Source organism: Xenopus laevis, chromosome 2L, assembly GCF_017654675.1.
Source record: "Xenopus laevis strain J_2021 chromosome 2L, Xenopus_laevis_v10.1, whole genome shotgun sequence".
Classification (NCBI taxonomy): Eukaryota; Metazoa; Chordata; class Amphibia; order Anura; family Pipidae; genus Xenopus; species Xenopus laevis.
Window position 1 is genome coordinate 156,135,831 of NC_054373.1, and position 72,089 is coordinate 156,207,919.

Sequence of the window (72,089 nt, forward strand, 5' to 3'; positions counted from 1 at the left end):
GGACCTTACAGTTAGCCACTTGTACTTGCCATTTTGGTAATCAGTCCTTAAAAACAAATACAATAGATCAATCCCTTTCCACCATCCTGTTTAAAGGGGCCAATACTATTGGCTCTTCACTGCTATTAGTCAAAGTGGAACAAGAAGGCCTAGATAATAAATTGTTGCCTTCAACCCTTCAACCATCTGTCTATTACCAGATCTATTGTTTCAAATAAACTCATATCAAATCAGTACTGCACCAAAATCAACAATGGGAATTTATGAGGTTCAACACTGACATGTTGACTCTTAAAGAAAAACAATATCCCCCAAACAATGTAGGTCTCTATAAAAAGATATTGCATAAAACAGCTCATATGTAAAACTCTGCTTCATGTAAATAAACCATTTCATAATAATATACATTTCTAGTAGTATGTGCCATTGGGTAATCATAAATTTCCATTTAAAAAAATAAACTCTGCCCCCTGGGATTTTAGGTCACCGCGCACAGCAACATACCAAACAACCCATACATGTTAGGTCACATGAGCCAATTAACAGAAGGAGTTGTGTCTTTTGCTTCCCACACTTCTTTCTGTTACTTAGTTGTAGTCAGGTGATCTCTGAGGCAACACAAAGACCATCATGAAATGATGGTTCAAGGCAAGAGATGTAAAAGAACAATATTTACTTAAATATATATACCAGTTTGAAAAAATTCTTTAATATGCCACTTAATGTAATATAAACTATCTGTTGCTTTAATATTCATTTTGGGGGTAAAGTTTTCCTTTTAGATACCCACAGAGACAATATTATTAGATGGTTGCAAGAATCTAGAAGCAAATCAGATCACTCTAAAGCTGGCCATAGATGTTGAGATTTTTAAAAGATTCGATCGTCATCGTGAGACAACGATTATCTCGAAACGATCATACGAATTGTCCATCAACTAAAAAGACCATTTCAGACGATATTGCCAGGAAAACAAAGGGGAGCTGCCTGCTTGGCCCTGCAAACATAGATAGATTGCACTGGGACTGATAAAGATTTTTTAACCTGGCCAATCCATTTTCTGACAGATGGACAAAAAATCGTAAGATGTACGATTGTTCGAATCCCACTAACCGCACGATAATTTTGAAGGATTGGTCGGACTTCGCTAAAATCGGTCGTTCGGCAAGAGACCTTAAGATGACTGGTGGCAAGTACTGACTATTGCCAGGAGCTAGCTCCAGTCTTCCTCATTGTTTCAATGCAGTGCAGAGATTTTCAATTTCTCCTGAACTTTCTACAGAAGGATTGAGACTTGGAAATCATTTATTGAAGCTCAATAAGGGAGCCAAAAATAAAACTTGACAGTTCCCTGCCATCACAGAAGAGATTCTGCATCTAGTAGTCCCAAGCAATACATCATTCAGTTTGGGGGAGTTTCACAACACCAGAGCAGTAAATGGTCCTGGTCTCCAATACAGAACAATACAACATATGGCTGCCAAATTGGCCCCATTTATTAACACTGTTTTGAATGTCAGAAAAATGAAGAGCTACAATCTTGACAGGCAAAGCGGTAACACACATTAAAATCATCTGCCAAATGTACCTTATACCACAGAAGCTGTGCACTATGGAGTAGATCAACAAACTACAGAAAATATTAAAAATATAAACTTCTTGCATCTGTAGGATTATCTTAAATCCTAAATTGCTTTGAACATAGACCTTACAGCAGTGAAGCACATTAATTCCAAAGCTAGATCATTTATTTAAAAGTTATCACTTATCTGTCTGTTCAGACCTTTTCATTTTTAACTTTCTGTCATTCTAAATACTGTCTGGTTGCTAAGGAAAATGGAACGCCAGCAACCAGATGACAGTTTAGACTGCTGGACAAAAAGTTCAATATTTACAAAAAGCACACACCCACACAAAGATTAAAAACAAACATAGTTATCATAATTATCTCCTTTCGTTTGTGAAGTAAAAATCCAACCTGCTGTTGGAAGTCTGAATTTTGCTACATTGGATCCTTGGATAAAGCAAAGTCTTAAAAAGATACTTCAACCCCCAGAAATATTCTTATTTTAGGAGTCACAATAAAACATTAATTGTGTTTAAAATCATCATCTGCACATATAAAAACAGATGTTTGCCCAAAAACTGAAATTATTTTCCGCACAAGCTATTGCAAACTCATAAAAAAATCAATAATTCCAGCTGACTCTTTCAGTTGAGCTATTTCATCATATAGCCAGCATGTCTATTCACCTGTTTTTTTTGTTATTACCTGCACTTGTAAAACAAACTCTGCATAAATTAATGTCTCCTAATAATTGTGAGAAAGTTGTGTTAAAACCCCCGAAGGCTTGTTTCAGTAACAGAGTACATTGGTAGCAGGTTGAAGGAGATTATATTTATATAGTATCATCTATTAATTTCATCACAGGCAGGTACATTTAAATATATGCAAGGGATCAAGGACTGCAAGCAAAGCAATATTTTCCCATAGGTGTGATCAATGTAATAGACTGAGTGGATGGGTGCCTGCCAACTATGCCAAGCCCACTATTGCTGTAAACTGGTCCTCTGACACCCATGCAACCAAGCCCTTAACTTCCAGCAGATAAAAGGGAGACACATCTCTCTCTCAGTGCAAAGGGGCCAAATCTCCTTCGTCTTATCTGTCCCTTCAAATTTCTGATCTTCTCTGTTAACTGCTTTAATCCAAAGCCATCATGTCTTTCTCCCAAGTCTCCATCAAGAAGCGGCACACTGTTAGCAGTGGTGGTGGTGGTGGTGGTGGAATGGGGGGTTTTAGTGCATGCTCACTTGGAGGAGGAGGAGGATCTCGGGCTGGAGGTGGCTTTGGGTCACGCAGCCTTTATAACCTTGGTGGAAAATATAAAACTTCCATAAGTGCAGTCAGTACTCGGGCAGGAGGACTTGGTAGTGCTGCTGGTGGAGGATATGGTGGTGGCTTTGGAGGTGGACTAGGTAGTGGCTTTGGAGGTGGACAAGGTGGTGGCTTTGGAGGTGGACAAGGTGGTGGCTTTGGAGGTGGACTAGGCAGCGGGTTTGGTGGTGGGTATGGTGGCGGTTTTGGTGGTGCAGGGGGCATGGGTGGTGGAGGCATGGGAGGTATGGGTGGAATGGGAGGCCCAGGATTTGATGGAGGGGATATGGGATTTCCAGTTTGCCCACCTGGTGGAATCCAGCAGGTTACTATCAATTCACAACTTCTGCTACCACTTGATCTGGCTATAGATCCAACAATCCAGAAAGTAAAAGCGGAGGAAAGAGAACAAATTAAAACTCTCAACAACAAGTTTGCTACTTTCATTGACAAGGTAAGGCTGTTATTAATGTTAATATTACAAATGTCCAAATTTAAAGTATTGCTAAAAACCTTTAATATTTAACGTAATATAGATGGCATTTCGTTTGTAAAGTACAAAAGTGTAAAGTACTGAAATATAGAAATGTATGAAGTTATGTTTTTGTGAGTCTTTATCAGATTTACAGCAGGTGCTGGACAGTGAATTCGCCAAAAATGTTTCTAAGTTATTTAATTTTCCATCTTTCTATATTTTCTGCTTTGATCACAGGTCAGATTTCTAGAACAGCAAAACAAAGTCCTGGAAACCAAATGGAAACTGTTGCAGGAACAGGGCACTAAGGGCAGCACCAAAAGAGCCAACCTAGACCCCCTGTTTGAGAAATATATTTCCGACCTGAAGAGATACTTAGATAATTTAATTAATGAAAAGGGCCGTTTGCAGCAAGAACTGAGGACTCTGCAAGATCTTGTAGAGGATTTTAAGAAAAAGTATGTCTGCATAAGTTTGAATTTTAATATTGTACATTTAGAATGAGTTTTAAACTGTTTTCTATATAACATAAAGCTCTGCTCTTATGTGTAACCTGCATGTTTCTGTTTGCTGTGACAAGAAGCTGGTAAAGAAAGACTGCTTACACAACACTGTTCTCTTAAAACAGATATGAAGATGAAATTAACAAGCGAACAAAAGCAGAAAACGATTTTGTGGTACTTAAGAAGGTGAGTCTCATTGTTGTGTTAATAAAGTCATTATTGAGTCATTATTGAGTAGGAACAACGCCCAGCTTCTATAATATGCTGTTATATATCATGTAAGAAGCACTTATAGCTATGGCATGTCCTATTTGGAAACCCACTATTTACAAAGCTCCAAAATATAGGAATGCCATTTCCACAGAGTCCTATTTAAGCAAAACATTCTTACTTTTTTTAAACAATTTCCTTTTTCTTTGTCACAATAATGAGGGTAACTAAGCTGCATATATCCATGTTAGAGGCTAAACAATCCTATTAGCTTTTTTAATAATTATAATTTTTAGACGCCTCAAGATGTGATGATCCAAATTATATAAATACCCCTTATCCTGAAATCCCATGGTCCCAAGGATTCCAGGCAATAGATCCCATAAATGTGCTGCAAAAAATACCAACCTTATAATCAATGGAGATGGAGAGAAACAAGAACAATAAGGGGCCGATTCACTAAGCTCGAGTGAAGGATTCGAATGAAAAAACTTCGAATTTCGAAGTATTTTTGGGTACTTCGACCATCGAATTGGTTAAATTCGTTCGAATTCGAACGAAATCGAACGAATCGAACGAAAAATCGTTCGACTATTCGACCATTCGATAGTCGAAGTACTTTAAAAAAACTTTCGACCCCCTACTTCGGCAGCTAAAAGCTACCGAAGTCAATGTTAGCCTATGGGGAAGGTCCCCATAGGCTTGCCTGTGATTTTTTGATCGAAGGATTTTCCTTCGATCGTTGGATTAAAATCCTTCGAATCGTTCGATTCGAAGGATTTAATCGTTCGATCGAACGAAAAATCCTTCGATCGATCGATCGCAGGATTAGCGCTAAATCCTTCGACTTCGATATTCGAAGTCGAAGGATTTCAATTCGAGGGTCGAATTTCGAAGTATTTTTAACTTCGAAATTCGACCCTTAGTGAATCGGCCCCTAAATGTTAGTGATCAGTGTGTGCTGAATATTGTCTCTCCCTCCTACTGAAAGCCAGTGTACTAAAATTCTCAAGATGAATGAAAGAACCATTGTTCCTTTTCCAGGATGTTGATGCTGCCTACATGATCAAAACAGAACTTGAAGCCAAGGTGGATACACTGACAAGTGAAATCAACTTCTTCAGAACTCTTTTTGCTGCGGTAAGAACCATTTAGATGCCTAAAACAGGAATAATACAGTTAAATTGCCCCTGTTGTTATATACAACAAAGATAACATTTCACAGTATGTTCTTTTAGATTATTCTGTATTCTCTATAACTCTGTGCATGGAGTTAAAGCAATAGTACTGTTTAGCTATTTCCTCAGAACTGTTTATGCTGTGGTAAACAGTTTAGCCAAACATAACTAAATTATAACATACAGTCATTGATATGAGACACTGCAAGTTCTCTCACAGCCTAGTAAAGAACAGGAGACCACAATGGAACTATTAGGTTTCCATGTGGGATCATACACACTACCCAGAACCAGAACTAGTGGATGGTAGGAGAGGCACATGATTAGAGTGCAACAGTTCTGTATCTCTGGAAGCATGGTACTTCTGGTGAAGGAGAGTTCACTTAAGAGTTTCTGAGAGCTATCATGCCCCACCTCCACCTGTTACCTGGGGGGTGCAGTCAATGGACTTGCCTGGCACTGTCATAATGCGAATGAATTCGCAAAACTGCGGTAACAATTCAGCGGCAAAAAATCTGCTGTGTCAAAAAAAAATTAACGCAAGTCAAAATTGGCGCGCATCAAAATTATTTTGATGTCCATGGACTTTAATGCGTTACACAAATTTTTAGCTTTTTCGCTGTAAATTGGCGAATTTATTGGCAAAGTAAAACAGCACAGATTCACCCATCACTATTCCATAGGTTTTAGCTGGAGTATTTTTCGTTTTTTTGTTGTTTTGGGGCATAATAAATCTCTTTTTATTTCAAAATTTTTTTTTAGAGAAAACAAAACTTGACCTTTCATAAATAGACCCCTGTGTATCTTTGCTTGATTCTTGCCCAGCACTCAAGTTCACCCTGTATACATGCCTTTCAATACATTTTACTAAAATGTAAGTTAGTACCACATTTTAGCCAAAATATTTAAGCTCATTTGCCACATCAATGCCCCTCATTTATTATGAGTCCTACACTGCCTACTGTATACTAAACATTTAAAAAACAATTAAGCCCCAGCAACAATGTATATAATTTGTTAGTGAGTGGTAGAACTGTGTTCACTTACCCTTTGCACTGAGAAGCTATAGGACCATTTTTAGTATTTCTATTGTTAATATTTATTGTACCACGGCATTAACAAAGCATAAGTGCATTAAGAGCGCATTGTATACACATCCTAATTATCTTTAACCAGTTAAATGATTCCAAATGTTTATACATAAACCTTTACTTTAAATTTGCTGATTTGCTACTGAGACTTAAAGGAGAACTAAACCCTAAAAATGAATGTGGCTAAAAATGCCATATTTTATATACTGAACTTATTGCACCAGCCTAAAGTTTCAGCTTGTCAATAGCAGCAATGATCCAGGACTTCAAACTTGTCACAGGGGGTCACCATCTTGGAAATGGTCAGTGGGCTCTGAGTAGCTGTTGAGAAGCTAAGCTTAGGGGTTGTCACAAATTATCAAGCAGAAAATGAAGTTTGTCTGTAATATAAGATGATGCTTCAGGGCTGATTATTAAATTCTGATGCTAATTGCACTGGTTTCTGTGCTGCCATGTGGTAATTATCTATACTAATTACTAATCAGCCTTATATTGTGACATCTCTATTCTGTGTACTGTATATTGTGAGTGGGTCCCTAAGCTCAGTAAGTGACAGCAGCACAGAGCATGTGCAGTGAATCAGCAGAAAAGAAGATGGTGAGCTACTGGGGCATCTTTGGAGACACAGATCTTCACTGCTAAAGGGCTGTGGTTGCCTTGGGCTGGTACAGAAGACCAAAACATAATGTACAACATTTCTAGCTACTTCTTTAGTTAGGCTTTAGTTCTCCTTTAAGGGTCTGTTTTGGAAAAATAAAACAGTGCGCAAAGTGCAAAATATGCTGCAATCTGCACTTTCTTTGCACTTTCTTTGAACTCATTGTGTGTGTTACTTTTCTGATTGGCTGGAGGTCTCTGAAACCTGTTGATCCCCTTGAATAGAGCAGAACTCTATCAGAAACAGGTCAGTGAGGGGGGATTGTAGGTGGTCCCACCACACCGGACATGTCCTCTAACTCTCACATGCCTGAGACAGTGCAGCTTTCCCTGGACCCCCCCACCCTAGCGATCTAGAACCCTCAGGAATAAAACACGGGAATAAAAATGATTTTGTATGATTTTCTATTTTTCAGGAATTGTCTCAGGTACACGATCAAGTCACCGACACCTCAGTCGTTCTGACTATGGATAATAACCGTGACTTGAATCTGGATAGCATCATTAAAGAAGTTAAATGTCAGTATGAACAAATTGCACAAAGAAGCAAATTGGAAGCTGAAGCATTGTACGATCAAAAGGTGAGTATGTCTATACCCTACTTCTCAGTTAAAAGAGAAGTTAAAATGGATGCAATATTCTGCAATAAAGTAAAGTTAGTGTTAAAGGGGACATTTCACCATTCCAAGGCTACAGTTTTCAACTACCACATATATACCACAAATAATGGTTTAGATCAACTGCATTGTGCTATGGTGTTTTACAGACCTTACAACCATTATGTACGGAGTACGATTTGATATGATTAGTTTGTGAAGCAGAGCCCCCTCACATTTGTTTTTTTCTCTGCTTGTATGCATAGCTGTTGGATTTGACAGTCCTCAATTAGATTCATTGGAATCTTTTGGTTCACTTTGTTTAGGCTGCAATCGCACAGCTTAGTCCAATAATAAATACAACAAAAGCTTTAAACATCCAGCCTATGAAATCAAACATGTTAATCTATGGCTTGTTATCATAAGGAAATATAAAAAGAAGTCTGTTTGTGATACACGTTAGTGATGTTTCTCACTCATATATATTCACTGTAGTACAAGCAGCTGCAGCAAACAGTTGAAGGACATGGTGACAGCATAAAGAATTCCAAGACTGAAATATCAGATCTGAACCGTAAGATCCAGAGGCTGAAGGCTGAAATTGAAAATGTCAAGAAACAGGTAGGTCAGAGCTGTGCCAATAGTGACTCAGGTATAAAATCAGTTGCAGCTCCATACTGAGGACCCATGCCTTTCCTTAAATGATAGATTGCATCTCTGAATCAATCCATTGCTGGGGCTGAGGAACGTGGGAACCTTGCTCTCAAGGACGCAGAAAAGAAACTTAAGGATCTTGAAGATGCTGAAAGGAAACTTAAAGCAGACATGGCTCGTCAGCTTAAAGAATACCAAGAACTTATGTCTGCTAAGCTTGCTCTGGATCTTGAAATTAGCACTTACAGATACATGCTGGAAGGAGAAGAGGGCAGGTCAGTTGCATGGGGACATCATTGATTTTAACATCAATCTATGTGAAGGGGGCCATTTGAAAGTCACCCATGGACTATACAAACTCTGTAACATTCTTGTAGGGATACTATCATATAAATGTTTAGTGTACTTGACAGTTCTATGAAATGAAGTGTATCATTAAGACATTTTTCCTGCTTCCTGGAAAACATTTCTTGATTAATGCCAACTGTTTTGCTGCTGCTGAGTAGCAAACTGGGCAAGTCCTTGTTCAGAAGGCTTTTGGAAAAAGTGGCTGTTCAAGATTTGTTTCTAGACAAACTAAATTCACTGCAGTACTTTGCATTAGCTTTAATGTAAGGTGCCATCAAAGCAAATCTTATATTTCAATCAGTGTCGGACTGGCCTACCGGGATACCAGGAAAACTCCCGGTGGGCCAAGGTGTCATTGGGCCCTCCTGCTTCTAAATATTTGGCTTATTTCATGGCCATTCCCTATTTCTATGAGAATAAAGAGGCTAAATAGATGGAATAATAGGTTATAATATGTAAAGAAAAGAGAATAGGAGAATAGAGGTTGAGTAAGTAAAGGAAGAAAATAATACTTTGAGTGGGCCCCTGGTCTAAAGGTTTTTGGGTGGGCCCCTGGTCTAAGGGTTTTTGGTGGCCGTCTGGAATCCCAGTCCGACACTGATTTCAATAAATGGGACAATTGCAGTGTTAGGCAATGGAGAGCCTCCACGGGTAATGGGTTAATGCCAGATTCTATTTTAGTTTATGGAATCTAAACTGTTATGTTATGCAACCAGTATATAGCATTCCATTGGCACAAAATATTCCCAGGCCTAGTAACCCAATCAGATTTTGACTTTTAAATGCTAGATGGTTACTGTTTGATATGTATTATAGAACTTGAAAAAAGGGTGAAAGTTTACTTCTTTTATTACATATCACTACAAGGCCAATTAAAGCCAAACAAAAGTGTTGCTCATTTTGTACAAAGATGTAGGGCTGCTTTCCACATAGAGCAGCCCTATGTTTTCTTTGTTTCACTTCACTTACCTACTGATTTCCTCTGGATCACACAAATGTTTATCTCAGACAGCAACCTATGCAACAAGATTTTTTACTATGAATGTATCCTAATAGTATTTTTCTTGTTTTTACAGAATGTCTGGACAGATTTCCAACAATGTCAGCATATGTAAGTATCTACAATTAATTTATGCTATAAATATGTTTAACTGATTGGGTTATAAGTAGTTACTAATTCAATTTCTCCTTACATCTTAGCTGTAATCAGCGGAGGCTCAAGTGTCTACACTGCTCTTGGCGGCGCAGCAGGCGGAATGGGAGGTGGAGGCGGCATGGGAGGAGGAATGGGAGGCGGCATGGGAATGGGAGGTGGAATGGGAATGGGAGGCGGCATGGGAATGGGAGGTGGAATGGGAATGGGAGGTGGAATGGGAATGGGAGGCGGCATGGGATCTGGCCACGGTGTTGGATATGGAAATGAAGCATGCTTTGGAGGTGGAATGGGATATGAAGGTGGATCCATGCACGGAGGAGGAAGCTCATATGGCCATTCTGGAGGCAAAACCTCGGTGGCAATTGCATCAACAACATCCACAACCAAAAGAAGCTACTAATTTACGGCAGCAGTAGCTACCCTTTAAAGCCACAGATCACTACATCTTTGCCTAACTAATGGATGCTTGAATAGTATGTAATGATTGTCATTCTACACCTATCAATGATTAATTTCCATCATAAATATCTGAGAAAATTGGTCTCCACAACACAGTAGTATATTATAACACAAGAAGATAGTGAGTATATATATATGAGGAACTATCTTCTTAGCTATATGAAATGTCAAGCATTGTGAAGGACATAACTGTGTTCCCGTGGCTAATAGCAATAACTAAAGAAGATATTTGCTAATGAGATGGATCATGATCGCATCTAGTTCTGTAAATTCCTGCTAAACTTTTATCTAAATGGAGAGGGGATCCTGGGTGTTTGTACACAGTGTCCTCTTAATGCATTGCTGAATTTTCCCAAACATTTATGAACCTCTTCACTTTTCTCTGTATCTTGAATAAATTGCATTTGGATTTCCAACTGTGTAGCAAAATTCATTTTCTAAAGACGGTAGGACTGAAAAACACTCTGCACCTAGGTTAAATGCCCCTCTTCTAAATCCATGTTATGTGGCATTGATGATCACCACTTCATTCTTATACCTTCTGGTGTGGACTTGAGTAGAGAGATGCAAGTGGCAGAAAATGATATGCAGGTCTGTGTATGAGTAGGGATGTGTCCAGGTTTCCCCCCCCCCTAAAATAAAATGAAGATGGAATTAGTTTTACATAAGCCTTTTCAAATTTTAGATATCTTTAGAAGATGAATCTCCAGAATGGTAACACTGGCATTTTATCCCAGTAGAAGTAGAAAGAAATAGAGACTCTGTCGGAGTTCCTCAATGATCTGTTCTAGGCCCCCTGCTGTTTTCACTCTATACTACTTTGCTAGGAAAACGTATTCAGTCGTTTGGACTTCAGTATCACCTTTATGTTGATGACACCCAACTCTACTTGTCTACTCCTGACCTCTCTCCAGTCTGTCCCAAGTTACAGACTGCCTCTCTGCTGCCTCCTCCTGGATGTCACAGCACCACCTGAAACTGAACCTCTCAAAAACAGAACTCATATTTCCTCCAAGATCTTCCCCTGTCCCTCAGATATCCCTCACAGTAAACACCACCACCTTTCATTCCACCACACAGGCAGGCTGCCTGCCTAGATTCACATCTGTCTTTTTCACCACACATCGAAATCTTGTTATATTAAACTGCACAACATTGCCCTAATACGACCATATCTCAGTTCAGAATCAACCAAAACACTTATTCAATTCTTATCATCTCCTGCCTTGATTACTGCAACCTACTCCTCGCAGGTATTCCAACAAGTCACCTTTCACAACTCCAATCTGTTCTAACTGCTGCTGCTAGACTCATTCCCAATCTTCTCTAGAATCAAATTCAAATTACTAACACTCACATTCAAGGTCCTTAACAATGAAACCCCTCCCTATTTTTCATCTCTGATCTCCAAATACACTCCTTCATGCAAGCTTTGCTCTGCTTCTGACTTTCGCCTTGCTTCTCCTCTCATCACTTCTGCCCATTCTCCTCTAAAGACTTCTCTTGGACTTCTGCTTTTCTCTGGAACTCTCTGCCTCGAGCTGTCAGACTTTCTCCTTTTTTCCAAACTTTCAATAAATCAGAATTGTTGCTAAAATCCTAATGTCTCAATTGCACCGTAACCTAAACTCTAATTTGTAGGGCCCTCTAATCCTATTGTAATCTGTAAACCCTTGTTTGTTATCTTCCATTTATTCCCTGTTTGTGATAACTAAGGTAAAGCACTGCATATCTTGTCGGCGCTATATAAATAGTGATGGGTGAATTTATTCGCCAGGCGCAAATTTGCGGCGAAATTCTTTCGGCCAAATTCGCCCATCACTATATATAAATAAATGATGATGGTGATGATGAAAAGTGAAAATGGGAATATCTCCAACTTGATTGAAGTATATAAGCAAAATACCTCTATTCTATTTATAGAAAAAACATTTTAAAGGAAAAATATGGGAGCTTATCAGCCTGGGTGTATCCACAGGCAGTTTAGGGTTTGTTACTGCAAACAGGCCCATAACAGATGATTTTATCATTATAATAAAACAATATACATGAGATACTTACATGCAGATTACAGACAAATACTGACAAGGAGTAAAATGATTCTGATTATAAGAGCTTATATTTGATGCATGGTATGAGGTGTATTGCATGCACCCATTTTCCCTTTAGACTGTAAGCTCTAAAGGGAGAAATCTGCAGTCAGGTGGGTTCAGGCTGGTATCTACACATCTTTTGTGTTCAGGACAAGATTTACAATATATCCACTCTGCCCATGACTTTACTCTGCCCCGATTCCACCTCCAGACAAAGCGTCAAAGCGATCCAGATGACCCTTCGGTGACATCACAGATGGGCTGGTCGAGCACTGGTCTATAAATACTGGAGGCTCGGCTAGTAGGGTTGGGTGTGAATCAGAGGCAAGTGGGTTAGGGCTGGGTGTATGTTGGGTGTGGAGACTTTTTGTCAAACCCCATATCACTAGAGGGCAGTATATCTATCAAAACATATAGATTACATACAAATACAGGTTAACAGAACAGGTGAAATGGGTGCTGATCCTTAGCACTATGAGAAATGATTAGATTATATTTAATTGTTTAAGAAGCCTGTTTTCTTTACATATTATTCTTGGTATTTATCAGTGGCGTAACTACACAGCAGACCCCACAGTCGTGGGGGGGGGGGAGGTTTGGGAAACAGGGAGGGGTGCCAGTTTGCTGTGTCATAGTCCCCCTCTCCAATCTGAGAAAATAAAATAGTGATGCGGTCTGGGGAGGTGTGGAGCAAGCAGGTCAGGAGGGGAGCTGGGGGAGGAGGGACTGTTTGTGCACGCCCCCTCAGTAGATTTTTTTGGTGGGGGGGGCCTGACTGTCCAAAGTTACGCCACTGACATTTATTTACCATTGTTACTTAGAAGAGCATTGATACACTGTATTACTTTCAGTATAATTCCTATTAGGTACACACCTTGTTGTTGGTAAGGCAAGCAGGGCCAAAAGGAAGAAGCAGGTGAGGTGTAGTTCAGGGAGTGGGGAGGGGGGTAACCATATTGCACGCAATAAGGCAGCAGTCTCTTATCAGCCCATTGAGATATTTGGGTAGAGATAGTCACAGCTGCAGGCAATGCTTGATATTGGGGCTTGATTGTAGTCATTATAACAGATAAGTAGCCAACATGTTTTGAGACTGGTTCACTGCATTAGCGGGTTGCCCACCTAACTCCCTAGGGGGTGAAGTGTCTGGCATGTTACGTAGCCTTGTAAGGTGGTTATTTTATGGCAATAATATATATATATATTTGGTGTTTTTGCTTGGAGGCCAGGCACAAAAGCTTAAGTTGCAAGCTGCACAAGGTGTGAAAAAAATTTAAACCCTCTGTCCCAAGTCTACATCATCATATTTTCCCATCCAACCTAAATGGCAGATGAATTATGCAGTGTAAAAAAACAGCATCAAAATTTGCCATGCATTCACCGTGTAAGAAATAGCGTAATTCTTTATAGTTGCTTCCACCAGAACTTATGTACAAAGGTCAGAAGCAGTGTAAAATAACAGCGACAAATCTGGCATTAGCATGCTGTAAAACAGAACACGCCTTGATAAATTCGCCATTTATTTTCCACAGATTTTTATACCTTTTTTTGGCAAATTTCGTTTAACACAGCATCTATCTGCCCCAAAGTGTAGTAGACAAAGAATTTGTTGGTTGCCATTAGGGATGGGCGAATTTGACTCGTTTAGTTTCGCCAAAAACTTGCCGCTGGCGAAATGTCGCTGACACCCATTAAAGTCTATCGGTGTCAAGAATTTTTTTTTGCTGCGCGTCTTTTTATTTTGCCGCACAACGCCATACAAGTCTATGGGCGTCAAATTCACCAGTCCCTAGTTGCCATGTATGGGTTATTGGGGTTGGATAAGTACTGGTGCAGGCTCTAGGTCTAGGCAGTGCCTGGCCAAAAGCTGCCTGTGCCCAAGGGAGGACCCACCACTTGTCAAAACATATCCATGAATGTGAAGAAAAAATATTAATTTGTAGCATGTTCTGGTAAAAGTCATTGCAAGACACTTGTCAGTAATTTCTCCAGCAAACTGTGACAAATCAAATATGGATGACAGCATTATTATGATGCCATCCAATAAGTGTAATAATAATAATAGGAGGGGTAGTAAAGTGCTGTAGGTATCCACAGATCCAACGATAGCAAAGGGCAGAGAAATTCTTGACCTCCACAAATCAAATACAAAAGACATATATTATGTAATGTTTATTAGATACTGAGTTATCAGTATACACCTGAGAGATGGCCAGTCAAAGTCAGGATAACATTATTAGCAGTAAAATAGCTTACAAATGATTGCCTTTATTATTTATATGCATTTACATTAATGGGATGTGTGGGAATTCACACATGGAAATCTGTCTGTTTTAATTACAATGGAGTTTTCTAACAAAGAAAAAGCCTTAAGAATGAATAACCGAGTGAGTAACAGAGTCAGTTTTTGTTCATTAACAAGAATAGTCTGGCTTGATAGTAAATATAGCACAAGAGTAGTTACCTGGGAGCACTCAAACCTCATGTGCCACACGTAGAATAGCTACCCTGGAAAAGCTTAATTGTCCAGAACCTTAGAAGTATATACGGTGCACCATGGAGGGAGATGCATAGACTTGAAAGTCTCTTTAAAAATCCATATTTTATTGTTCCATTAATATTCCATTAAAAAAACATCATGTATAAGGGAACCATAGCTTAACGCGTTTCATGGCTATCCAGCCACTTTCTCAAAAGCACATAGTAAATATATCCACAACATTAAAATAAAGGGTAAATAGATAAATGCTCGCTCAGCTTAACTAGGTTCTTGGACTACAGAACTGATTTATTTTACTATGTATTTTGAGACCCCATAGACAATATTTGAAAGTAATCGCAGTTCACCTTTATTATTTAATAGCTCCATTGTTTTTATTGGGCTGAATTTGTTTACTAATTGGCTGACCATCAATTTGTCTTGAGTCTTATGTTAGTTTTGAGATTAGTAGGGCTATATTTGAGACTCCCAAAGTATTGTTTCCTGATAAATTCCTGAAACTCAGTGTGAAGTTTATGTAGGTTAAAATCTGGAACCGAATATTAATATCGCTTTATATATTATAATAACTATGTTATTGTTACAAGTATTTTCTCACATATGAATCAAATGTAGCTGAGGGAATACTTAACAGCAAAAGGAAATTTGAAATCAAAACATTTAACCTTAACCTTTGATAATTGTAAAAAAATAATATTTTTGTGTCTGGTAAAAAAAGAGACAAAATCATTTGTTCTTTTAATTGGTAGTTGCGAATCTAATTTACAATAAAAAAGTGAAAAGTTTATGTCATGTATGATGTCACATCACTAAAGTTATCATGATTTGCCAAACTTTGTGGTGTTTCTGTGACAATCGTTGCCCCCATCATATTACAGATATTGGATCTGTTTTATGACTTGTTAAGGGCCTTGCAGTTTCTGGATAAAGGTGATTTCCATATTGTGGAGCATCACACCTTAAAGCTTAAAAATAACATTAAAACAAGATACAGTGATGTCTTATTATTATAGAAAAAAACAAGTAAGTCAGAAATGAAGAACTGCTTGCTTAAATAAGACACTATAGTGGCATTGTATGTTTTTTTGTTTAATGGGTTTCCATGAAATAGATCCTATACCTGTACTCAGTATGGCATATTTCTTTAAAAAAAAACAAACAGTTATTTTGTGTGATGTGAAGGTATCTCATCTAACACTAATATAGATATGAATGATTAATGATTAATGCTACAGGCATGGCTAAATATCTATTACCTACAGTATACCTATATTTAATTACAGATTTTGTTGCTAAACCTGTAGATACCAGTCAGACAAGATGTGTCTTTGGTCAAAACCCAGCTAATATATCTTGAGACAAAGTCTAACATGGTGCCATAGATATTGAAAGAGTAGCCTAGATGTGGGCAGTGGCAAGGAGGTGGCTTTGTCAATTACCCTTCCCCAACTTTACCATGCAGGAATAATTGCATTTATCCTTGGCCATTCCCCTTGTGATAACAAAAGAGAATGTAGATTTTAAAATAGAGAAGGCCCCAGATAAACATATATGTAACAAAATCATTTAAGTCATTTAAGTAATGGTTAAACCTAAACAGACATAGAACTGAAAGAAACTGAAAGAAATTGCTCATGCCATCAAAAAAACACAAGTCTCCATTAAACTTTCTAATGCTAAAATGAACTGGTGCCAAAATCTGTTTTTTTAATGTGACCAGCTACTTTCTCTCGTCAGCTCAATGCATGCTTGATTAAAGGACTATATGACTTATGATAACTATGAATTACTATACAGGTACATACCATTTTTTTAATCAAATTAATTCTTCTAGTGCTTTTCAAATGGTTTTAATTAACGTTTTCTTTTACAGTGTTAGTGTGTGCCAGCCCCTTTTAAAAACTTTTATTGGTGAAGAGTAAAACATTTAGCAGCCCAGCTGACTGGACCTTTCAGCATCCCTAGTCCTGCCACCTCACATTTAGGTTATTGTGCTAAAAGTTGCACAATTTGAACCAGGTCTAGTAACCCATACTAAGCAGTTTCCAGATAACCTTTAAGCATCTCACATTTATGTTTCACTATACTTGATACAACCTCTTTGTGAGAGTGCACAGAAATGGAAGATGGAATGTTATGTAGCCTTGAATCTGCTCTTTTATACCCAGGTCCAGATCTAGAATAAGGCAGAGAAGATGACTGACCTGGGCCCCCAGCATCAGAGAAAAGCCACAAAACAAATACGAAAGCCATATATTACACAGTATGCTGTTAATTAGATCCTGTATTATCAGTGTAAGATGATGATGAGATGTTCAATTTTGCAGCTCTCAAGCTTTTTAAAATCTATAGCAGTAAAAGAGAAAATGAATTTCCTGGCCATCCCCTGGCAGCATAACAATTTGGGTAAGTACTAGTGATTCGAAAATTCGCGGAAAAAATTCGCCGGCGTCAAAAATTTTTTTTCGAAAAACGGACGCCGGCGTCAAAAACGGGCGCCGGCGTCGAAAAAACGGGTGCCGGCATTAAAAACGAGACGCCGGTGCCGTTTCGTGAATTTTTCGCCGTTTCGCGCGAAATTCGCGAATTTTTCGGCGAAGCGAAACGGCGCAAATTCGCCCATCACTAGTAAGTACCCTAACAATAAATGTTGGAGGGCAACTGATACTTGATAACAGAACTTTAATTAGATTACAGCTGCGTCCTGCAGTACTGAATGCCCCAAACTGCGCCAAAGATGGAGATCTAATATATAATTTATAATGCTTGATAAATGTGTTTGTAGTAGCCCATGTTGCAGCCCTGCAAATTGACTCAGGTTGTGCTCCTGCTTCTGCTGCCCATGACGATGCAATGGCCCTTGTAGAATGTGCTCTGGTCCTCTCAGGCACCGGCTTACCCTGTTCTTTATAGGACAGGGTCACTATCCATCTCCTCAATGTTGCAGTTTTGGCTGTCTATGAATTTTCCTGTTGCCCTCAGTTTTTTGTAGATACATTTGTAGACAGGAATGCACATCATTAGATTTCCATCTCAATTCCTCTTGCATCCCAACTTTTGGATCCTAGACCCGGTCTGATCTGACTACTCTCTTGCCTAACGCCTTGTACTACAACCTTCTTCCCAACGACTTTGCTCTACAGTCGTGCCCCTCTGCCTATCCAGAACTCTCATCTTGCACCTCTCGTTTAAGTCTAGGTGGCATCCAAGTAAGCCGAGGGCTCCTCCTGAGGCCCAAAGGCGGTCACACTACTGATGAAGCACGAGCCAAGACCAGGGTGCCTGGTGTTTGTTCTGGTGTTGGGTGCCGACTGTTACACTCCCCCATTTTCCCTTTCTTTGCCCACTATCTCATCTAACCTGTTTTCCACTTAATCTTTTACTGAACCCTCCCCCCACGCCTGATTTAAAATCTCCTCCAACCGTCTAGCCCTTATATTTTACAAGAGGGGGTACTTTATTCTCTATATAAAATACATCATTTATACTGGTTACATTTATAAACTAACAACAGTCCAATTGCCCTTTGAAGGTCATCTATCCGACTGGATAGAGAGGAAACCTGGTTGGCACGTGCAAAATCTGTCAAAAAATTCAGTGGGTATCACACAAATAGACATGGTCTATCTCAGGGCAAAATGTAATTGCTTAGCCTTGGGGCAAGAATTGCAGTTTCTGCATCTGCAGACTTTTTCACAGTCCGTACTGGAATGTTCATACTTATGACAAACACAATAGAAATTCCTCATGCCATAAAAAAAAAATAAAACAACTCCCCATTAAACTTTCCAATGCTAATATGGGCTAGATACTGTACTTTCTCTTGCCAGTCCAATGCGTGCTAATTGTAGCACTATATGAATTTCTATACAGGTACATATGATTTTTTCTTTTGTTTTTTGTTTCTCTATTTTTTAAATGGTTTTAATTAATGGTTTTTTTTTTTTTTACAATTATGTTAGTGTTAGAAGTGTCAGCCACTTTTCACAAACTGTATTGGTAATACATTGAGACACCTCACAATAAGGGGTCGATTAACTAAAATTTGTATTTCTTTTTTTTTGTATTTCTCTAAAACTATAAAATTTCAAGATTTATTAAATTTAATAAACACAAAAAAGATTGGTACAAAACTAAAAAGCTGCCGAGGCCCCTTAGAAATCAATGGGAGCTGCGCTGGTCCTATTGGACCATTTTTAATGAATTTCACTAGTAATTGTCCAAAGAACAAGAATTTTCGTATCCTTTAGCGCATAGTTAAGTGTTTTTTCCATACATACTTTTTATATCTTTTAATAACATTCATGGTATTCATTATTTAAAAACATGAAAAACTCTAATACAAAACTCCTCCAAGTAAAAGCAGTCGAGGTCCCATAGAAGACTAAGGGAGCTGTGTTGATCCTATGGGACATTTACTTTAGCCATTCAATTTTTAGAGGTTTTCGGATTATTTTTCACCAGTAATTGTCAGAAAAACTTGAATTTTTAGAGAGTTTTAGAGATATTTGTGTTTTTTTTTATTCAGTATTTCTTTTCATTCGTACCTTTTGTATTTGGGTATTTAAATAACTTTCATGCCAGTCATGGTTTTTAGAGAAATAGAGTTTAATCATGGTTTCAAAAAGCTCTAATACCAAAATTCTGCCTTCAATAAATGGGCCTCCAAGAATTGGCCTAATTTTGTATATCTTGTTTAGAGAAAAAGTTACATTTATCAGCCCAGCTGGATTGGTCTTTCAACACTCCCACTTAAGCCATCTCACTTGTAGGTTAATGTGATAAAAGTTGCAAGTCTAGTAACTTACAGTAACCAGTTCTCAGGTAACATTTTCATATTTTCTGTGTGAAAGCAAATATCTGTTGTTCACTAGACCTGGTACAACATTTTAGCCTTTGAACAAATGATCTGATCTCTCTTACCAAGTTCTGCTTGTGATGAGGAGAGTGCACAGAAATGGCAGATGGGATGTAATGTTATTGCTGAAACTCTGAGCTGGTACAATAATTTTTATTCCTCAAAAGTCATGAGTGAATCTGTGTTTAACTATGGAAAATACACAAAAAGGGGTAAAATTTGTGAAACACATGTATCTTGACAGCGCTATATAAATAAATGATGATGATGATGATGATTTTATGGGTGACTTTTTTGCTGCACATTTTTTTTGTAGCAAAATAAATTAGATAAACTTATGGCTGTTTTTTTCGTGACACATTTTTTCCACATTTGGGCTACCAATAAAATATTTTTTCCTTAATTTCAGGTCTTGTTGACTATGTTGTCAAGATTCTCTGAATTGTATTGAAGTCAATGGGACGGCAAAATCACATGCATTTTTTGCTCCATATACTGCTACACACATGCCCGACATTGTTAGAGAACCCCCTATCCACTATGCTACAACTGCTTTTTCAATAGAAAAAAGTCTCCCGTCTTGCCAATTTCTTAAAAACATGTCTGTGATTTTTGACATTGCCTCTGGTTGACTGGTTTTAGAGTTTTTTGAAACCACAATTAAACTCACTTTCTCTAAAGTAACAAATGCCAGGATGAACGTTATTAAAAGATCCAAATATAAAAAATATGCCCAAAAAAACGGACAATGAAAAAAATACGAAAATCTAATATATATAAAAATGTCTGTTTTTCAGACAATAACTAGCGAAAAAAAATTCAAAGACCTCTAAAAGTCTGGATTGATTAAAATTTAAAAGGGGAGACTTCCTGTTCGGCGCCTGAGGTGATGGAAGCACAGAGGTAGAGCTCCTACTTACCAGGGTCGAGAGTCGGCACATAGAAGCTGTTCTGTTCATTTGAAATTTGTTTGTGTTGGTTCCCGGAGTGAGGAGAGCCAGAGGAGCAGAGAGGAAGCAGGTTTTTGGTGGTTTGGCTTTGTATGACTGCTGAGGTGTTCCTGATGTGCTGAGCTCTTTAGTTACCTCAGATTCTGCCATTGCATCTGTTAAGCCCACGCTGTTTTCGAGATTCATCTGTGAACTTGCGGTTCTCTTAACCGGGGGCTCTGCTGCATACTGGTTATATACTTCATTTTGAGTCAGTTGTGGCAAGTTCTAAGCAACATATTTGTAACAAAATGGTGGCCTCTGATTTCCTGCTGGGACACTGAGTTATCAGCTAACTTAGTCAGAGCTGCTTGCTGAGTCTTATTTTGTGCCACATTGTTTCAAATTTAGTGACAGGAATGTGTCACAAAAAAGCAGTTATCTCTCTGCTGACTAAGACTAAACAGTGTTAGTGATTGCTGTCATTACTGATACTTTTGTTACACCTTTATTGTATACAATGTTGCAAATGCTTGAGGAGGATTGTAACCATAGAAACAAATCAATGGTTACTTCTTTGTGAATAGGGATGTAGCGAACTGCCGTTTATGTGTTCGCGAACGCCGTTCGCGAACACCGGCAAAAAATGCAAACAGTTCGCGAACTGTTTGCGAACTTCGAACATCCGAAAATCGTTCGATTCGAACGATCGAAGGATTTTAATCGTTCGATCGAACGATTTTCGTTCGAATCGAACGATCGAAGCTATTCGATCGAATGATTTCATTCAATCCAATGGCTTCGATCATTCGATTCGAACGAAAATCCTTCGATTTTAGCGATCGAATGGTCGAATGGTCGAACGATTTTTTACGCGAACGCCTATTGGCGAACGTCGCGCGACGTTCGCGAACATTCGGCAGACGCGAACAGTCGAAGTTCGCGCGAACTAGTTCGTCGGCGAACAGTTCGCTACATCCCTATTTGTGAAAGGAAAACAGAGACAAAGAATAAAACAAGAAGGAAAAATTGACTTGTAATAAAAGCTTTATTAATAAAAAACAGGAGAAAAAACATAAAACAAACAAAATAAAAAACAAGAAGAAAAAGTAGAAAATTAATTAAATAAAAAAAGATCATTACTCTCACGTTTTGGGATTGTTGCTCAGGTTTTCTAATATATGAAAACGTATTCTCCTTCCTTCACAATGTCTTCTAAAGCTAATGGCAAAACATATGAGAAGGCTAACAAGAAAAATGTAAAGCTACAGGATAGGGATACAAATAGTTTTTTCTTATCTCACAACTCTGCTCCTACAAGAACATCTTTATCTGACGACTACTCTCTTATTGCGGCTGAAGTAGCCAGACTCATTAATCCAGTTATTGAGACTACAATTAGTAAAGCCATCGATAAACTACAGGAAAAAATTTCTGACATTTCAGGAAAACTGTCTACACATGATAAGCGATTTGGAGAGATTGAAGACGCAGTTTCTCAAATTCAAGAAGAAACAATTGATTCTCTATCCAGGATTGACTCTTTAGAGAGGCAAACTCAAGAGCTAAAGTTAAAACTTGATGATTTGGAAAATAGATCTAGGAGAAACAATCTCAGATCTATTAACATTCCAGAATCTTATCAGAATGACTCTTTATATGCTCTGATCTCTAAAACAATTCCTCTCAAGCTTGGTCTCCCTCAAGAATGCTATAATTTTAAGATAGAAAGACTCCATAGAATTGAACCTCCTAAAATGTTATATCCCATGAGACCAAGGGCTGTGATTGTAAAATATTGTGACAAGAACAGACTATTTCAAGCCTATAAAAAACTGCATACACTAAAAGTGGAAGGAAATAAAATATTGATATTTCAAGATTACTCGTTGCTTCTTTCCCAAAAACAAAGGGAATTCTCCCAAACTTGCCAGTCTCTGGCCAATTTACTTATCAATTTTTCATTGATGTTTCCTGCTAGACTTAAAATATTTTTACTTCTGGAGCTTGAATCTTTAGTGATCCTAGAGAGGCATCTGCATTTATTTCTCAACTGGAAAAGAAAAACATTGGAAACCTTGTTACAGAAACAAAATCCAACTCAAAATGCAGCTCTCCCCCAAGGATCAAAGGTGGAAGAGATATGAGAATCCTCGCCACACCAAATTCTCTAATGACTCGATACCTTCTCAAATTCAGACCAAATCCAGGTCTAGATCTAGATCTCCGCTGCCCCTAGAACAAGTAATCCTCCTCACTCCAGCGAAGAGGACATTATTTCTGACACTTGAATTATAAAGGGATTTCTCCAAAATAACCCTGTGGTGGGTGTTGTGCTCTCTGTTTAACTCATCTCATTAAGAGAGTTTGAGTTTTCCATCCTTAGGGAAAAATGGAAGTGTGATAAAACTTGATTTGTTATTTTAGTTCTATAAGTTACTTTTTCAATTTAATATGCTAACATTATCATATATTGTTGGCTTTTTATACCAGTGAACTTAACTATTTATGTATTGTTCTATTTAAATCTGCCCGGACTCATTCTTCAGATTGATGTTCTCACCTAAAACAAATACTTTATACATTGTCTCCTGGAATGTAAATGGGTTAATGGGTTAAATTCAAAGAGGAGCAGTATACTTAAAAGTTTGAAAAATACCAAATGCGACATAGCATTCCTACAAGAGACCCATCTTAATGGTTCATAGAATGCTTGGTTGCAAAAAGACTGGGGTAGGTGAGCTAGCCTTGTCTCCGGCTGTTACCGTATATACTAGAGTATAAGCCGAGTTTTTCAGCCCCCAAAATATGCTGAAAAACTCTATCTCGGCTTATACTTGGGTCAAGCACAAAAACGGTCACCGGCGCCCAAGAATAGTCGCCGGCATCCAAGAATAGTCTCCAAGAATATTCACCAGCATCCAAGAATGGTCGCCAGCATCCAAAAACAAGACACCGGCACCTCCAATGGGAGCAGAAACCCTCAATTTTTGGATTGAAACTTACCAGAAGCTGCTGCATTTCTCACCCTAGGCTTATACTCGAGTCAATAAGCTTTCACAGTTTTTGGAGGTAAAAGTAGGTACCTCAGCTTATACTCGGGACGGCTTATACTCGAGTATATACGATATAAAAAATGTGGGGTAGCTATATTATTTCATAGAAAATTTAATGTTGCTGTTATTAAGTCGACTAAAGATGAACTTGGCAGATTTATTTACACTCAGTACTCATTAATGATGTTACTTGGCACTTGTGTTCAGCTTATGCTCCAAATAGTTCCAAAAAAGACTATTTTACATGGCTTAAAAAACAAATTTCTTCGCTTCCTGCTAATAATATTATTCTGGCAGGGGACTTGAATGAGTCCTTTCTCAGTTCATTGGATAGATCTGATTGGAAATTGAATAATCCCTTTAAAAAGTACTACTCTCCTACATGATTTCTGCAAAGACACTAATCTTACTGATGTTTGGAGGCTTTTTCATCCCGCTGAAAAAGATTTTACTTTTTTTTCATCTGCTCATCACGTAGGAACAAGAATAGACTTTATTTTAATTTCCAATAATCTGATAAATAGAACTATTGAAACAAATATAGGTAACATTGATGTCTCAGACCATGCACCAGTTTCTCTTGTGCTTTCCAAGTTTCCTGCCCCTAAAAACGATGTTTCTTGGTTTTTTCCTGACTCACTTAGAGAAAATCCTGACTTTATTAAAATGCTACAGAACAGATGGGATCTGTTTTTAGATGAAAACAAAATACACTCTAATGACCCATCATTATTGTGGGAAACTTGGAAGGTAGTGGCTAGGGGGGAGATATCTTCATTTAAGTCTTACTTCTTTAAAAAAGTCCACAAAAAGTTTTTTGAGCTAAGTAAAAGTCAGAGTGTCCTTTATCTTTGCTTTAAACAGCACACCCCTCATTTGAAAATGCCCAAAAGTATAAGAATATTTAAGAGGAACTTAAAATTTGGATCAAAGTAAGACATCATTTTTTTGCATCTTACTCGCAGGCTAAAATCCAAAATTTGAGTAACAAAGCAAATAATTTGCTTTTTAATCTCACTAAGGCGGAAAATAAGCGGGCTAATCTTATAAAAATAAAGGATACTCATAACCAATTAACAAATGACTCTAATAAAATTGTGGACATTTTCAAAAATTATTATAAAGACTTGTACTCTAATCCTAATGTTAACTCAGAAAAAATGAAAACATTTTTTGAAAATTGTAAAATCCCTCAGATCTCAAAAGAACAATTGGAAAGTCTTAATAGTCCAATTTCCACTGAAGAAGTCTCCAATATTATAAATAATTTGAAAACTTCTAAAGCAGGTGGTCCTGATGGCTTAACTCCATCTTTTTATAAAATAATGAAAGACAAGATCTCACCTTTTCTAACAAATTTATTTAATGTCATGTTATTCTTTGGAAAACGTTTACCCTCTAGTGAACTCTCGAATCTTAGAGTTATCCCATAAAAGGACAAAGACTTATCTCTTCCCTCTTCCTATAGACCAATTTCTTTATTAAATCAAGATATCAAGATGCTATCTAAGGTTCATGCTGATAGGCTCTCTTTAATTCTTCCCTCCGTAATTTCAGAAACCCAAAATGGCTTTATTAAAAACAAATCTGGAGTTAAAAATATTAGGGCTTTGATCCATATTTTATTTTTTGCCAAAAAAGCATAAAATTCCCAGTTCTACTCTTAATATTGATGCTGAGAAGGCATTTCATAATATAACATGGAAACATCTATTTATGTGCCTTCAAAAATTTGGTATCACAGGCCCATTTTACCAATATATCGAATGCCTCTATAAAAGTCCCAAAACGCAAATAATCTTGGGGGGAGCTAAGTCAGCACCCTTTGAAATATTTAAGGGTACGAGACAAGGCTGTCCTTTATCGCCCCTTTTATTTAAGATAAGATAGCACTAGAACCATTAATTCGTTTCATTGATTTGTCTAAATTGATTAAGGGAATTTCCATCAATAATAAACAACTCAAAGTTTTAGCCTTCGTAGATGATTTGTTGCTGATTTTAAGAAACCCAGAGTCTTCATTTATGATTGTTTTTGACTTACTACAAGATTTCCAGTCTTTTTCTGGTTATAAGGTTAATGTGGATAAATCTGAAGTGATGAACATATATGGTTCTTTTTCAAACTCTTTACTTAAAAAATTTCACCTGAAATACCCCAAAAATCAGATTAAATATTTAGGATTAATAATTCCTTCAGACTTAAATAATTTATATTCATTAATAAATACTACTCCAGCTTGTCATAAACTTTCCTTCATGTGTGAAAAATGCTGATATACCCATTAATTAATCTCCCTTTGCTTATAAAACATTCTGATATCAAGAAACTTGATTCTGCTCTTATCAAGTTTATATGGAATGGGAAAAAAGCAAAGATTGCTCTCCATAAATTGAGAGCTACAGTTAAACTTGGAGGTTTAAATCTCCCTAATTTCAGAGCTTTCAATTTATCAGCCCTTACTAGATATCTCATTGAGTGGATCTCTCAAAGTAATAAGTTTACAAATCCTGAAATTGAAATTTTTCATGAACTTTGATATTATATCTGTTTTACATAGTAAATGGGGTAGTATTCCTAGCGATTTTAAGAAGAATCCCCTTTTTCGGGACTCTATTTTTGTGTGGAAACACTTATTCTCTCGACATAGCTACAGTTATACGGAAACTCCTTTTATGACGGCTAAACTCTTACTTAAACCCTCAGATTTTCAAAAGTCTGAGTCCTTTTTATTTTCTTTGAAGAAAAAATTATTAGTCTTAGTAAAAGATTTATTAGATCCACCCAATGAGACTCTGTTATCTTGGTCAAAAAAGACTACCGGCTTCTTAAATCTGATAGATATTATTACTTAGCTTGTCAATGTGGTCTTTCTTTGTTAAGTAATAATAGAAACATTGTTTTGTCAGATCATAGGCTAGCTGAAGATTTGGGAGAGTTTTTGGAGATTCCTTTTTTGATTTCTATTAACTCTATATCTAAAAAATTCTGGAATGATTATGGGTCAGACCCACACCCATTACTTAAAGTGTCCAACAAATGGGCTGAGTTTCTACAATGTCAAATATCCTCTTTAGATTTGGTGAAGTCTATTTGTAAATACAATAAATTAATTTTGGCAGAGAGTTGGAGGATACAACATTTTAAGTTAGTTCACTTAGGCTATGGGAAGATTTTTTCTAAAGGTATATTTTCTAGTCATGTATCATACTGTCCCAAGTGTGATGAGTATAATGTGTCCCTTTTTCACTATCTATGGACTTGTCCAAAGATCAGTATATTTTGGACGGAAGTTACTAGTTTTCTAAACATGGTCTCCTTACTTTGAGTTCTGTAACTCCAATACTAGAAGTCAAATCTCTCAGTTTCTTCAATTATAAAATGTTCATAGGGGGGGGTTATCTGACATTCCCAAGACAATGGGCTTTTTCTTTCTTATTTTTCTTTTACGAATGTCTATGCGTCCACTGAATTAGTTAGTGATAGTTCTTGTTAGTTTCTATTTTATTTTACATATTACTTCATTGTAAATTATACATTCTGTTTAATATGTCATTGTGTTAATCTTCTTATTCTGCATACTATTTGTTATCATATTGATTTTTATGGTTTATTGTGAAAACTAAATAAAATATTTCAAACATTAAAATTTAAAAGTGGTCCAGAAATTTGCGCCCAAACCATACTTGGTAGAAAAATTTGCTTATCACTATTTATCAAAATACACTGTTTATAGCCATATTCTTTTTCAGACTTTAGTACTGTTTTGGAGATTTTTATACCCCATTTCTGCATTTCATCTTAAAAGGGATCATTGGGAACCTAAATTGTAAGCTTCATATGAACAGGAACTGATGAGAATGACTAACAATATCTGTGAACCGGTGTTTAGCAAGTTGTTGCTATTTAATAGATGTGTACATACAATTTTGCTGATTTGTCTTATATATAACTGCATATTTGAAGATTAGAAAGGTATTCACATTACAACCTACAAAATACCCTATAGTTATATTTTAATTTATTGTATTTCAAAATGGTTTGCCTTCTTTTCTCCATATTTCAAATCCGAAATTTTAAATTCCGTCTGACCGCCACTGTCATTGTCAGGGCCATATTTATATATAGGCACCCGCAGGGCTGTGCTTAGGGTAAATCAATTTATTCTGAAGTTACATTTTTAATGCATTCATCTTTCTGTTCAAAGCATTACTGAACCATAAGAAGGACCCCAGCAATCAGATCCGATTTTAATTTACAAAATGGGGAGCTGCAGAAAAAAAATCAATTCAGAAACTAAAAAAAAATAAAAAATAAAGACCAGGTTCAACATATCATAAAATACAGCATATAGTTGAATATTCTATAGTGGAAGTTCTCTTTATAATGTGTTTATAATAATCCAGTACTACATTTAGCATATGATCCATAAACTGGAAATATCACTTACACAGAATTGTTATCTGCAGGAATTATAAATAGGCAGTGAGCTCTAGCCCTAATTAGATCTTATTATTATCAGGTGTGGCCCTCTGATCCCACTTATTAGACTTCCTCATTGGGACAGAACCCAAAGTTCATGATGTTGATGGTTCCCACCAACCGGATGATAGTTTAAACTGCTGGACAAAAAGTGTAAGTTTAAAAAAACAAAAAGCAGTTGCAAATTATTTACAGAGTTTATAATACAGCTATGGGACCTGTTATCAAGAATGCTCGGGACCTGGGGTTTTCCGGATAATGGATCTTTCCATAATTTGAGTTTTCATGCCTTAAGACTACTAGAAAATCATGTAAACATTAAATAAACCCAATAGGCTGGTTTTGCTTCCAATAACGATTAATTCTATCTTAGTTTGGGTCAAGTACAAGCTACTGTTTTATTATTACAGAGAAAAAGGAAATCATTTTTAAAAATTTGGATTATTTGGATAAAATGGAGTCTATGCAGTGTTGGACTGGGATGCCATGGGCCCACCAGAAAACCTTAGACCGTGGGGCCACTTTTCAGACTATTATTCCTCCTCTCCTAATCCAACTTCTTTATTCTCCTAGTCTTTTATATCTACTTACTATACTCTATTTTTCCATTATTTAGCCTCTTTTTTTCCCATAAAGAAATAGAGAATGACCATGATATAGGCTAAATGGTTAGAAGCAAGAGGGCCCACTGACACGTGGGCCCACCGGGAGTTTTCCTGGTATCCCGGTGGGCCAGTCCGACACTGAGTCTATGGGAGACAGCCATTCCGTAATTCGGTGCTTTCTGAATATCGGGTTTCCGGTTAAGGGATCCTACACCTGTACTACAAGTTAATTTAATTGTGATCTTTTTCTTTCATTAGTAAAGTGGAAATCTAATTTCCTGTTGGAACCTAAAGTCTATTCTACCATGGATCTTTGGATAATGCAAAGTCTTATAAGGGTACTCTGGGTCCCTGGGTTCTCTCAGGAGCATATTTCTTTAAGGAGTCACTATAAATAATCCATTTCATATATATAAAAACACATTTTTCTCCAAAAGCTGAAATTGTTTTCTGCACAAGCTATTGTAAACCCTCCCAAAAAAACATCTTGTAGGCATTTCATCAAACATAGGTACATGTAAATAAATGCAAATGATCACTGTAAACAAAAGTCATGAGTGAATCTGTCCCATTTCGCTTCACCAAACTATTTGTTTAACTATGGAAAATTCACAAAAAGGGGTAAAATTCATGAAACACATTACATTTTATGGGTGACTTTTTTGCTGCACTATTTTTTTTGTAGCAAAATAAATTAGATAAACTTATGGCTGTTTTTTACTTGACACATTTTTTCCACATTTGGGCTACCAATAAAATATTTTTTCCTTCATTTCAGGACTTGTTGACTATGTTGTCAAGATTCTCTGAATTGTATTGAAGTCAATGGGAGGGCAAAATCACATGCATTTTTTGCTCCATATACTGCTACACACATGCCCGACATTGTTAGAGAACCCCCTATCCACTATGCTACAACTGCTTTTTCAATAGGAAAAAAGTCTCCCATCTTGACAATTTCTTAAAAACATGTCTGTGATTTTTGACATTGCCTCTGGTTGACTGGTTTTAAAGTTTTTTGAAATCACAATTAAACTCACTTTCTCTTAAGTAACAAATGCCAGGATGAACGTTATTAAAAGATCCAAATATAAAAAATGTGCGCAAAAAAACGGACAATGAAAAAAATACGGAAATCTAATATATATAAAAATGTCAGTTTTTCAGACAATAACTAGCGAAAATCAAATCAGAAATTTTAAATTCCGTCTGACCACCACTGTCATTGTCAGGGCCATATTTATATATAGGCACCCGCGGGGCTGTGCTTAGGGTAAATCAATTTATTCTGAAGTTACATTTTTAATGCATTCATCTTTCTGTTCAAAGCATTACTGAACCATAAGAAGGACCCCAGCAATCAGATCAGATTTTAATTTACAAAATGGGGAGCTGCAGAAAAAAAAGTCAATTCAGAAACCATAAAAAAAACATAAAAAATAAAGACCAGGTTCAACATATCATAAAACACAGCATATAGTTGAATATTCTATAGTGGAAATTCTCTTTATAATGTGTTTATAATAATCCAGTACTACATTTAGCATATGATCCATAAACTGGAAATGTCACTTACACAGAATTGTTATCTGCAGGAATTATAAATAGGCAGTGAGCTCTAGCCCTAATAAGATCTTATTATTATCAGGTGTGGCCCTCTGATCCCACTTATTATACTTACTCATTGGGACAGAACCCAAAGTTCATGATGTTGATGGTTCCCACCAACCGGATGAAAGTTTAAACTGCTGGACAAAAAGTGTAAATTTAAAAAAACAAAAAGCAGTTGCAAATTATTTACAGAGTTTATAATACAGCTATGGGACCTGTTATCATGAATGCTCTGGACCTGGGGTTTTCCGGATAATGGATCTTTCCATAATTTGGGTCTTCATGCCTTAAGACTACTAGAAAATCATGTAAACATTGAATAAACCCAATAGGCTGGTTTTGCTTCCAAAAACGATTAATTCTATCTTAGTTTGGATCAAGTACAAGCTACTGTTTTATTATTACGGAGAAAAAGGAAATCATTTGTAAAAATTTGGATTGTTTGGATAAAATGGAGTCTATGCAGTGTTGGACTGGGATGCCAGGGGCCCACCAGAAAACCTTAGACCGTGGGGCCACTTTTCAGACTATTATTCCTCCTCTTCTAATTCAACTGCTTTATTCTCCTAGTCTTTTATTTCTACTTACTATACTCTATTTTTCCATTATTAAGCCTCTTTTTCCCCATAAAGAAATAGAGAATGACCATGATATAGGCTAAATGGTTAGAAGCAAGAGGGCCCACTGACACCTGGGCCCACTGGGAGTTTTCCTGGTATCCCGGTGGGCCAGTCCGACACTGAGTCTATGGGAGACAGCCATTCTGTAATTCGGTGCTTTCTGGATTTCAGGTTTCAGGTTAAGGGATCCTATACCTGTACTACAAGTTAATTTAATTGTGATCTTTTTCTTTCATTAGTAAAGTGGAAATCTAATTTCCTGTTGGAACCTAAAGTCTATTCTACCATGGATCTTTGGATAATGCAAAGTCTTATAAGGGTACTCTAGGTCCCTGGGTTTTCTCAGGAGCATATTTCTTTAAGGAGTCACTATAAATAATCCATTGCATATATATAAAAACACATTTTTCTCCAAAAGCTGAAATTGTTTTCTGCACAAGCTATTGTAAACCCTCCCAAAAAAACATCTTGTAGGCATTTCATCAAACATAGGTACATGTAAATAAATGCAAATGATCACTGTTAACAAAAGTCATGAGTGAATCTGTCCCATTTCGCTTCACCAAACTATTTTTTTAACTATGGAAAATTCACAAAAAGGGGTAAAATTTGTGAAATACATTACATTTTATGGGTGACTTTTTTGCTGCACTATTTTTTTTGTAGCAAAATAAATTAGATAGACTTATGGCTGTTTTTTTCTTGACACATTTTCCCACATTTGGGCTACCAATAAAATATTTTTTCCTTCATTTCAGGTCTTGTTGACTATGTTGTCAAGATTCTCTGAATTGTATTGAAGTCAATGGGAGGGCAAAATCACATGCATTTTTTGCTCCATATACTGCTAAACACATGCCAGACATTTTTAGAGAACCCACTATCCACTATGATGCAACTGCTTTTTCAATAGAAAAAAAGTCTCCCATCTTGACAATTTCTTAAAAACATATCTGTGATTTTTGACATTGCCTCTGGTTGACTGGTTTTAGAGTTTTTTGAAACCACAATTAAACTCACTTTCTCTAAAGCAACAAATGCCAGGATGAACGTTATTAAAAGATCCAAACATAAAAAATATGCACAAAAAAACGGACAATGAAAAAAATACGAAAATCTAATATATATAAAAATGTCAGTTTTTCTGACAATAACTAGCGAAAAAAAATTCAAAGACCTCTAAAAGTCTGAATTGATTAAAATTTAAAAGTGGTCCAGAAATTTGCGGCCAAACCATACTTGGTAGAAAAATTTGCTTATCACTATTTATCAAAATACACTGTTTATAGCCATATTCTTTTTCAGACTTTAGTACTGTTTTGGAGATTTTTATACCCCATTGCTGCATTTCGTCTTAAAAAGGATCATTGGGAAACTAAATTGTAAGCTTCATATGAACAGGAACTGATGAGAATGACTAACATTATCTGTGAACTGGTGTTTAGCAAGTTGTTGCTATTTAATAGATGTGTACATACAATTTTGCTGATTTAAGCCTTATATATAACTGCATATTTGAAGATTAGAAAGGTATTCACATTATAACCTACAAAATACCCTATAGTTATATTTTAATTTATTGTATTTCAAAATGATTTGCCTTCTTTTCTCCATATTTCAAATCAGAAATCACTGTCATTGTCAGGGCCATATTTATATATAGGGACCCGCGGGGCCGTGCCTAGGGTAAATCAATTTATTCTGAAGTTACATTTTTAATGCATTCATCTTTCTGTTCAAAGCATTACTGAACCATAAGAAGGACCCCAGCAATCAGATTTTAATTTACAAAATGGGGAGCTGCAGAAAAAAAAGTCAATTCAGAAACCATAAAAAAAATAAAAATAAATAAGGACCATGTTCAACGTATCATAAAATACAGCATATAGTTGAATATTCTATAGTGGAAATTCTCTTTATAACATGTTTATAATAATCCAGTACTACATTTAGCATATGATCCATAAACTGAAACTGTCACTTCCAGGGAATGTTGTCTATAGAATTCTGCATAAGCAACGATAATAATCCAGTGCTACATTTAGCAAATTATCCATAAACTGGAAATATCACTTCCACAGAATTGTTATTTGCAGGAATTTTGCATAGGCAGTGAGCTCTGGGCCTAATTAGATCTTATTATTATCAGGTGTGGCCCTCTGATCCCACTGATTAGTCCTCCTCATTGGGACAGAACCCGAAGTTCATGATGTTGACGGTTCCCACTAACCGGATGATAGTTTAAACTGCTGGACAAAAAGTGTAATATGTCAAAAACAAAAAGCAGTTGCAAATTATTTACAGAGTTTATAATACTACAAGTTAATTTAATGGTGATCTTTTTCAAGGGAAAGTTGTGCTCACCACTAATTTTTAAAACCATTAGGCCGGGGTGCAATGAGGCTGTGACCACAAAATACACATAGACAAATACAAGAGTCCTCTGCACTCAACCCATTATCAATATATTTAAGACATAGACATTTTGTGCATACTGCGACTAAAAAATGCCTTACCCTTTAAACAAAACAGGGATTGTTTGTCCATATATTGCAATATATTCAAGCTGGCCAACCAGGGCAGCCATCAGGGGGGGACAGGGGGGAGGGTTGTAGGGGGCCCTGAGGGTAAGGGGGGCCTGGCCACGCCACATTTACTTGATTAGCCGGGACCCCCATCTTTCTGAGAGCTGCTGACTTTGGGAAGGCATGGATATTTAAGGGGCCCTGGCTACGAATTTTCTCATAATGTGGGGGGGGGGCCCTGGCCACCAATTTTGGCCACCAATTTTTTTTTCTCATGTGGGGTCCTAGCCACCAGTATTATTTAATGGGGGGCCCTGGCCACAAATATATATATATATATATATATATATATATATATATATATATATATATATATATATATACATATATATATATAAATATTTTTTTTCCAAAAGCTGAAATTGTTTTCTGCACAAGCTATTGTAAACCCTCACAAAAAACATCTTGTAGACGTTTCATTAAACACAGGTACATTTAAATAAATGCAAATGATCACTGCTAACAAATTAATATTTTTCCATAGGTGTGATCAATGTAGTAGACAATGAGTAGATGGATGCCTGCCAACTATGCCAAGCCCACTATTGCTGTAAACTGGTCCTCTGACACCCATGCAACCAAGCCCTTAACTTCCAGCAGATAAAAGGGAGACACTTCTCTCTCTCAATTCAAAGGGGCCAAATCATTGTTGTATCTGTCGCTTTACATTTCTGATTTTCCCTTTCAATTGCTTCAATCCAAAGCCATCATGTCTTTCAACCAAATCTCCTGCAAGAAGCGACCAACTGTCAGCAGTGGCAGTGGCGGAGGAGGATATTGGACTAAAGGGCTAAGCAGTCACTCTAAATTTCGTGGAAATATGAAATTCCCTGTTTGCCCACCTGGTGGAATCCAGCAGGTTACTATCAATTCACAACTTCTGCTACCACTTGATCTGGCTATAGATCCAACAATCCAGAAAGTAAAAGCAGAGGAAAGAGAACAAATTAAAACTCTCAACAACACGTTTGCTACTCTTCTTGACAAGGTAAGACTGTTATTAATTAAATTAATTAAAATTACAAATATCCAGATTTGAAATGCTGCTAGAGGCATTTAACCTTGTGTTGCCTTAAAGAGGGAATTTATGGTTTATAAAGTAGTGCTGAAAATAAAGCAAGTCATGTCTCTTTAAGTCTCTTTACCAGACCTCCAGCAGGAGGATAGTGAAATTGCCAAAAACTGCTTCTAAGTGATTTCAGTTTCTGTCTATCTAGATTTGTTGTTACTAAACTCTTTTTTTTTTTCACAGGTCAGATTTATGGAACAGCAAAACAAGGTCCTGGAAACAAAATGGAAACTGTTGCAGGAACAGGGCACTAAGGGCACCACCAAAAGTGCCAACCTAGACCCCCTGTTTGAGAAATACATTGCCGACCAGAAGAGATATTTAGATAATTTAATAAATGGAAAGAGCCGTTTGCAGCATGAACTGAAGAATATGCATGATCGTGTAGAGCAATATAGGAAAAAGTATGTCTGCACAGGTTCCACAATTACTATCGTAGAATTTAGAATACGTTTTAAACTGTTCACTATATGATAAGATAAAGCTCTGCTCATACAGATAACCAGCATGTTTTTGTTACTATGACAATAAACTGGGAAAGAAGACTCTTTAAAAAAAGTCTTTTCTTAAAACAGATTTGGAGATGAAATTAACAATCGTACAAAAGCAGAAAACGATTCAGTGGTATTTAAGAAGGTGAGTCTCATTGTTATGTTAATAAAGTCATTATTAAGTAGAAACAACGAAACTACGTTTTCAGAATATGTTGTTTTGTATTATGTTAGAAGCACTAAGGTACGGCATCTATTATATGGAATCCCAAGATCAATTAAAGAAATATCGTTTTTGCTTTTTCCAGGATGTTGATGCAGCCTGCACGGTTAATATAGAACTTGAGGCCGAGGTGGATGCTCTGACAAGCAAAATCGACTTCTTAACAAATCTTTATGCTGTGGTAAGAACTCTAACAGTCGATGTATATTTGTAAAACAGGAACAAAATGTTTGTTTTCACCTGTTATATACAGCAAAGATGAGTTGTCCCAGTATCACTCTATCTATGGACATGTTTCTACCCAAATAACTGGGATCTTTATTCATAGCAAAATATTGTTTCACATACTTTACCAATTTATGAAAGTATCTGGATGATTCAAGACAGGATCCTACTGGTGATGACTTGGGCAGAACTTCCTGGGGGTTCTGGATAGGTGATTCCTGATGTGTTCAATATCAGCACATGGACTACCAGTTGACCTGTCCAGCTTTATGTAAAGGTGCCCCACGAGGTCTGTTCTGCCCAAGGCCCTGAATAACAATTAGGGAGTTATTTACTAAACTCTGGTTTGTCATATTTGGGATAAAATCCAAGTTTTGCCCCAGGCCCTGAATAACAATTAGGGGGTTATTTACTAAACTCCAGTTGGGCTTTTTTTTTTAAAGCTTGAATTTTTTCGAGATTTATTAAAACCTGATGCAACAAAAAGCCCAAATCTGAAAATCCACCATCTCAGACCTGCCGAGGTTGTGTATAAGTCAATGGCAGAGGTCCCTATCCTATTTTGAAGTTTCTGTGGTCTGCACTGGAATTAGCCCGAAAATCCAACCATTTCGGCTTTTTGTTGAAAATCCGAAAACTTCTGACTTTTCTGGAAGAAGCCTCAAAAATCAAGCGATTTGGGAAAAAACCCCGGAAAAATGGTATAATTCGGGTTTCTCTTGATCTAGTTTTAACCCAAGCTTTTTGAATAATAAATAAGGTAAGGTTGTGTTTTTTTTATTCAAAAAATTAGATAAATTCAGATTTGAGTAAATAACCCTCTAGAAGTCAGTGTGGCATGGACCACAAGTTAATTTTTCCCTTTAGTTCCTTGTTCCCACAGTTGGCAGAGAAATGCCAATCCCATCATGTGTACCGTATTTGCTTTAGTCCTGCCCAACTGCTGGAAGCTTTGCATAGCTTTATAGCAGGGTGTCTATTGTTGATATGTACAACACTGTGGAATGAAGGCATCTCAAGTGTATTAAATATATTGTATATACAGTATATCCCAATTACCTCTAAAAATTATTCTGAATGTTTACATGTCTTTATTTTAAATTTGCTGATTGATACAGAGAGCTTTCTCTCTAATGGTTTTTATTTTGAATTTGAGAAATATTTTGTTTTTAGACCAATTTTGTGTTTTTCAGGAATTGTCACAGGTACATGATCAAGTCAATGACACCTCAGTCCTGACTATGGATAACGACCTGTATAGTCTCATTAACGAAGCTGAATATCAGTATGAGCAAATTGCACAAAGAAGCAAATTGGAAGCTGAAGCATTGTTCCATAATCAGGTATGTCTATACGCTACTCTAACTTCGTGTCACAGCTATTTACAGTAATGCAGCCAATGTACCGCAATGTAAAAGAGAAGTAAAAATGTATGTAATATTTTTGAAAATTAAGTTGTTAAAGGTGATGATTCACCATTCCAAATCATACCACTTTCAAACAAACTGCCACCAATAGCGCATTCTATTTTAGAGTTTTTTTATTTTCTAAAATGCACATTTTAAATAAGAATTTGTTTAGTTATCATTCCTCCTCTTGTTTCCAAGTAGCTGCTCGTGTTGCCAACTCTGACCTGTTACAATGTGATAAATTAGTTGCTGGCATTTCTTGGGTGCTGCCAAGAGAGTCGGTACAGTTAAGAGTGTCAGTGGGGTGGAATAAAATAATTAGAACAACTAAAAAAATCAAAAAGCAACTGAAAAAGTCATTATTTGTAGTGGGACATCTGAAATGTACCTCTTCAAAGTTCTAAGCAAATGTTGAATGTTTTTCTCTATTCGCATGGACAATTATCTGTAGTATCAATTGTAGCCACATCCGACTGTTGGATTTGACAGTCCACAAATATATTCATTAGAATCTTCTGGTTCATCTTGTTTAGGCTGGGATTGTACTGTGATAGCTAAGTTTTTAGCAATGTAGCTAGATCTGGTGAACAGTAATGTAACTACCCCTGTCCAGGCCGGTGCAGGGTGTGCAATTGGCCTCCCACCCCCTTCAGAAGAGAATTTTCTAATCAATGGCCCCCATGAGCAAAGAAAGATGCTTTATTGCTGCTTCTCTGCCAGGTCCAGAAGGGTTGCGGACCCCCAGTAGTTACACCTCTGGTGGTGCATAGTATGGCAGCTAAGGACCGAAATTTAAACCCTGTGATATCATATTACAGCTGATGTCACAGATATGATCACTTTATCAGGATACACTTCCAAGTACCATATGGAAACATATTCCCTCAGCTACTTAATATCTAGTGATAGGCAACAATCGACATCAGCACCTCAGCATTGAAAGCCAAAATCTCTCCTGAATGTTTTTTATCTGGCTTCAGCTATTATGACATTTATTTTTGGTCGTAATGCATATAGCACATTGGGCATTTTCTCTGCCACTGTATTTGTGTCTAATTGGATTATCTTGTGCAATTTCTGGCTAAAATCCATTAAACAAATTTGAAACAGTCATGATTGAGCCTTTGCTCTTGCCAACAGCAACGGTAACAGCCTGTCATTGCACACACAAAACAGATTTTGGCACAGATGCAATAAAGACTGCATTTTAACGCCAAAATCCGCTGTTTGTGTGCGCTGACAGACTAACCCCATGGTAAGGAAGAAGATAAACATCAAAAAAAGAAAATCTAATTGTAAATATTAATATTATTATATTATAATATTACATTATAATATTATTATTTAGCATCTAGCCTGTGATATCAGGTGCCCTCTGTCTTGCTATGATGAAGCAATATAAAAAGATCATGTCTGTTTTGACACATTTTTTAGCAACATCTCTTAATACATTTTGTCCTAAATTAAGGAGATGTTGATATAAAAATGAAGATCCTAGGTTAGGCTCAGTTAGATTAGCAAGAAAATCGTAAGTAATTATATGAAATAAAACCATAAAATTGCTGGCTTGTGAAATCACTTGCTATGATAAAGCACTATAAAAAGATCTAAAAAGGACTCCTAAGAACCCCTCATGTCTGTTTGTGATAAACGCATTAGTGATGTTTCTCACTCATATATTCCCTTTAGTACAAGGAACTGCAGAAAACAGTTGAAGGAAATAGTACGATCTTAAAGAATTCCAAGACTCAAATAGCAGATCTGAACAGTAAGATTCGGAAGCTGAAGGCTGAAATTGAAAATGTCAAGAAGCAGGTAGGTCTGAGCTGTGCCAGCAGTGACTTATGTTTGAAACCTAGAAAAGCTCCATATTCAGAACCCATGCTTTTCCTTAAATGATAGATTACAGCTCTGAATCAATCCATTGATGGGAAAAAGAAACGTGGGAACCTTGCTCTCGAGGACGCAGAAAAGAAACTTAAGGATCTTGAAGATGCTGAAAACAAACTTACAGAGTACATGGCTCACCAGCTTAAAGAATACCAAGAACTTCTGTCTTATAAGCTTACACAAGACTTTGTAGTTGCCACTTACAGAAAGATGCTGGAAGGAGAAGAGGGCAGGTCAGTTAAATGGGGAACATAATTGATTTTAGCACCAATCTACTGTATGTGAGGGGGGACCTTTTAAAAGTCACCCACAGGTCACTATCGTCAAAATGTCTAGCATATCTGAAATACTTGGCAATTATATGCAATGAACTGCATTATTCTGATCATTTTTTCTGCATAAATTGAGAAACTAACTGTAACTGTTACAGAGTAGCAGACTGAGCCTGTCCTTAATTGAAAGTCTTTTTATCAGAAAACAAATTTGTAAAAGTTGCAAAGCTAGGCGACATGTGGAGCTGCAACTGCCATCTTCAGTTAAAGGGCACCTATCACCTATCATAGAAAATTTGTCTACACCCCCATAGTTGCTGGCTAATAGAGCCCATATTCTAGTTATATGACACAATTCTAAAGTTGTAAGCATTTTGTTGTATGCATTTTTGGTTTCACTTTACATACCTACTGATTTCCACTGGATCACCCAAATTTCCATAGAGAGTAAGAGAGAGAGAGAAAGAGAGAGAGAAAGAGAGAGAGAGAGAGAGAGAGAGAGAGAGAGCAATCTGTGCAAAAATATTTTCTATAATATATTATGTGCCCTAATACTTTTTTTCTTGTTTTCATAGGATATCTGATAGCAACAATTACAGCCTATGTAAGTAATTACAATTCATTATGCAATAATTTGATTGGATTTACAAGCAGTTGCTAATTAATTTCCTCCTTTCCTCTTAGCTGCACTCAGCGGAGATTCAGGTGTATACAGTGCTGGTGGAATAGGAGGCATGGGAGGCGAAATGGGAATTGCAAGTGGCATGGGAGATGGAATGGGATCAAGATACAGTGGTGGGTATGGCCATGGAGGTAATGGTGGTTCCCTGCACAGAGGAGGTTCATTCAAACGTATTGGACGCAGAATTCCAGTGGCTTTTAGAGGTGGAATAGTTGGAAAGGGAAATTTAGGTGGCATTGGATCTGGTCGCAGTCCAAATGACCATGAAATAAGCTTTGGAGCTAAAGGAATGGAATAGGAAGCTGGTTCCATGGATGGAAGAAGTGGCTCATACAGCTATTCTGGAGGCAAATTGCACCAACAACATCCACAACCAAGAAAAACATATCACTACACCTTTACCTAACTAATGGAACCTTACTATTATGTGACAATTGTTGTGTCATCCTAAACATGTCCCTGTTTAATTTTCATCATAAATATCAGAGAAGACTTGTGTTTGCACCACAATACTTCCCTGTAGCATTGTCATATCATGTCTTTGTATATTCTATTTGCACTGAGTATAGGTGGGCCATCAAGTTTAGATAGAAAGAACTCACTTTTTGTGTAACAGATGAACAACAAAAGAGCAACTTATCATGCAGAAATCTCAGGCAATTTTATGGAAGTAACTGTGCATCTCTATCCTAGCAACAAGTTAAAAGGATATTTACTAGCGATAGGAACTAGTTCTATAAATTCTTGCTTAACTTTTATTTTAGAGGAGAGGGGTGTTCATACATAGTATTCTCTTAATTCATTGCTGCATTTTTCATAAACATCCTAGAACGTCTTTCCTTTTCTTTGTATCTTCAGTAAACTGGATTTGGATCTCAAACTGTCTCACATCAAATTATTTTAAAGATATGGGTCCATTTATCCCCTAGCAGGACTAATCTAAATCCACTTTATATAGAGATGATGGTAAACACTTGATTCTTATTCCCGTAGGTGTGGCACACATACAAATTAAGGACAAGTGAAAAACATATGATGAATTCCTTTATTTCAGGAATACAAAAAAACAAGTCTGTGCTTATTTGCTGTAACCATATATATTGAAAATTAGCCTAAATATAAATAGGTCTATATATATATATATATATATATATATATATATATATATATATATATATATATATATATATATATATATATATATATATTTGCGGAAAAGAGCGACACTCACAGGTTGTTTTTCAGTGCAGATAAGTTGTGCTTTATTCCACTCAACGTTTCGATCCCTCACAGGGATCTTCGTCAGGAGATTACAAACAAACAGCCAGACCCACTCCCAACCCAGAATTCAAACCCCCTGGCCGTTTATTGGCGCCAAAATTGGTTGCTAGGCAACCACCAAGTGGTGTGGGGAAGTGTATGGACCCACTAGGATCAGTATAGGAAGTGAGAACATCGTAAACAGTATTAGTAGTGCTGGCCAGTGTAGCCATGTGAAACAAAGTGAGCGAAGTTGGAAAGGAAAGAAAGTTGCAAGTTAAAGAAATGCCTCCGTGTCAGTACAAAACCATTCCTGTGGACAATAACCAACAGCCAATCACAGCGCACCTAGGTATGAATTGTCCAATCAGTACACAGTGTAGAGGTGGGTGTGTGCCTCAGCGCTCTAAGACTGCTGTACGCCGGTCTACGCATTCACAAGGGTTACCGGGGCAACCGGATGACACCAAACCGTATTGAGCTGCGTTGGTCTGACAGGAGGAGCCGTGTCAGTTTGTGTCCAGCCTATCGGGGCTTGGAAGGAAACGCTGGGAACGCCCAGCAGTACAGGCAGTGTCTGCATGCTTTAAAGCCCTAGTGAACACTGTGGCTGCAGCTTGCTTCAAACTGATTTCTGACTACAAGCGCGGTTATCCATACACTGTCTTAAACGACCAAGCCAGCTTACTTTAAATTCGACACGGGTACTTTCATCATACCCCACATAGCACTGTGTCACGGATCAATGTCGTTCTCACTTAGGTATAGGTCCAATGGTTACTGACCTGTGCGGAAGCAGGGAAAAGAAGAGAGGAAAAAGATGATAAAAAAAGGTTAAAAGCAAGTTGCAGGAGCGAGGAAGGAAGGAAGAAAAGAACATAAATGCGGTTATAGTGTCATATAGTATTGAAGTGGCCATAATCAAAGTCAATAGGGCCCAGGGTCCTGCTTTCGCCATATTTCACTATGTAGCACCTGTATCAAAGGAGGGAAAAACTACTTATAAGCATTGGCGACAGGACCAAATAAAGGCATCTATGTCCAATATTGCAGGGAAAGGAATGGGATCTATAGTACAGAGTCCAATGGGTCAAAGTTTATAAGAAACACCCCAAAGGGAGTGTTTCATTTAGTCCACGAGGGGTCACCGTGTCCAATCGCTGAATCCATTTTGCTTCTCTCCTGAGGAGGGCCAGGTCTCTGTTGCCACCTCGAGCCAGTGGTGGTTGGTGGTCTATCGCCATGCAGCGGAAGGTGGGCAAGCCATGTCCCATTTGTAGAAAGTGCCTTGCAACCGGTTGTTTGGCTGAGTTTTCTTTGATCGCCTTGCTGATTGCTGATCTGTGGTTAGCGATCCTATCTCGTAGAGGGGTGGTAGCTTTACCTACATAATAAAGTCCACAGGGGCAGGTCACGATGTAGACCACAAATGATGTGGTACACGACAATCTATGTTGGATCTTAAAGCGCTTGCCTGTGTGTGGATGAGGGAAGTCCTTCCCTATCAGTAGAGACCTACAGGTAGTGCAGTCTGGGCATCGGTAGCAGCCCAGCTTCTGTTGTTGGCTTAGCCAATTAGGGGTTGTCCTAGATTTATCAATAAAGTCTGTTTTTACCAACAGATCCTTGAGATTATGGTTTCTGCCATGGCCGAAAATGGGTGGTGGGGCTTCAAAAAGGGACAGGCCATTATCCATGGCAACGATGGGCCAATTCTTTTGTATACTGTTCCTCAGATTATTATGTAGGTAAAGCTACCACCCCTCTACGAGATAGGATCGCTAACCACAGATCAGCAATCAGCAAGGCGATCAAAGAAAACTCAGCCAAACAACCGGTTGCAAGGCACTTTCTACAAATGGGACATGGCTTGCCCACCTTCCGCTGCATGGCGATAGACCACCAACCACCACTGGCTCGAGGTGGCAACAGAGACCTGGCCCTCCTCAGGAGAGAAGCAAAATGGATTCAGCGATTGGACACGGTGACCCCTCGTGGACTAAATGAAACACTCCCTTTGGGGTGTTTCTTATAAACTTTGACCCATTGGACTCTGTACTATAGATCCCATTCCTTTCCCTGCAATATTGGACATAGATGCCTTTATTTGGTCCTGTCGCCAATGCTTATAAGTAGTTTTTCCCTCCTTTGATACAGGTGCTACATAGTGAAATATGGCGAAAGCAGGACCCTGGGCCCTATTGACTTTGATTATGGCCACTTCAATACTATATGACACTATAACCGCATTTATGTTCTTTTCTTCCTTCCTTCCTCGCTCCTGCAACTTGCTTTTAACCTTTTTTTATCATCTTTTTCCTCTCTTCTTTTCCCTGCTTCCGCACAGGTCAGTAACCATTGGACCTATACCTAAGTGAGAACGACATTGATCCGTGACACAGTGCTATGTGGGGTATGATGAAAGTACCCGTGTCGAATTTAAAGTAAGCTGGCTTGGTCGTTTAAGACAGTGTATGGATAACCGCGCTTGTAGTCAGAAATCAGTTTGAAGCAAGCTGCAGCCACAGTGTTCACTAGGGCTTTAAAGCATGCAGACACTGCCTGTACTGCTGGGCGTTCCCAGCGTTTCCTTCCAAGCCCCGATAGGCTGGACACAAACTGACACGGCTCCTCCTGTCAGACCAACGCAGCTCAATACGGTTTGGTGTCATCCGGTTGCCCCGGTAACCCTTGTGAATGCGTAGACCGGCGTACAGCAGTCTTAGAGCGCTGAGGCACACACCCACCTCTACACTGTGTACTGATTGGACAATTCATACCTAGGTGCGCTGTGATTGGCTGTTGGTTATTGTCCACAGGAATGGTTTTGTACTGACACGGAGGCATTTCTTTAACTTGCAACTTTCTTTCCTTTCCAACTTCGCTCACTTTGTTTCACATGGCTACACTGGCCAGCACTACTAATACTGTTTACGATGTTCTCACTTCCTATACTGATCCTAGTGGGTCCATACACTTCCCCACACCACTTGGTGGTTGCCTAGCAACCAATTTTGGCGCCAATAAACGGCCAGGGGGTTTAAATTCTGGGTTGGGAGTGGGTCTGGCTGTTTGTAATCTCCTGACGAAGATCCCTGTGAGGGATCGAAACGTTGAGTGGAATAAAGCACAACTTATCTGCACTGAAAAACAACCTGTGAGTGTCGCTCTTTTCCGCAAATATTTACCCACGTTGGCTGGCACCCAGGACCTGACTGAGTTAACGGAGTGCACCTTTGGATTTCGTATATATATATATATATATGTTTGCTGGGATTCCCGACACCTTCTTGCACCATGGGAGCCACAAAGCAGCACCTCCACAGGGACAACAGGCATCAATCAATTGATTTAATCCTATGGTCTAGTTACAGGCTCTTGATTATAAGAGATAATGATAGGAATGTATTTCATATAACCCAACACGATATGTGCAAAGCATAATCACCATCCCACCAGACATGCTTTTTGCTATAGGATAGGATACATGGGATATATCACAAGAAAAATAATCAATGATCCAACCAGGGGTAGAGGAGGCAGGCTTAAATGGCCCCTTATAAGGGCATTGTCTGCAGTTTGGGTGCCAGAAACTAAAACAGAGGCAAGAAAAAATTACAGAAGATAAACATAACTTATTTTAAAGAGACTGCTATTGAATATTACTGTTGCCATTACAGACCCTGGCTGAACAATATTCTTCTTGGACAGTTCCTTTAAACTGACTTTTTTTATACAACACTTCAAACTGTACTTTTCCAGTTGAAGCCACTTTTACCAACTTTCAAGCATTGTACTTTTATATTAGATGCATGTTGCTATGTGCTTCACTGTGATCACCATACACATGTAATGCTATAGTAAGTGGAATGGCACCTTTATCTTTAGCTATATTTGCTCTGGATGAAACTCAAGACACTCAGGTGTGTGCCGTTGCAACGTTGTGGAGGCAGGGAGTAGTGCAACTGTAATCTTTACAAAAATGGGCACCAGTGGTTTTTATAACTTTACTGATTTTTTGAGAACATAGTCCACATAGAAGTTTATAAGAATTAAATGCAGGAACAAGGAACATTCGTGGATAGCCATATACTCACAGCACCAATAGCCAGTATGTATCTCCGCAGGGTAAGAGACAGAAAACACAATGTAGACAGAGGGAATTCTAGCTTTCAGCCTTTATCCTAAGTGGAACCCCAAGGGTGTCTCTCTAAACCCTGGTTCTAGACACTTCCTCCATACTTCTGGACAATCAGTACAATGAATACTAGTTCCACTAACACTCCTCCGTGGAACATGTCCTGCTGAGATAAATAGCCCTGACTATTTGTCACTCCTAGAGTTATCTATTAAGATAAGTAGTCCTGTCCTTTCTAGACCTGACCTGTCTAGGTCCCACTACACCCTTCCTGCCTGCTCAGGTAAGGGGACTGGCAAAATGGACTCTGAGCACATGTGTGCTCATCATATATACTCAGCAATGCTGCCTCCCTCCTAGGGGTCATGCTTTGATCCAGGAAGGGGTATATATCTCTTGGATCCCAATTGGTGGAGGCACCTTGATTATGTGTACCAAAACGAACTAAACACTGTGATCTGCTGTGTCTAGGAAATTGACGGGGGAACCAACTTATTAATGAAACTCTGATTAGGGGCACCAAATGTGTACCAAAATTGCCCATCTCTCTCACAAATACCACATGGTTTTGTCTTATCACCATCAGGTAGGAGCCATGTTTAAGTTAAAGGGTCATCCTACTTTACAAAATGGGGTCAGCAAAGGGTTACACTATCATAAATTGATGATAGAATGTTAAAAGAAACAATGCAAGAACAAATGTGGAGTAAATACCAAATGGCAGAAATGACTTCCTTCAAAGTCCGAGCATGCTCACCCTGCTGACAAATTTCATGCAGATTTTGGCAACTTGTATGCCATGGCTAAATTATTCTGACTATGAGTTGTATGTCTGTTGAACATCCATCTCATGCTAAGTAGAGGCCCAGTCTTTAAACCACTGCAACAACAGAATTTTACCATTTATTGTGACAAATTCAGAAGAATTTATAAGTATTGTATAATTTCAGTAGGATTGCCTGTAAAACTAGAAGTGATTTAGACATCTTTGCAACTCCATGTAGTCTGGAATTAACTATAAAATGTTTACTAAGGAGTGGTTAGGAAGCATAACTGGAGATTAAGTGCTTTGTTGACAAGAAGGAATACTCCCTCCAGTGTTTACCTGGATACAGTATAAAATTCAAGAACTATAATGTTACACAGTAATACTAATATAATGCAAAAGAAAACATGGGGTTCATACAGGACCACTTTAAAGCCTAGGTTTAGTCCTTGCAGTCAACCCTCACACCCTCAAATTTGGTGCCAGCACTTAGCTCATACAGTATAACCCATCTCAGTACACACACAACATTTTTCTCAAAGGGGATCAAAATAAATTGATGTAAACTTAGAGTACTTTTCTAAGCACTTTTGCAATTTACTTTACTTTTTTTAATTTTCATGGTTTCTGAGATGTGAACAGTTTTATACAGTTTTATACTACTAGGTAAGCTTTCAACTCAACCGTTCTCTATGAAGGCCAAGTGCGTTAGTGACCCTAACTGTCTATGCGTTTTCTGCACTTTTAGGCAAAATTATATATTGAAAGGTCAAGTTCATGATATTCTGCAAAGTCCCAGAATTCCTGCCAAACAGAAAAGCAAATATTTACTACTATATTGTTCTCTGTGCTATGTTTTAGATCATGCTAAGGAGCACACCACACTGTGACTATACAGATAAAATCAATAAACACATTGACCACTAGTGTGGGAACTAAAGTGCATAGTACCTGGGTACTAGGAGAAAAAAGTATTCTCCTGCACATGCAAAGAAAGAATCTGATAAGCAAATGTTTGTTACATATATGCACATCCATCTAGTACAAGTTCACAGCAGATGTTACATTATACCCAAAGGGGCAAATTCACTAAGATTCGAAGTTGCGCCAGGCGCAACTTCGCCGCACTTCGCCGCACTTCGCGCACTTCGCCAGGAGTAGTTTCGCCAGCGCTCCGCAAATTCACTAAAATCCGAAGTTGCGCTCAGGGGTAGCGTAAGGTTGCGAAGTTGCGCTAGCGTTGATTCGCTAAGTAAAGCGAAGTTACGCTAGCGAAGGCTAATTTGCATACGGCGCGAAAATTCAAATTTCAATGGAGGAATACGTATCAGCACTACAAATGGCTAGAAAACCTTCAAATCATCAAATAAAAATTTTATTTTGCCCTACACATATGCCCACTGTCTAGGTAAGTTGCCATGAGTCAGGAAATGTAGGGGGGAAGGAGGGGAGCCCCTAAAAATTTTTCGATCTTTTTCAGCCTATCAGCCATAATGTAGAAAACACGCCAGCGTTTTTTGGGACTTAGAAAAATTTTTGACTTTTTTTGAAACAATCCCTATCTATCTGTCTGAGGTGGCGAAGGAAGTCTAGCATAAAAGGTAGCGTTCAGTACACTGCGCGTGTTAGTGAATTTGCGTAGTTACGTCGCTAGCGAAACTTCGCCAGGCGTAAGGGTGCGAAGTAACACTAGCGAAACTACGCCAGCGGTCGTTAGTGAATTTGCGCAGTAACGAAAATGACAAACGCTAGCGAAGTAACGCTAGCGTTCGGCGCTTCGGCGCTTAGTGAATTTGCCCCAAAGAGATTTTCTTCCAATTAGACCTCAAGGCTGTTTGGGAGGTGAAGAATTTAGAAGTTTACCATGTTAATGTGCCTTGAGGTCTAATTGGGAGAAAATGTCTTTGGGTACAGTACTGTAATCCAGAATTCTCAAAACCTGGGGTTTTATGGATAAGGATCTTTCTGTAATTTGGATCTACCTTAAGTCTACTAGAAAACCATGTAAACATTAAATGAACCCAATAGGCTGGTTTTGCTTGCAATAAGGATTAATTATATCCTAGTTTGGATCATTTACAAAGTACCTATTTATTACTATAGAGAAAAATGAAATCATTTTTAAAAATGTAGATAATTTGAATAAAATGGAGTCTATAGGAGACAGCCTTTCCATAATTCAGAGCATTCTGGATAACAGGTTTCCGGATCACAGATCCCATACCTGTATAATGCGACATCTGTGTAAATCTGTGTTAGATGAGATAATCTTTGAGTGCATGTGCCAGTGAGCTTGAGATACTAAATATATATTTATTCTAATGACACCAGGTCATTTACTTTAACACCGACACAATTATTTAAAAGTGGTTCTGCAAGTTTCCGGCAGTTGAAAAAAAATAAAATGTGATTGTGGCTGATTTTCTCTCCAGTTTCAGCTACTGTTGCTTTTTATGGTGAAATATAACATTGGGTTTGAAGTCTGTCTAAATTCAATACACAGCTTTCTAAATAGGACTTTGTTCAAATTATTGGTACATTTTACTTGTTTTCAACTTGTCTACCGGGTCAGAACTGTAGTGAATGAAACAGCGCCATCCATTGTATGATGCTTAAAATTCCTTTATTAGTAAAATGGCTTTGATCTATGACAAATTGCAACATGTCAGGCCCTTTTGCAAATTGATTCAGCAGCTATGCCTGGTGTTTCACATGGTAAATGCCTTAAATATTACATTTTTAGAATTCATTTAATATGACTAAATATAGGACTAGCAATTTACACACATAATTGTGCCTTCATGTACTATGCATATATAATTACAAGGAAATGCTTGATAATAATACAAAGAATTCCTGAAATGACAGGAAAGGCTCATCCGTGCTCCCTGAATGATGCGTGGCCTTGAGCTGGGAGGGGTACAGGAGTAGGTGTCTGCTATTCTAATTACTGCCTCTGTCTTTACGTACTTTAATTAGTTATAATGGGTAATGATAACCATTTTTATCTTCTTTGCTACAGAGCTAATAGTTTAGACTTTCTCCCTCGGCAAACTAATTAACTCATATGGTTTCCACTACCACCTCTATGCTGAAGATACTCAGATTTATCTCTCATCTCCTGATCTCAACCCAGAACTCCTAACTCGGATCTCCTCCTGCCTGTCCACTATCTTTACTTGGATATCACAACACTACCTAAAATTAAGCCTCTCTTAAACGGAAATGGTTCTCTTTCCTCCAACTAACACCCGTAAGATCCCGAAAGTATCCATCATAGTTAACAATTCCACTATCACCTTGTCTCCCCACGCCTGCTGCCTTGCGGTTATCCTAGATTCTGCCCTGTCATTCACTCCTCATATCCAGTCACTTATTAAATCATGTCACTTCCACCTAAGGAACATATCCAAAATACGATCATTTATCACCCAAGATGCCACCAAAATTCTTATTCACTGTCTTGTCATTTCACGTCTAGACTGGAGGGCCGTTCACTAGTTTCTTCTGAGGAAATTAGCTATGTTGAGGAGATAGAAGGAAGAGTTGGCCTTTGATGTGAGATCCCATGCTAGAAACCCTGGTTCAATTTTTAAAGGAACAGTGTGAAAATAAAAACTGGGTAAATAGATAGGCTGTGAAAAATAAAAAAATGTTTCTAATATAGTTAGTTAGCCAAAAATGTAATATATAAAGGCTGAAGTGAACAGATGTCTAATAAAACAGCCAGAATCCAACTTCCTGCTTTTCAGCTCTATAACTCTGAGTTAGTCAGCGACTTGAAGAGGGGGCCACATTTCTGTTCAGTGAGTTTGTAATTGATCCTCAGCATTCAGCTCAGATTCAAAAGCAACAGATATGACCCATGTGCCCCCCCCCCTCAAGTCTCTGATTGGTTACTGCCTGGTAGCCAGGGTAACCAGTCAGTGTAAACCAAGAGAGCTGAAAAACAGGAAGTAGTCTTCTGACTGACATGTTATACATCAAATCACTCCAGCCTTTATACATTACATTTTTGGCTAACTAACTATATTAGAAACATGTTTTATTTTGCACAGCCTGACTATTTACCCTGTTTTTATTTTTACACTGCACAATTCCTTTAATGGTAACTCCTTGTGACCCTAGTCATTTCACTTACCCCCATATGTAATAAAAGCCACTAAGTTTGCCCAGGAGCAATAATAGCAACCAATTTTAATCAGTTGACCAGTAAATGCTACCTCCTTATTGGTTGCTATGGGTTACTGCTCCTTGGTGAATTAGGGGGTTATTTATCATATGTCTGAATTTATCTCAATATTTTCTGAAAAAACTTTGACCAAATCCGCATGGGTTTTTTTGTTTTATTTAATAATACACTGTCCTGAAAATTTTAATGTGGGGAAAATACAAAAAAAACTTGAAAAATATGAATCATATGAATTTTCCACCCAAAAAATATTTTTTCAGTTTTTTGCCCGAAAACCCTGAAATCATTGGATTATTGTGCAAAACCCAGCACAGATTATAAATTCTTTGTGACTCCTCCCATCGACTTATATGCAACCTTGGCAAGTCTGAGATGCCAGAATTTCAGACTTTTTCCATCCTTGAGGAGTTTTTTCCACTAAAAATTTTATAGTAAAAAAAAAAAATTTTGATGGTTTTTGGCAATCGGAGTTTAGTAAATAAACCCCCTTTGTGTCATTTATTACATAACCCCCAAAATCTCTTGATGTCCCAGCATACTGCCTATAATGGCTACCTTGCTTGCTATAAAGAGCTTTGAGTCCCATAAGGGAAAGCATTGTATAAATGACTCACTTCCTTTAGAGGTAGACATTCTTACACACTTAGTAACCCTTTTTTAATTAAGAGACATGATGTGGAAGAGGGGAAGGAGGGCATCAGTGCGGTGACACAGACATTAATATAGGCAAACTACCATGAGAGGAATCAAGCAGCCTGGTTAATTTAAGTTGCATTCATTAACCAAGAACATTCATTGAACACACCCAAGGAAAAAACAAATTAAGAAGAATTGTTTTATATTTACTAGCAAGTGAATAATAGCAGCTAAAGCTTCTAGATAAATTGGCACTTCATAAAACATGAAATTAAAGCTGTGAAGAAACATTGTACTTGTGGATGGTTGGTAGCTCCTATACCAAAATTATAACATAAAATAATAAATATAAAGAAAATTAGGGATGCACCGAATCCAGGATTCGATTCGGGACTGGGCCAGGACTCGACCTGAATCTCGGCCGAATCCTTCTGCCCGCCCAAACCGAATCCGAATCCTAATTTGCACCTGCAAATTAGGGGCAGGGAGGTAAATCGTGTGACTTTTTGTCACAATATAAGAAAGTAAAAAATGTTTTCCCCTTCCCACCCCTAATCTGCGTATGCAAATTAGGATTCAGATTCGATGCGGTATTCGCCCAAATCTATTGCGGCAGATTAGGGGGTTCGGCCGAATTCAAAATAGTGGATTCGGTGCATCCCTAAAGAAAATAGTAGTGATCCCTCCCTGGAATTGTGGAAATTGTGGGGATTGTGCTTTAAAACAAGCGAAAAGCGATTTGCTGCCGGAATAAATTTGCGAAACCACGGCGAAAATTTGATAGTGTCAAAAAAAATGAACGCCGGCTGGTGTCCAAAAAACGTCAAAAACTGAAAAAAAAACGTCAAAAACTAAACGCTGGCGCTGTTTTGCAAATTTTTCACCATTTTGCAAATTTCACAGGAAATTCGCAAATTTTTTGGCGAAGCGAAATGGCCCAAATTTGCCATCACTAATTAACTACACACCTGCATTCTCCTGCCATTTTTCAGGTCAGTTTCTAAACTTAAGAACAATGACATATGAAGGGTTTCCTCACTCACAGAGAAAAAACATTCCCTGAATATACCTTGCTGGAGCTGTGGGTATAGCATTTAAATCATGTAAATGCATGCGGAAATGCATCAACAGGTTCCCCCAGGCAAAAAAGCTTCTCCTTTGCCATTGCCCCAAGAATCAGTGGTGGTAATCTGCTCCAGGATAATGTTGTTTAATTTTAGTGGAGTGACAATTATTCTGAGAGGGCTGGTTTCATTGTTATTTGAACCATTTGAGCAATTCTATTTTCCAAGAATCTTGGCACAGATGCTTATTTGCTGTTGATTTTTACTAAACTCGCCACCTATGCAGACAGCAAATATCCATATTAATATCGTAATTTGTAGGCTATGGTGTATGAAAAAAATACATCAACAAAGGTAACTTGAAATAAAATAAAGACACAATGAAAACAACAATGAACAACAATGAATGTTACATTTGGGGTAATTTATCAACACTGGGCAAATTTGCCCATGGGCAGTAACCCATGGAAACCGAACGAATTGCTGCACTCATGGTTCTACTTGCAGCTGACTTTAAAAAGATATTCACTGATTGGTTGCTATGGATAACTGCCCATGGGTAAATTTGCCATTGTTGATAAATGAGCCCTACTGTCCCTTAATCTCTGCTGAAACAAACAAGGCTGAATGCAGAATTTCTAAACACACATTCAAAACTAAGCTTAGTGTGGTGAATATGTGTCATTAACCCACTGCACAGAATCAAGAAAAATGTACATGAAAGAAATATACTCTATTTTCAGAATTAAATTTTACTTCCTTAAGTAAAATCCCTTTAGAAAACATGTATTATAAATAAATGTACATTGACCATTGCTGTATGGCACAAGAGTAAAACCATGCATTGCACATACTTTATGTATGTATAAAATCCCTTTGCCCTGTTTTGATATACTTTATACAATATGGTAGATTAAATAGCTTGAAATTAGAGTATGTAAACACAAAGAGACGCTAATAAGTTTAATTTACACCTGTATTTAGCAAGTGTAGAAGGATTGCCTGGTGTCATGATTGCCAAACCCATCCTCATTGTGTTAGGAAACCAAGCCCTCATCTAAAGCATATAAAAGGAGAACTTTGGATTTGTAATTGTGGTTAATTGTTCTCTTGGGCTTCCTGTATTATCAGTACTGTACCTAGCTGTAGATCTAAAGAAGGAACAATGAGCCAAATCCGAAAGTCTTTGGGCAGCAAATCTGGATCATGCAATGTTCGAGGCTACACAGCTTGTTCCATTGGTGGAGGATTTGTAGGGCCAAGATATAATTTCAGCTCTTTATCGTCTGCTGGAGGCAACCCCATCCACCACAGCAGTGGAAAGCTAAAATCCACTGGAAGCCTATATTGTTTAGGGGGTCACAAAAGGACCTCTATCAGCAGTGGGAGAGTCCTTGGGTCCACGTTGGGTACCAGCAAGAGTTTTGGAACCGACACCTTTCCGATATGTCCACCAGGAGGTATCCAACAGGTTACAGTCAACCAAATTCTCCTCCAGCCAGTAAATGTAGATATTGACCCAAATATCCAAAAGGTGCGAAGTGCAGAAAGGGATCAGATCAAGTGTCTCAACAACAAATTTGCAGGTTTTATTGACAAGGTAAGTTGTATATATTGGAAATAACAGTAAGGTTAGAGCCTCAAAACATCAGTTACTATTTCTAATTCAAAAAATGTATCAAGTTTAAAGGAATATGTTGTTGAATCTTTTATTTGATTTTCTTCTCTTTCATAATCCCTTGGCTTTAGGTTCGATTTCTTGAACAACAAAATCAGATTTTGGAAACTAAATGGAACTTTTTGCAAGAAAAAAGCCAGAAACTGTGCTCTAGGAGAGACACTATTAAACCATTGTTTGATGCCTACATTACCAACCTTCAGAGACAACTGGAAGGATTAAAGAATGAAAAATGCCACCTAGATGGGGATCTAAAGAATATGCAAGATGTGGTGGAAGAATTCAAGTGCAAGTTAGTTCAAATCCAAACTTTTTTTTGTCAGGAATATTTGTCTAAATCTGTACTCACTGTTTCAGTGTTCTTCTTTATATGGCAATGACCTATGTAACCATTTCCTAACAGATATGAAGAAGAGATTAATAAGAGAACATGTGCCGAAAATGAGTTTGTGGCCCTCAAAAAGGTAGATTTGAACAATTTTAATGAGAATATTCATGAAAATGTCATTATCTATCTGAATGCATATAACAACGAATCTTGTGTTGTTGACAACTTATTCAAGGGTCTCCATATCCTTATAGAACCTGAAAGTACATATGCTGTAATTTTCTACCTGTTGCTTCAACGAACATACGTAGAGGAAAAGTACTTTATAAATGTTTAACAAGCTTTCAAACACATAAATTATATATATAATTGTTCACAATGAAATCATTAGCATTAGAGAAATAGTACCATTTCTTTTTATTGCTTCGCTGCATGGATTGTGGTGATAAGAAACAGTTCCTATTCCCATTGGCTAATATTAGTGCATGTCATTTGCTTATCATTATTTATGATTTTGCTTTTTAAAAACAGATTTATACGTTGACCATAATGTATACCAATTATAATGTTTTAGTCCACATGTTTGTACATGGACGCTCATTTTATGGCACCAGCACACAAGAAATTCTGGAGCACACAGATTTTTTTTTTTAAATTAGCAACACTACATTAAAAGTCAATCCAATCTACAATGAGTTATGACAAGCAAATATGATGTATGATTCAGTTATTGGTTATTGGTGAATTCATAACTGGGTATTTACCCAGAAATGCTAGCATGTCTTGCGCTTAAAGCTGACTCTGTTGTTATCTGTGTTTTGGTTCAGCTAAGAGCTGCTTGCAAGACAAAAAGTTTTTCTTCTTACGTTTACTTCCAAACATGTTTATATATTCAACATAGGTTGAGCTAATAATAATTTTAGGCACCACCACTCACTATAGTAACTTTGACCAGTCTGTGCATGTCTAGTAGATGTTTTAATAATGTTATTCTTTTTTTCTTTTTTAAAGGATGTGGATGTATTATACATTAAAAAAGCAGAGATGGAGGCCAAAGAGGAATCCTTGGGAAATGAGATCAGCTTCTTGAGGAGCCTCTTTGATGCGGTACTAAACCTTCCTACATAGAGCAACTTCATAGACATATTTACTTATTAATTGTCCAGTTAAAATATCTTCAAACGAGATAACATTCTATTTCCTTGAATAACAGTGTTGAATAGTTTCATAATATTTTTACTTTGGTGGATTTTGAGCTCATGTTTTGCTTATAATTGAAAAAAAAACAGTATGTGGACCATGTTCTGGTTCAGTAAAATTATATTTTTATCAGTAGTTCCATTGTCCAACAAACATCTCATGTCAATCAAATCTCAAGAAAATACATGAGCTCTATCTAGGGCCTTTGGTTGAACAACCCTGACTTACTATGAAGATGAGAGAAAGCAAATATTAAAAAGAGTATGTCTAGCTATTGCCCTTACTTTATATATACCCATGCAATAAAATAAATTAGCAGATTGTAAAACAGTAAATTCCAAATAGAAATAGATTTTTCCCAGAGAATTTCTATGTAGCCTACCCATTATGCTTGTGTTAAAATTAAATCTAATCATTATTATGTTAGATCAATAGGATTATCATTATTATATTGCCATGGACACAATTTTGAAATAAAATGTGGGCCTTTTCTTACAGGAACTAGCAGAACTACAAGAATGTCTGTCTGATATTAATGTTGTTCTGTGCATGGACAACAACCGGGAATTGGACCTGAATGGCCTCATTGCAGAATGCAAAGCTCAGTATGAAGAAATTGCCATCAGAAGCAAATCTGAAGCAGAAGCTGCATATGCCAAAAAGGTTAGTCCTACCTTCTTGCCATAACCCACTCCAGTCTTCTGATTTTATTCATCTTTAGCCTTCCACATTATGTCAATTGTACCTAAACCATGGAGTAGACAAATGGAACACAGAGGTCTGTCTGTCTTCGATACATGAGTTTTCCATAGATCACTATGGGAAATGTGAAAGATGGACTTTGGACTAACAGTTTTTATTGCTTGAATTTGATCATGTGCAGTTTGCTTTAATATAGAAAAATGCTCAGACATCCATCCACACAGACAACTATCATTGTTCTGTTGGTTGGGGTCAATGGCATGAATAAGTAGTTCTTTAATATAACATTGACCAGCCAGCCACGTCTACATCTTTTGTTGCTCTTGAGGAGAGGGCCATACAAATCTGGAATATGAATAGTAGTGGGCCTTAATAGAAATATGTGTAATAAAAATAATTAAAAACAATACGTTTATAGTCTTGCAGAGCATTTGTTTTTTAAATGGAGTAGCAAACCCCCCACCTCCCCCGCCATTGGGAAGCTGGAAAGAGTCAGAAGGGAAATAATAATACAACTATAAAAATTAAATAATGAGGACCATTTGAAAAGTTGCTTAGAAATGGCCATTTTATAACATACTAAAAGTTAACTTAAAGCTGAACCACCTATTAAATAGCATGGATAAAGTTGACAGCAAATAAGGACATAATAAAAAAGAGCTAAGATTATAACACACTAACAATACGAAATTAGTTCCTTGCTTACATTGTTTTGGGCTTTTTATGACTGCTTCAACAGTGACAAAATGAACAGAACAGAGTGTGTTTACTATTAACTCACTGGTTTTTCCTTCTCCTGCACCAGTTCCAACAACTAAAGGCAGCAGCAGGACACCATGGAGACAATCTACGAAGCTCAAAGACTGAAATTCAAGACCTGCATACCATGATAAAGAGACTGCAGGCAGAGATTGAGTGTGTGAAGAAACAGGTATACACTGCACATAATATTTATGAAGATATAAATGTCAAAAGATATGTTTTTAGAGTATGAATGTGCAATCTGATGACATTGTGCAGGTGGCATAGAAGGCTAGAGAGTTGAGGACCTGCATGATAGGGCACACATCATGCATATGGGTCAGAATGAAGAAAAATTGATGGTATAACATCATATAAGTATTTTTTTTTTTTACATATGAAGGGATGTGAGTGTTTGAAAGGAGTGTGTGGTACAAGAGGCATGAATATTTATTTGTAAAATATATGCAATATATGATTTTGTCAATTATATGGGAATACATGCTTTTATTATATTAAGGGATGGGGATATTCAATGACAGTGACACTTTATTACATTATTTATCCTCAAGATTGCTGCTCTGCAAGCCACCATTTGTAATGCTGAATCCAGAGGTGAGGCTACTTTGAAAGATGCCAGATGTAAGATGTCAGAGTTGGAGGCTGTATTACAGAAAGCCAAAGAGGACTTGGCCCTTCAGTTGAAGGAATATCAGGAGCTTCTCAGAGTCAAATTAGCACTGGATGTGGAAATTGCTACCTACAGAACTCTTCTGGAGGGAGAGGAGAGCAGGTTAGTATCTGTGTAGTTAATAAATTGAGAAAGTAATTATATTCTGCTTTCACATTTGCCTGCTCCAACTGATTTACAGAATTTAAAGATGTGCCATATTTTTATTACACAGAATGCAAACATGTTGAATATAGTGACCTTGTCCTGCCATTATAAGTGGTGCATGGTCATAGAAAAGATGCTTCTAGCAATTGTTTTAGGTCCACCTCTTTTTACAGATTTGTTTTCCAAATAAATAACAAATATACAATACAGTTACACATTTTGGCAGTTTTAAAACTAATTTAGAAACAATAGGTTTGTGTTTGTGCCCCTTTTGCAGTACTAAGTAACTACATCTGTTCTGATTGGCTTAAAGGGAACATGCATTGTTGATGGCTAATAGGGGTATATTTCTATAGTAACTACACAAGATTGATCAGCCCTAATTAAGAACAGTAATATAGCTCCACAAGCAGTCCGTAATCTTTTTATTTTTACTTTTAGAATGCATGGAGAAATAACAAATGATGTCAAAATATGTAAGTATCGTTATGGTCTAATCAGTCAAGATAATTTTCAGCAATATCTTTACATAATATTACATGTTTACTTCTTTTTTTTGCAGCTGTGTACACTACTGGAAAGCTTGGAAGCTCAAACGCTGAATGTATATCTTCATGCAACTTGAAAAACAGTGGAAGTATCCTTGCAGGAGTAGAAGCCCCCAAGTGTGCCTCTGTGTGTGCTCCCAAGTATACCCCCAAGTATGCCCCTGTGTGTGCCCCCAAGTGTACACTGCCAGTAAAACCCTGTGGGACCACCTGTAGCAAACCTGGCTATTAGATATGTAAAATATACTTTAAAAGACCCCAGTCAAAAAATAATCAACCATCTTCAGCAACTGCTGACTCTCTGTCTGCTTTTCTCAGTTTAACTCATTCACATCTGTTTTCCTAACCAGACAAATACATGTGTCATTTGCAAATAACCAGTACTCTATTTAACCTGATCTAAGGTATATCCCAAAAGTATGATGAATATGTAACAGTAACTCTGCAATAATGTTCTGTAAACTATTATATTTATTATTATTTGGGACACACCAAGAGTAACAAATGTCATTTCATTTAATCCTAATTTTACAGTCTTGTCTTGACCATCCATACTCCCATACTCAATATTTAATTTTCACATATATGACACTTCATAGCCCTATAGCATATATGAGTTATCAGTTTGGGGTCTTGTTCCTTTCTATGGACACTTAAAAACTCTTTGACAATGTCCATAGAAAGGAACTCTTTGATGTAGTGGATCAGACCCTGAACAACTTATGTTTCTATTATATTTACTGTTCGTTGGGCATATGCCATATGGCCCATGTTAGTGAATGCCATAAACTTCTTAATGATTTAACATACTGTAGATTATCTTGGATGATCAAATGCTGCTCCAAATTGCTATGTGATATGTGCTATGTGATATAAACAATTTGCTGTGATATAAATGGCCAATCTTCACCTAATTGTTCCTCTATGAAAATATTTGTATTATCTTTGCTGCAACTGATGGGGTTTCTAATTGTGGGAGAAGCACTTGACGCTACACTGAAGTTGGTTTAGTCTGTATCTCTAATAAACTGCATCTGAAAATCATTCTGTTGTGTCTGCATTTCATTGCATTAAAACTAACCCTTGATAAGCAACATCAATTCTAATATTAAATCCAAAGTGGACCTTAAAGAGTGGATTGGTTTTGCCTAGTCATTTAAAAATTAGTAAAGATATAAAGCATTGGTAATTAAATTGCTTTACGGTCAGGACAGTGAGGTTGTGGAATGCACTGCCGGGTAATGTTGTGATGGCTGATTCAGTTAATGCCTTTAAGAATGGCTTGGATGATTTTTTGGACCGACATAATATCAAAGGCTATTGTGATACTAAACTCTATAGTTAGTATAGATATGGGTATATATAATTTATGTGAATGTAGGGAGGGGTGTGTGTATGGATGCTGGGTTTTCATTTGGAGGGGTTGAACTTGATGGACTTTGTCTTTTTTCAACCCGATTTAACCATTAACTATGTAACTATGTAAGCACTAAGAAGGGTTCCAATGAATTATAAAGGGCAGAGTGAGCCTCTGTCCTCTGTAGGGTTGGACAGAGGATCTTTTTGGTCTACCTACTGCTTCCCAATCACAATGGCTTGCTTGCTTTCCATTTTGCACTTTCATAGGGTAGAATAATAAATATAAACTGATGTAATAGCCTTTTTCATTGTTTCTTAATGGAGTGATATACTGTAACATAGGTGATAGGAAATCATGAATAATGCAGTGATGGACACAGTACACAAAATATTAATCCAAAAAGAACATAATATCACATAATTGTCAGGACAATCTGGTGGGTGTCACCATGGGAACTACCCAATACTATTTCTCTGTAGCAGAGAACACCCAGCTATAACTACTACACTAGGCCCTTTCATCTAAATAGGGTAACCAGGCAGGGATGTCCCCTCTCTCCAGTCCAGCATTAACTGAATCCCCCCATATTGCCTTATCCAGGCCTATGCATGCAGTTGGCTACTTCATTCAAATACCTTGGTGTCCGCATACATACAGATGCTATGGGGGATGCTATGGGGGGACGAGTGAATATCATCAAGATGGTGTACTTACCTAAACTCCAACACTGTTTATTATTATCCTCTTATGAAACTCTGTTTATTATTACCCTGTTCCTGATTTGAGAAACTTAACCCATTTATTTAGGTCAAAAACACTCCACATATCTCCTGGGAAAAACAAACTGCTCCCATTACCAAAGGGGACTGGCCTTCCCACACTTTTACTTTTATTATCTAGCCACCCAATCCCAAATACAATGGTGCTTTTCCCCCAACCCCTACAACCCTAATATAGTCACCCAGGCCTCATTCTACATTCTATAGAGGGCCTACAGGCACCCTTCTGATATGGCCACCCTGCCTGACACCCTTGTCACCAGGGCCTCCATTAGAAATCATTGGGCCCCGTACAACAACATTTTTGGGGCCCCGCCCACCCTCATGCCCAAGCCCCACCCCATATCCAGCCCACTCCACATCACAGTTAAAACACCACACAGACATCAGCTCCTAAAAAAGTAACCCCCCACACACACAAGTTATAAAAAGCTATTGATGGTCAGGGCCCCCTTATAAGTTAAAAAATTTTTTTTTAATTTTTTAAAAAAAACAAAAAAACATTGGTGGCAAGGGCCCCTTACAAGTTAAAAAAAATTGGGGCCCCAAAAAAAATGTAAAAAATTTTTTTTAATTTTTTTTTTTTAAAAAAAAATAATGGTGGCAAGGGCCCCTTACAAGTTAAAAAAAAATTGGGGCCCCAAAAAAAGTCAAAAAATTTTTTTTCAAAATTTAAAAAAAAAACAAAAATAAAAAACATTGGTGGCAGGGGCCCCCTTACAAGTTAAAAAAAATTGGGGCCCCAAAATTTTTTTTTTAAAAAAAATGGTGCTAGAGCCCCCCTTACAAGTTACAAAAAAAAATTGGGCCCCCCAAAAAAATTTAATAAAAACAATTGGTGCCAGGGCCCCCCTTACAAGTAAAAAAAATTGGGGCCCCCAAAAATTTTTTTTTACAAAAAAACATTGGTGGCAGGGGCCTATAGAATATTAAAATAATACATAGATGGCCAGGGGATTTAAAAAAAAAAATCTGGTGTTGAGTAGAATTGAACTCAAGGCTTCAGGACTTCAGCTTCGCCTCCTTTTGTGACTTCGGGTCTTTTCGCCGCTCCAGGACTTCGATTTCAGCTGTTTTCGTGACTTCGCGTCTTTTCGCAGTTTCGGGAGAGTTCACAGGCCATTCCTGACCTCAGTCAAGACCAGTGGGAGGAAGCTGTACACGTGGCTTACAGTTTCTTAATCTCAATAAAAGACAGACTTATACAGCATAAGGTTTATATAACCCCCTTGTACTGAAAAAAAATTGGCAAAAGTCAGTATGAAATCCCCAGGCTGCTCCCCAGAGACTCTAGCCACTGAACTGGTCAAACTACAGATAGTCAAGCCAGTCATCTGCCTATTGGGAGTCATTGACAATATAATACCCACAAATGTGGCTCGAATTTTGCTGTGCTCCCTCATGTTTTACTCCAAGAAAGCAGTGCTCATGCACTGGATGAGGAATACTTCCCCCCCTCCACCATACATTTCTGGAGACAGGTAGTAGACAGAACTCTCCCACAATCAAACTGACGTGGCCTGCACCTCTTCATTTCGACACCTCCCTCTCCACCTAGGCAGCGACAGCAACTTGTTGTATGCAAGACACTATATCTGTACCCAAAATCTACACCATTGTAACTGGTCACAACTGTCAATTGTTTTACTATCTTTTGTTTTGTGTTAGTTAAAACAATAAAAGCTACCTTTAAAAAAAAGGAAAAATTTAGTCTAGACATTTTCATGAAAGTTGGCGAATGGGACCCTGTGAATGAGGACTTTTACAAAGTGGCAGGATAGCAACGCCCTAGAAATGTGAGATAGCTAGTGTGTCCCCTGTTGAGAGAAATAGTATTGGGAAGTTATATATATGGTGTTTCTTCTGTAGAGAGAAATAGTGTTGGGAAGTTCCGAAGGCAACACTAGCCACTTTAGTGGTTAGGAGACAATGTAGTGTGTCAAATACCTTGAGACAGTACTGAGAGATCCGGGTTTGCTGGGTCAAACAGCTGGTGGTGTAAGTAGTACCTAGAGTGAAACTTCTGTCACTATGATAATCCTATGATCTTCTTCTTTACACTTCCTAAAATTATTATTCCATTGTAAACACCCCTAAAAAATCATTGTTCAATCAAAGTTCATAATTCATGCCCTCCTGTTCAAGCATTGAACACAAGCTGGCAGAAGCAAATGGAAGTAAATGATCAGGTTAGTTCAGGTTGTGACTAAACGCATCTCTCTCTTTATCACCTACATTCCCCCAAACCAAGTTAAGCAGTTTTTACAATATTTTAATAGGCTGCCACTTTTGACCCAAAGGGGTTGGTAGTTCAGATTCTATATATAATTTCCAAGTTAGCTGGTATTCAAACCCAACGTATTTAATTGAGGACATTGTACTGTCCAGGGAAAAATTAGTGTCTGTCTCCTGTTGAGATATATGATGCACAGTGCACACAAACAAACCAAGGGCACACATACATGTAAGGTCACATCAGCTAATTAATGGGTAAAATTAATTTCCCTGTTACATTTATGGCTGCAATATTTCTGGTCAGGTGAAGAAGCACATGAAGCACCATATAATGGAGGCTCAAGGGAAAGGAGGTTGTCTGGGGCTGCTGTGTGGGGCCCCGATCCCAGTTGTTAGCTCCACCTCCCTACCGTAGCTCCACCTCCCTACCGCATAATGCATACCTCATGCCTTGCGGATGCTATTGCTGGGGGGGGCACCGGCAGTTGGGTCACACGGTTTTTTGACTCTGGCAATATTTACTTATATTTAAATTAATATGATATAAAATATCTGTTGGTATTTGTCCAATATATTAAACAGTGATTGAATAATTATTATCCTTGGTGCATGGCTCATTCAATAACTTCAGTGTCTTGCACTGGCTGCCATTATCACCAAGGCTGCTCTCAAACTCACTCAAACTCTTGATCATTATTCATCCACTCTGAAAAAAATTGTCTCCAAAGTCAACTTTTATTCTTTTTGTCCAATGTTCCACTGGTATTAGCTTCTCCATTTAGCCAACCACAACTAAACACCATTTAATTTTTCCATATGAAATTTGCCCAGTTAAAAACACAGTTCTTGGTAGGGTTGAGTTGCTTACTAGGTCTAAAAACCTCATGCCCCTCAGTCCCCCATATATGCTTTGTCCTTTTTTTCTACTAAACTTGCACTTATTCAGCACATCTAGAAACTCTTTGTCACGTGAGCTTTGCAAACTATGTACTTGACAGAGACTTTCTAGTGGTTAAAAATTAATTGATTCCTCTGCTTACAAAGGCAATGTGTGCCTCCATTTCACTTAAAGGGACACAGCCACTCTCTTTTGCACTTAAAAGTTTGCACTTAAAAGCAATTTCATGTGGAGCAAGTCAGCCTGGGGTGATTTCTAGTGTTAAGCATTCAAGTGACACCCTATTCTTTGGCTCAATTGCACTGCAGCAATTGAGGCAGCGAGCTGTGGAAAACCTAGAGCTATCGCCTAGTCAAAAGGTGGTGGTATCTTCCGGGTTGCCCTGCTTCAATTGACGTAGATGCGCCTGACTCCATTTTACATCTAGAACAAAGTCGTTAATAGCTGATATTGTTTCACTCAAATGACACCTCCGAATGACTGCTCTCTACCAACATGTGAAATTTTATTCACAAAATACATATGTGTGTGTTATCATCATTAGCAAAGAAGATAAAGCCACTTTGTCCTGTTTTGATACGATACTTTATACAATATGATAGATTAATTAGCTTGACATTAGAGTTTGTAAACACAAAGAGACGCTAATAAGTTTAATTTACACCTGTATTTAGCAAGTGTAGAAGGATTGCCTGGTGTCATAATTGCCAAAGCCAAGCTATTAGAGTTACAAATACATCTTCATTGTGTTAGGCAACCAAGCCCTCATCTAAAACATATAAAAGGAGAACTTTAGTTTCATAATTACGGTTAATTGTCTTGGGCTTCCTGTTTTATCTGTACTGTACCTGGCTGAAGATCCGAAGAAAGTACAATGAGCCAAATCAGACAGTCTTTGGGCAGCAAATCTGGATCATGCAATGTCCAAGGCTACACAGCTTGTTCCATTGGTGGAGGATTTGTAGGGCCAAAATATAATTTCAGCTCTTTATCATCTGCTGGAGGTAACCCCATCTACCACAGCAGTGGAAAGCTAAAATCCACTGGAAGCCTATATTGTTTAGGGGGTCACAAAAGGACCTCTATCAGCAGTGGGAGAGTCCTTGGGTCCACGTTGGGTACCAGCAAGAGTTTTGGAACCGACACCTTTCCGATATGTCCACCAGGAGGTATCCAACAGGTTACAGTCAACCAAATTCTCCTCCAGCCAGTAAATGTAGATATTGACCCAAATATCCAAAAGGTGCGAAGCGAAGAAAGGGATCAGATCAAGTGCCTCAACAACAAATTTGCAGGTTTTATTGACAAGGTAAGTTTGTGTATTGGAATACTGGATTTTTAAAACTCAAGAAATCTATCAAGTTTAAAGGAATATATTGTGGAATCTTTTACTTTTTTCTCTCTCTAATCCCTTGCTTTTAGGTTCGATTTCTTGAACAACAAAATCAGATTCTGGGAACAAAATTTAACTTTTTGCAAGAAAAAAGTCAGAAACTTTCCTCTAGGAGAGACACTATTAAACCATTGTTCGATACCTACATTACCAACCTTCAGAGACAACTGGAAGGATTAAAGAATGAAAAATGCCACCTAGATGGGGATCTAAAGAATATGCAAGATGTGGTGGAAGAGTTCAAGTGCAAGTTAGTTCAAATCCAAACCAATTCCATTATACACATTATTATAAACATGAATGGGCTCATTTACGCATTAATGGGATATATCTTATATGGGAATTTATACTTTGTAATAGGCTGCCTTAAAATAAGTTACTGTTGGTAGCCCTGTTGACTTTTCCAAAGGACAATCATTTTGCCAGGAATATTTGGCAGCTTCTGTAGTTTCAGTGCTCTTCTTCTTATGACATTGACCTACTGTATATATACATTTCCTAACAGATATGATGAAGAGATTAATAAGAGAACATGTGCCGAAAATGAGTTTGTTTCCCTCAAAAAGGTACGTTTGGACAATATTTATATGAAAATGACTAATCTACTGCAATTATCTATCTGCACACATTCACAATTATTCACAAACACTAATTTAAGACATTCTATACCCTTACAGAACTTATATGTACCCTAACTGTAAGAAATTTGCTCCCATTTTTCTTTTTGCTTTGGAAACATAATGTTTACACAGGCTCTTTTATACTAAACAATTTAAATATTACTTAGTTCTACAAGGTAGAAATTAAACAACAATTTTGCTGAGTCGACACAGCCTAATAATCGATTTAAATCTCATATGTTACATCATCAGCACTACTTTGTCTACAACCAGGTGAATAAAACCCAAGGTATAGTAACTTACAAAGTATGCACTATGCCATGAGCAGAATGATTTAGCACTTTGTTATAGCATAATACACAATGTGCTCATGGGCTTGGATTGGTCCTGCTTTTGTGGGAATACTGCCCTTGTATATTTTCAACGTACATCAGATGACTTTCATAACTGCTCATAAATAGGGATGTAGCGAACCGCCGCCGATGTGTTCGCGAACGCCGTTCGCGAACACCGGCAAAATTTGCGAACAGTTCGCGAACTGTTCGCGAACTTCGATCATCCGAAAATCGTTCGATTCAAACGATCGAAGGATTGTAATCGTTCGATCGAACGATTTTCGTTCGAGTCGAACGATCGAAGCCATTGGATCGAATGATTTCATTCGATCCAATGCTTCGATCGTTCGATTCGAACGAAAATCCTTCGATTTTAGCGCTCGAATGGTCGAATGGTCGAACGATTTTGACGCGAACGCCTATTGGCGAACGTCGCGCGACGTTCGCGAACTTGCGGCGGACGCGAACAGCCGATGTTCGCGCGAACAAGTTCGCCGGCGAACAGTCCGCGACATCCCTACTCATAAAGCACATTTTAAATGCTTGTTTTATAATACACATAAATTTGGTAAGATTCATCTTCTGATTAAATTACTAGAATTAAAGAAACAGTAACAAAAAATATAGTGTGTTTTAAAGTTATGACAATATAATGTTCTGTTTCTCTGTAAACCTGATGTGTTTGCTTCAGGTAGACTACAGTAGTTTATATAAACAAGTTACTGTGCAGCCATGGGGGCTGCCATTCAAGCACAGAACACACAGCAAATAACAGATACGCTCAGTAGAATTCCATTGAATACTAAAGAGCTTATCTGTTATCTGCTGTGTGTCCTGTGCTTGAATGGCTGCCCACATAACTACACCGCAGATTGTTTTCATAAACTATAGTAGAGTTTCTTGTGTATGGGCAAATACATGTAGTTGTAGAAGAAATTCTACATTACATTAATCCTCATTCTAATGTGCAGTGAGTTGTTTCAAAGAAGGTAGATGCCATAAGTATTTAATTCTATTAGAACATTCAATTCATAGCTGGAAGGCTATTTACCTATTAGAGTGGCCAGTATTTATTATTATTTATTTTATGTCTTTATGTGGTTAAAGCAGACCCTGTTGTAAATCAAGGTTATCCGTGTTTTGTTTCTGCTAAGGACTTCTTACAAGACATAAAGTTTCTCTTCAAGTTTACTTCCAAACATGTTTATATATTCAACATAGGTGTGAACTGTACCCTTGGCTCAATGTATGAGCTAATAATACTTTTATACACCCTCACTCATACAATAATATGGGATCTATTATACAGAATGCTCTAGACTTATGGGGGCAAATTTACTAAAGGGCAGATTTTTGCCTTGGTAGGCTCCGCCACACTTCGCGCAACTTTGTCGGACGTTAATTCGCAGCACATACGGTGGAGTTTTGCCAGAGAAAATTAGTCAGTGCGGACATTTCTAAGCAAACTTTTGCTAGTGTTACTTTCTGACTTTCTTCCTAGCAAAACTTTGTTAACACACTTACGCCAATTTAAATAGGGCGGGTACATATAGGTTATATATATGTCTTTATTTGTTATGTTGGTGCAAATGCTTGAAGTGGCCACTTATTATTACAAATGTACAAGGAAGCAAAATAAAGACAAAAGAGATCCTCTATTGCCCTAGACATGAGCCCATCCTAAAACAAATATGGAATGAACTTCAAATGGGTAAACATTTTTTATAAAAAAAACATATATTTAACAGTTACAAGTTTTTAATCCCACTTTAAAATATGAAAAAACACCAGTGTTTTGTCTTTTTTTATGACTTTTTGGCATACAGGATATGATGCCACTGACATAACATAAGATTGAGGAGGATGTAACTTCATCTTTTCACTTCGCCAGGTATAACCTGGCAAAGCAGACTCTAGCTAAAAGGGTAGCATAGTGGAAAGTTTGCATTTTGATGAATTTGCATAGTAGCGATCTTTCGCTTGAGCAAAAATTTGCCTGGTGAAAGGGAGCGAAACTTTGTTAGTGCAGAGCTCTTTCGCTAGTGAATTGTCCTCTATGCATTTAAGTAAATTGCTAATGTCCCTGTGAATTGCCGTTTTGGCAAATTTTTGCTTGCTTCGCCCTTTAGTAAATTTGCCCAAGGTGTTCTTTTTTGATCACAATCCCTTAACTATATTAAAAAATCAGTTAAACATTAAATACGATTGTTTTGCCACCAATATGGATTCATGCAGCTTAGTTAACAGTAAGGTACTGTTTAGTTATTATAGACGAAAAATTAAATCATTTTAAAACATGTGATTTATGTTTTAAAATGGGCTCCATGGGAGATGGCCTCCAGTGGACCTTTCTGGATAATGAGTTTCCAGATAAGAGATCTGTAGCAACTTTGACCAGCCTGTGCATGTCTAGCAGATGTTCTAATAATACAATTCTTCTTTTTTAAAGGATGTGGATATATTATACATGAAAAAAGCAGAGATGGAGGCCAAAGAGGAATCCTTGGGAAATGAGATGAACTTCTTGAGGAGCATCTTTGATGCGGTACTAAACCTCCCCATATAAAGTCACTGCATCAAATATAATTATACTCTCTCCAATCAAAAGCCTTTTATTGGTACCCTCCCCAAACAAAAATGGCATTCTCCTTCCCTGAATAACATTGACGAATAGTTTCATATTTTTTTTTAGTTGGTTGGTTTTTGAGTTCATGATTTACTTGTAATTGGAATTAATCAATGTGTAATCCATGATCTGGTTCTGGTGATGACTGTATAATAAATGCAATAAGATAACATTGCAGATTATAAAACAGTGCATTTGTAAATTAGAAAGTGCTGTTTTCATAGAAAATGTAAAGTGTCTAGGCACAGAAACCTTCTATGTAGCCTTCCCATCATATGTGTGTTAAAATAAACTATTAATTAATTAATAATTAATAATTATTGACAAAATAGCTCATTGGTGCCTTGAACCAGTAGTATCATCAAGAGGAAAATAATAGTGTTTGCTTTTTCTTACAGGAACTAGCAGAACTACAAGAATGTTTGTCTGATATTAATGTTGTTCTGTGCATGGACAACAACCGGGACTTGGACCTGAATGGCCTCATTGCAGATTGTAAAGCTCAGTATGAGGAAATTGCCGTCAGAAGCAAAGCTGAAGCCGAGGCTGCATATGCCAAAAAGGTTAGGCCTACCTTCTTGCCACAACCCACTCCAAGCTTCTGATTTTATTATTTATGTTTAGTCTTCAGTTTTATAGTAATTGCATCTAAACCACAAATGATGGTGACAAAGGGAATGTGTGTTTCCCATTGACCACTTAGAGATGAAAGATGGATGCGGAATTTGGACTACCCCTGTTTTTTTACAATAATGGATAATGGTTTGTTCAAACATCAATCTCCATGTATACAGACACCTAGCATTGTGTTGATTGGTTGGTTTGAGTAGATGCCTTGGATTGGCAGAACTAAAATGAAATGCTTGCCTTTCAATTAATTCTACATCTGTTGTTGCTCTTGAGCAGGCACAGATGCCATAAAAATCTCTTGGAAAGTCTTCTCCAGCCAACCAACTTTCAGCTGGATAGCCCTGATTTATATCATTGGCTTAATAGCTATAAACAAGACAAAAAATTACTACACTAGAAATAAGAATTTTGTTAGTGAAACACATTGCTTTGGTCTTTTTTTTATATGTACCTATGAAAAATTCATTAAGTTTCATTGAACAGTGTGATTGCGACTAGCTCACTGGTTTTTCCCCTCTTCTGCACCAGTTCCAGCAGCTGAAGGACGCAGCAGGACAACATGGAGACAATATACGGAGCTCTAAGACTGAAATTCAAGACCTGCATACCATGATAAAGAGACTGCAGGCAGAGATTGAGTGTGTGAAGAAACAGGTATACATATAATATTTATGAAGATATAAATGTCAAACAATATGTTTTTAGAGTATGAATGTGCAATCTGATGGCCATGTGCAGGTGGCACAGAAGGCTAGAGAGTTGAGGAACTGGATGGTAGGGCACACATCATGCATATGGGTCATAATGAAGAATAATTGAGGGTATAAAATAATATAAGTATTTTTTATATATGAAGGGATGTGAGAGTGGAAAAGGAGTGTGGGTGTAGTATAAGAGGCAGGATTATTTAGTATTTGTAGAAAGCAGTACCATCACTGCAATATATGATTCTACACAACACATATATGGGAATATGTGATTTTATTATATTACGCAAGGGATGGTTTTAGTCAATGACAGTGACACTTTATTACATTATTTATCCTCAAGATTGCTGCTCTGCAAGCCACCATTTGTAATGCTGAATCCAGAGGTGAGGCTACAGTGAAAGATGCCAGATGTAAGATGTCAGAGTTGGAGGCTGTATTACAGAAAGCCAAAGAGGACTTGGCCCTTCAGTTGAAGGAATATCAGGAGCTTCTCAGAGTCAAATTAGCACTGGATGTGGAAATTGCTACCTACAGAACTCTTCTGGAGGGAGAGGAGAGCAGGTTAGTACTTGTGTAGTTAGGAAATTGAGAAAGTATTTATATTGTCGTTTTATACTTTGCTGATCCAACTGCTCTATGGGTCATGTAGCAAAATATAAAAATCCTATGCAGTGTGGAGTTTTTACATAAAAACATCTCCAGATAATAATCTTATCTTGCAGGATGTAAACATGTTTGATATATATATTATGTATTAGTGCCTGCCAATAGAAATGATGGCATAAAATAGCTTCTAGTAATATTTGTATTTGAATTCCATCTCTTTTTTTCCAAATCCTGGTTTAACAAACATGCAATACAAATAAGTTTCGGCAGATTTAATACAAATTTCCCAGCAAGTGGTTTGAGTGTGGGCCTCTGTTGCAGTACAGAGCGAACATGTTGCGCCAATGGCTAATGGGGGTAAATAACTATAGTAACTGCACAAGATTTGATCCATCAGTCCAAGGAAGAACAAAAGAATAGCCTGAGCATCAGTTCATCATTTTTTTATCTTTCCTTTTAGAATGCATGGAGAAATTACTAATGATGTCAAAATGTGTAAGTATCACTCTGCTCTAATCAATCAAGATGATTATTAATTTTTCAGCAATATGTTCAGTTCATTTCATGTTTGCTTCTTATTTGCAGCTGTGTACAGTACTGGAAAGCTTGGAAATGCAAATGCTGAATGTATATCTTCATGCAACTTGAAAAACAGTGGAAGTATCCTTGCAGGAGTAGAAGCCCCCAAGTGTGCTCCCAAGTGTGCACAGTCAGCAAAACCCTGCGGACCCTCCTGTACCAAACCAGGCTATTAGATATGTAAGATTTACTTTAAAAGACCCCAGTCAGAAAAAATAACAACCATCTTCAGCAACTGCTGATTCTCTGTCTACTTATCTCGTTTTAACTCAGCCGCATCTATTTTCCTAACCAGACAAATACATAGGTCATTCGCAAATAACCAATCTGGGACACACCAAGAATGACAAATGTCTGTTAACATGACCTTATAATATTATAGTCTTGTCCTGCCCATTCATGCACAAGGTTTATTGCATTTTCTCATATATAAAACACTTTCCAGCCCTATAGAATGTAAAGTTGTCAGGGGTTTCTTTCTATGGACACGGAAATGCAACTAATAGGCATGATGCAGTGGATCAGACCTGAATAATTCTGTTATTGTTAAAGGGATACTGTCATCGGAAAACATTTTCAAAACGCATCAGTTAATAGTGCTGCTCCAGCAGACTTCTGCACTGAAATCCATTTCTCAAAAGAGCAAACAGATTTTTTTATATTCAATTTTGAAATCTGACATGGGGCTAGACATTTTGTCAATTTCCCAGCTGCCCCTGGTCATGTGACTTGTGCCTGCACTTTAGGAGAAATGCTTTCTGGCAGGCTGCTGTTTTTCCTTCTCAATGCAACTGAATGTGTCTCAGTGGGACATGGGTTTTTACTATTGAGTGTTGTTCTTAGATCTACAAGGCAGCTGTTATCTTGTGTTAGGGAGCTGTTATCTGGTTACCTTCCCATTGTTCTTTTGTTTGGCTGCTGGGGGGGGGGAAGGGAGGGGAGTGATATCACTCCAACTTGCAGTACAGCTGTAAAGAGTGATTGAAGTTTATCAGAGCACAAGTCACATAACTTGGGGCAGCTGGGAAATTGACAATATGTCTAGCCCCATGTCAGATTTCAAAATTGAATATAAAAAATCTGTTTGCTCTTTTGAGAAATGGATTTCAGTGCAGAATTCTGCTGGATCAGCATTATTAACTGATTCATTTTGAAATTTTTTTTTCCCCATGACAGTATCCCTTTAAGGGTAGCTGGGCATAAGCCATATGACCCAACATCTTGATAATGAAACATAAGAATTGCCAGTGGAAAATGCCAACCCCCGATCAACTGCTGCTCGGATTTGATATTACTTTTATGCTGTGATATGAATGTCCATTCTTTACCAAATTGTTGGTCTATAAAAATGCCTTTTTAATCTCTGTTGCAATTGGTGGGGGTTGCTATTTTTGGGAGGAGCACTTGACGCATCACTGAAGG

At 37.6% G+C, this 72,089-nt stretch overlaps 4 protein-coding genes across 4 annotated transcripts; all 4 read left to right on the plus strand.

The window, feature by feature from the left end:
• The first annotated feature begins 2,652 nt into the window (after window positions 1-2,652).
• On the plus strand, window positions 2,653-10,621 carry krt78.6.L (keratin 78, gene 6 L homeolog). The gene is made up of 9 exons (XM_018247591.1): window positions 2,653-3,332; window positions 3,591-3,811; window positions 3,982-4,042; window positions 5,111-5,206; window positions 7,409-7,573; window positions 8,084-8,209; window positions 8,297-8,517; window positions 9,667-9,701; window positions 9,791-10,621. Exons 1-9 carry the CDS (start codon window positions 2,721-2,723, stop codon window positions 10,144-10,146), a joined length of 1,893 nt encoding a protein of 630 aa, XP_018103080.1. The 5' UTR covers window positions 2,653-2,720; the 3' UTR covers window positions 10,147-10,621.
• A 23,632-nt stretch (window positions 10,622-34,253) lies between these two features.
• Window positions 34,254-40,118, plus strand: krt78.5.L (keratin 78, gene 5 L homeolog). Its single transcript, XM_018245553.2, has 9 exons — window positions 34,254-34,532; window positions 34,797-35,017; window positions 35,189-35,249; window positions 35,413-35,508; window positions 36,746-36,895; window positions 38,651-38,776; window positions 38,864-39,084; window positions 39,699-39,727; window positions 39,808-40,118. Exons 1-9 carry the CDS (start codon window positions 34,254-34,256, stop codon window positions 40,101-40,103), a joined length of 1,479 nt encoding a protein of 492 aa, XP_018101042.1. The 3' UTR covers window positions 40,104-40,118.
• A 12,853-nt stretch (window positions 40,119-52,971) lies between these two features.
• Window positions 52,972-58,940, plus strand: krt78.4.L (keratin 78, gene 4 L homeolog). The gene is made up of 9 exons (XM_018245554.2): window positions 52,972-53,461; window positions 53,611-53,831; window positions 53,943-54,003; window positions 54,879-54,974; window positions 55,566-55,730; window positions 56,575-56,700; window positions 57,083-57,303; window positions 57,790-57,824; window positions 57,911-58,940. Exons 1-9 carry the CDS (start codon window positions 53,027-53,029, stop codon window positions 58,126-58,128), a joined length of 1,578 nt encoding a protein of 525 aa, XP_018101043.1. The 5' UTR covers window positions 52,972-53,026; the 3' UTR covers window positions 58,129-58,940.
• A 5,030-nt stretch (window positions 58,941-63,970) lies between these two features.
• krt78.3.L (keratin 78, gene 3 L homeolog) lies at window positions 63,971-70,923 on the plus strand. Its single transcript, XM_018245555.2, has 9 exons — window positions 63,971-64,477; window positions 64,591-64,811; window positions 65,067-65,127; window positions 67,966-68,061; window positions 68,541-68,705; window positions 69,301-69,426; window positions 69,823-70,043; window positions 70,549-70,583; window positions 70,674-70,923. Exons 1-9 carry the CDS (start codon window positions 64,043-64,045, stop codon window positions 70,841-70,843), a joined length of 1,530 nt encoding a protein of 509 aa, XP_018101044.1. The 5' UTR covers window positions 63,971-64,042; the 3' UTR covers window positions 70,844-70,923.
• Window positions 70,924-72,089: the final 1,166 nt, after the last annotated feature.

What these genes read in the sequence shown, in the direction of transcription:
- krt78.6.L (XM_018247591.1), top strand. Translation starts at nt 2,721, where the DNA reads ATGTCTTTCTCCCAAGTCTCCATCAAGAAGCGGCACACTGTTAGCAGT. An exon ending in GTAGAGGATTTTAAGAAAAA is followed by an intron (nt 3,812 to 3,981) that starts GTATGTCTGCAT and finishes CTCTTAAAACAG; the next exon opens with ATATGAAGATGAAATTAACA. An exon ending in CTGGAAGGAGAAGAGGGCAG is followed by an intron (nt 8,518 to 9,666) that starts GTCAGTTGCATG and finishes TTGTTTTTACAG; the next exon opens with AATGTCTGGACAGATTTCCA.
- krt78.5.L (XM_018245553.2), top strand. Translation starts at nt 34,254, where the DNA reads ATGTCTTTCAACCAAATCTCCTGCAAGAAGCGACCAACTGTCAGCAGT. An exon ending in TAACAAATCTTTATGCTGTG is followed by an intron (nt 35,509 to 36,745) that starts GTAAGAACTCTA and finishes TGTGTTTTTCAG; the next exon opens with GAATTGTCACAGGTACATGA. An exon ending in AAGCATTGTTCCATAATCAG is followed by an intron (nt 36,896 to 38,650) that starts GTATGTCTATAC and finishes TATTCCCTTTAG; the next exon opens with TACAAGGAACTGCAGAAAAC.
- krt78.4.L (XM_018245554.2), top strand. Translation starts at nt 53,027, where the DNA reads ATGAGCCAAATCCGAAAGTCTTTGGGCAGCAAATCTGGATCATGCAAT. An exon ending in AGTTTGTGGCCCTCAAAAAG is followed by an intron (nt 54,004 to 54,878) that starts GTAGATTTGAAC and finishes TCTTTTTTAAAG; the next exon opens with GATGTGGATGTATTATACAT. An exon ending in TTGAGTGTGTGAAGAAACAG is followed by an intron (nt 56,701 to 57,082) that starts GTATACACTGCA and finishes TTTATCCTCAAG; the next exon opens with ATTGCTGCTCTGCAAGCCAC.
- krt78.3.L (XM_018245555.2), top strand. Translation starts at nt 64,043, where the DNA reads ATGAGCCAAATCAGACAGTCTTTGGGCAGCAAATCTGGATCATGCAAT. An exon ending in GTGGAAGAGTTCAAGTGCAA is followed by an intron (nt 64,812 to 65,066) that starts GTTAGTTCAAAT and finishes ATTTCCTAACAG; the next exon opens with ATATGATGAAGAGATTAATA. An exon ending in CTGGAGGGAGAGGAGAGCAG is followed by an intron (nt 70,044 to 70,548) that starts GTTAGTACTTGT and finishes CTTTCCTTTTAG; the next exon opens with AATGCATGGAGAAATTACTA.